This window comes from Moschus berezovskii, chromosome 13 (assembly GCF_049115385.1).
Source record: "Moschus berezovskii isolate FMDL1 chromosome 13, NW_MosBer_1.0, whole genome shotgun sequence".
Lineage (NCBI taxonomy): Eukaryota > Metazoa > Chordata > Mammalia > Artiodactyla > Moschidae > Moschus > Moschus berezovskii.
This window is the reverse complement of record NC_142472.1, coordinates 51,807,135-51,879,223: the sequence shown is the minus strand read 5'-3', so window position 1 is coordinate 51,879,223 and position 72,089 is coordinate 51,807,135.

Genomic DNA, 72,089 nt, shown 5'->3' with positions numbered 1-72,089 from the left:
TATATATTCACAATCCACTTTCATTGAGAATACATTTTGGGGCACTCACACCATCAGGACAGATTTCAAACCACAGAAACTGCCTCTTGGATGGGCAAGTTACCAGTTAGTCTGGTGAGGGGCAGAGTGGAAGGAGAGCAGTGAAACCACAGATGGGAAGGTGGTTTCCTTTCTCTTGTGCTTCATTGGATAACATATCAGTGGTGTTTTACCTAAAATTGTTTTAGCCTTAAATGTTTTCTAAAAGAGTCCAATGAATGAGCCTCATGCATCTTATAAAGTAGCTGAACCTTGGAAGTAATAAGGTAAGTGATGTCTTTTCTACCCTTAAATTCCTGTCTGGGGTGGTTGCATCCTCAGTTACACTGGTTTTACTCATGCCTGTTGGCGATGATCACTCTACGGGCTGAGCGATCAGGAGGGCAAACATGCTCAGTGCCACTCCAGTGCATCACCCATCCGACCGCCAACTCGGGGTGGCAGGGGTGTCTCTGTGGTCTGCATGGTTTAGTTTCACAATTGAAACGGTGTCAAGGAGTTCCAGGCCATTCAGTGGCAACTTCTGTGTGTTTATTCTGGGTAGGAAACAAAACATAAAAAATGAGGAAGTCAAGGAGTCATGACAAGAACAGCATTGGGCTTGAGATGCCGTTTGTGTCATTGAAAGTCAGAGACTTTGACGAGTCCATGTAGTCTTCTTTAATTGGAGGATAGTTACTTTACAATATTGTGTTAGTTTCTGCTGTGAATGAACTCTAAGTATTCATATATCCCTCCCTCTTGGGCCTCCCTCTCTTCCCTTCCCATCCTAACCCTCTAGGTCATCACAGAGCACCGAGCTGAGCTCCGTGTGCTGTACAGCAGTGTCCCACTAGCTGTCTCTTTGATATATAGCCTTCTTAAGGTGTTAAACTGGTTGTTCTCAGAGAAACCTTCAGCACTTGGATTATATACCCAAAGAAAGATATAAATAAGAAGGATAGGGAAAAAAAGAAAAGAGAGAAGAAAGGAAAGAAAGAAAAACAATAGACCCTGGAAGGACCCCCTTGTAGTAAACCTGAAGCTAATGATAGATGTACCTCTGAGTCAGGAAATGTCTCCATACAGAGGATCACCTGCAAGGTTAGCTTCTGTAGACCTTTGCTTTCTGTTTCACAGGGTGTCTGTGTCTTTGAAAACATCATGCATCTTTATGATCAACTGCTGCTGTTACTTTCCTCTCCTCCTCCTTTTTGTGAGACAGGAAAATGAGATGCCTAACTGCGGGAGGCATTCAGGTGGAAAACAATTACATGATCTTATCTGAATCTGACAGCCCTTTTTATATGACTACCAGACTATATAGCTCCTGTTATTGTGAGATTACTTGTTCTTACATGTTTGTTCAAATTTTGTTTAATGCTTTGTCAGTTTTTAATACCAGAATGAATCACAGAAAAAAATTAAATAAGCACACTTAAGGGAAATCAGCTAACAGATGTCTTTGTGAACCCTTAGGTGGCCATTATTGAATTTGTAGGTTACCTACCATCCATATTGAACAAGATAACAGCAGATGATGTAGCCTGGATAGAAAATGGAATTGACTGGAAAGGAACTATAAATTTTGAAAAGAAAATAACAGAAGCAAGATGATGTAGAAAGAGAGTTATCCTGAAGAGCCTGAGGATTAAAAATGAACTTTAAAATGGACAAATGAACATGTTCACACAAATTATATGCTCTTTACAACATACACAGTAATACAGAATACACTTAATGAATGGATCAAAGCAAGTGCTGACTGTGTCGTGAAAGCGGTAGCGCCGGCCTGTGAGGGCCCCTGTCTCCACCTCAGAAAGTGTGGCAGGTGGCCCCAGGTGCCCTCCATCTGAGAGTCCTCCCAGGCAGTGCTTCTTAAAGTCATTTGCTCTTTTATTTTCTAAATGTTGATGTGGCATCACAAGAAAGCATGTAAATCAAGCACAAATGCATTGATTTCTGAAGGATGCTATTCTCTCTTATGACTGGAGTGATTTTTCATCTATCTGCGCCCAGTAAAATGATTCCATTGTTATAAACTGTTTCTGAAGACCCTGAGCAATTCAACACCTGAATAATTCAAGAGTAGCTTTCAAGAGTAATTCAGGAGTAAAGAGATAAATGTAGGGTAGGTAGTATGCTTTTACAGAGCTTAGAAATCTCCTGAAATTGATGTGTACAGGCACGTTGCTATGGCATTTATTTTGCAACCATGTCACCAGTATTTTTTTCATCATTCCTGCCTGATACATAGTGATTTGCTTTGCTATACAAAGCTTTGCTTCTTTAATGCTGCTTTTAATTTTCAAAGTTTTCTAACATTAACTGAAAACTATTTGATTCTTTTTTATTGATTTATCTATTAATCCTTTATTTGGGGGGTTTGTTTTTCCAATCTCATATTGGCACCACCATTTAATGAACATTTAATAACATTATCGTCGTGTATGAAATTACTTAAAATTTTATGTTTTGTGAATATTAAAAAAGCTGTAGTCCCTAAATCGGGCTTCCCAGGTGACTCAGTGGTAAAAATTCTTCCTGCAGGAGATGGAGGTTCAGTCACTTTTTGGATGTTCTCTTCCGTGCTGCAGGGTGAGAATTCTCTTTCTGGTCATATGATGTTTCCCCTGTGGGCTAAATAGGGAAGGATAGATTTTACTGACTACATGATAGTCATGAGCCAGGGCTGCCCCCATCAGGACCTGTAGCACATTCATAGCCAGTGCAGTCTTGAGGTGAGAGCGAAGACTTTGACATTTAACAGCCTAGATTCAAATCTGAGCTAGGATTTACCCAAGCTGATTTTTCTCTCATTTTTCTCTGTGAAGTTTAACTAATGCAATTTAAAATCAAGAGATTGTTATGAGGATTCGATGAGGTAAGAAAATGTGTAAAATGTCTAGTTCTCTGACCACTTGGTAAAAGGTAGTTGACAGACACTTGTTGGCATTATGTAACTATGCTCACGTACTCTCAAGATGGGCTTCCTTGGTGGCTCAGACGTAAAGAATCTGCCTGCAATTCAGGAAACCCGGGTTCAATCTCTGGGTTGGGAAGATCCCCTGGAGAAGGAAATGGCAACCCACTCTAGTACTCTTGCCTGGAGAATCCCATGGACAGAGGAGCCTGGAGGGCTTTTTATGAGAAATAAGTAACGTATCTATGCCACACTTCTTTCTCCATTGTTTTCCTTTTCTTGACTACAGGTTTTACAAGTTTAAGAAAACTAGAATGTATCTTCACAGAAGAGATTTTTCCCGTCTTGTAACTAGTATCGACTGTATTATGCTCTGCCTTTCCTCACATAGCACGAGCTCCTAGCAGCAGTATTTATCCAATGCTGTCCTTCCCAGATTCAATGTTTTATGACCTGTCACCTCCAGTCTTCAGGTGCCAAGGGCATCCCATCACTCGGGGCAGAATTCAAGTAAATGACTTAGGACAGGAATTTCACAGAAGAGGGGGAAAGATATGAGTCAAGAGGGTTCATCCTAACTGTGTTAGTGTGAATTCTTGACGCATTTTCATGTGAGCCTGCACAGACATTTATAGCCATGGGGTGAAAATAGAGGGTTTTCTTGGATTGAAAATTGAAGCAAAATGACGATTTCATTTTAAACTTGCTATTTCCAGTCATTTTATCCAATGCAGGAAGAAGTAAATTCTTTCCTATCTCTAGCAGCCATATAGCAGTGCTATGGATCAGAGTACTCTTTATGAAAATACATAATGTTAGGACATTTAAAATCTATTTTACCATGTGGAAGTTTTGTGCAATAGCTTGCTTGCCTTTTTCTAAAAAGAGCTGTGACCTTTTGCCTCCAGCCATCTCTTCTGCATCAGGGTTTTTAATACCTTGCCCTTAGCCATGAATTGCTAAGGGTAAATGTTATTCCTGCTATTTCTAACCAGAACCCTCCACCTACACTTACTATTCATTTGAATAATTCACAGCTTCCTTACCTATGCAAATTCGAGGGAATCTGTCACAATAGGAAAGATATAATTTTGTGTGTGCATTTTCTGTTTTGATGTGCATTCGTTTTTTGCAGCATGTTATTTAATTTCAAAAAAGGAAAAATTTCAATAGAGACCTATTTATCATTCTCTCTCTGGAGACAGGTGTAGTAGATCGAGATAATTCAGTATAGAAACAACAATTACTTTTCTTGAGCCATTTCAGAGTAAGTGGAAGATACTGTGCCTTTTTGTCACTAAGTTCTTTGTGTAGATTTCTTAAGAACAAGGACAGAAGATTATGTAACCAAATTGTGTGCTTGCTCAGACTAAGTTGTGACCATCTCTTTGTGACCCCTTGGACTATGGACCACCAGGCTCCTCTGTCCATGGGATTTTCCAGGCAAGAATACTGGAGTGGGTGGCCATTTCCTTCTCCAGGGGATCTTCCCAACCCAGGGACTGAACCCACGTCTCCTACATTGGCAGGAAGATTCTTTACCACTGAGCCACCTGGGAAGCCCTGTAACCAAATTACAATGATGAAGATCAGGACACTTAATTGGCAGTCCAAGTTCAGATTTCATCAGTTGTCCCTTTATACCTGTTTTATTTCTTTCCGGATCCTATCAAGGAGTTATCCTAGCCAGACACTGCACTTAGTGAGATATGGAACTGCCACCTGTGAAGGCAGTTCATCTGTCCTGACCTCTGAGCAGATTTCGTTGTGATAATACCACTGCAAAGCTCTGTCCTTGAGTATGTCTCATGGAAGAATGATGGGATACCCACCAAGGAAGTATCTGTCCGGATGCACTTGATAGAATCTGACCTGAAGCCTATTTTGTGATGAATGAAGTCTTGTTGAGGTGGAGTCCTGATATTAGTACAGGTACAATGGCATGTATACCAAAATAAAACCAAAGCTATCTTTCTGTGGCTGACTCTCAAGACATTTATATAAGATTCGGGGTAGTCTGGCAATTGAGCACACAGAGAGATTGGGCAGGATGTTCTGATGTTGAATCTCTATAGAAAAGGACACTTCTCCTCCTGTTAATTAATGTAGTATAGCTGCCCATTCAGAGAAGGCAATGGCAAGCCACTCCAGTACTCTTGCCTGGAAAATCCCATGGACGGAGGAGCCTGGTAGGCTGCAGTCCATGGGGTCTCTACGAGTCAGACACGACTAAGCGACTTCACTGTCACTTTTCACTTTCACACACTGGAGAAGGAAATGGCAACCCACTCCAGTGTTCTTGCCTGGAGAATCCCAGGGACGGGGAAGCCTGATGGGCTGCTGTCTATGGGGTCACACAGAGTCGGACACGACTGAAGTGACTTAGCAGCAGCAGCTGCCCATTAACAATTTGAGTTTGTTGTTGTTGTTTCACTAAATTGTGTCTGACTCCTTGCGACCCCATGGATTGCAGTCCCCCAGTTTCCTCTGTCCATGGGATTCTTCAGGCAAGAATACTGGAGTGGGTTGCCATGCCCTCCTCCAGGGGATATTCCTAACTTAGGGATAGAACTTGTGTTTCCAGCATTGTCAGGCAAATTCTTTATCACTGAGCCACCAGGGAAGCCCAGTCTGAGTTTACCTTAGTGATAATATTTCAGACAAGACTTATAAAGACATATATCATATGTAACATCTTGTCAGTGGTTTTATATAGACTATCTACAATTTTATATATAATATCTCATTCATGTTATTAATATGTGTGTATAGTATGTGTATATATAATCTTCATTCATTGTCTCATTCTTCCCTCTAGAATATAAGCCTCCCAAAGGCATGAATTTTCATTCTGTGAATCTGGAGTGTGTTTAAGGCATTTGAATAGCTAGTATTTGCTTGGTCAAGATAGTTGTAGGTGTTGTACTAAAGACAAGTAGCATTGGTTTCAAAGAAGTTGGCTGCTGATTTTCATTTTAAAAAACAAAATTGAAATACCTTTGGATATTGTTAACAGGCAAAGACCAAAACAGAGCAAAGGAATTTTCCAAATTCAGCTTAAATTATAATGGTTGTTATTTAACATCATCCCTAAAATCAGAGATCACTGTAACCCATATGTATATAGAAAGGAAGAACCATGGTGCTCTCTAGTGGTAATATCTTTTTATCGGCTTGAAAAATATAAAATCAACTAACTTCCAGAAGTAAATAATGATTTTTAACAATGTCCATTCAACACAGTTTTTCTGTAATAAGGTTGTATTTTTTGAACATTAGTTTAAGAGCCTACTGTACATATCTAACCTGAGAATTATGGGAAATCCACTTCCATTTTGAGGCCAGAGCTAAAATTCTGTCTCTCCTTCCACATCTTTGATATGTGAATGTTGAGGGTGAGGAGACCCATGAGAAAAGATCCAGGGAGGGGAAACCGTGGGAAACTAAAGTGAGGGAGCCAGGTTTATGGCCATTCTCAACAGATTCTTGGTGCATAAATCAGAAAATATACCAAAAGAATCCACCTGTCAATGCAAGAGACGTGAATTTGATCCCTGGGTTGGGAAGATTCCACTGGAGAAGGGAATGGCTCCTCACTCCAGTATTCTCACCTGGAGAATTCCATGGACAGAGGAGCCTGGTGGGGCTACAGTCCATGGGGTCACAGAGTCAGAAACGACTCAACGACTAACACTTTCACTTTTGTCACTTTTCACCTGCAGAAAACCAGTCACTAACTCCATTCCAGATAGTTATTCTTTGCACACAAATATCTGGACTCAGCTTTACTCACACCTCTTAGTAATCAAAGGCACCCTTGCAAGTGAAGCTGCAATTAAAGAGTACCCCACAGATAATCCCATAACTGACCTGTTAGGAAGCAGCAGGCAAACATCTCATCTTCTGCTGAATGTCCGATGCAAAAAGTGGAAATGGTGTGCATGTCTCCCTCAGGGGTGGCAGTGCTTTTATGGAGAGAGAGAAAGTGATGGTACAAGAGGTGATGCTGAAATCACAGATTGAGGTCTGGGGAGCCTGCTGTAACAGATAAAAACGAGTCTCTGTATCTCACCACACGATGGCGCCATAAGCTCACTTATGGTGAACTCAGGAAGAAAAACGGTGTGCATTTTATCCCATGGATTTATAGTCAACAAAAAGTCTACGGCTTCCTAACTCGGGTCATAATATATGTGTCTGTGTGAGAGAGACAGAGAGAGGGGGAGACAGGTTTTCCTTAGGGTAGATTTCCTATTAAGTCAGAATCTGAAAGGAACCTAGCCTGCAGCAAGGTAGAGTCTCAGCTCTGCTCAGACACAACTTAGTGACTAACAACAGCAACAATGTAGTTTTGGAAACAGTGAAGTATTAGTAAAGCCGTGTTTGTCTGGAATCTACTGAGTTTGATCAGATTATTTGGAAAGGAATTTGCTCTTCACTTTAACACAGATGGCTCCCTTCCGGCTTCTCTCCTGAGCTGGGGAAATACGGGGTTGTGTTAGCCTGGATGCAAAGGGTCCCACCTCTGCTCCTTATGAGCAGTGAAATGACACTCGGTTCCTTCTCCTTGAAAAGGGATAAAACAACCTGATTCACAGAGGGTTGTCTTGAGACAAAATTCTCATTACGTTTCCACTGATAAAAGGCTCTCGGTTGATGTGCCTGGCACCTCCCTGTTCTGCCCTTCCCTCTAAGAATCCTGCCCCATTCAATACCAGGCTATTTGCCAACCATTTGTTAAAGGAGATTGAAAAAGTTGGCTTAAAACTCAGCATTCAGAAAACTAAGATCATGGCATCTGGTCCCCTCACTTCATGGCAAATAGATGGGGAAACAATGGAAACAGTGAGAGACTTTACTTTTTGGGCTCCAAAATCACTGCAGATGGTGACTGCAGCCATGAAATTAAAAGATGCTTGCTCCTTGGAAGAAAAGCTATGACCAGCCTAGACAGCATATTAAAAAGCAAAGACATTACTTGGCCAACAAAGGTCCATCTAGTCAAAGCTATGGTTTTTCCAGTAGTCATGTATGGATGTGAGAGTTGGACTCTAAAAAATGCTGAGCACCAGCATTGATGCTTTTGAACTGTGGTGTTGGAGAAGACTCTTGAGAGTCTCTTGGACTGCAAGGAGATCCAACCAGTCCACTCTAAAGGAGATCAGTCCTGAATATTCAGTGGAAGGACTGATGCTGAAGCGGAAGCTCCAATACTTTGGCCACCTGATGTGAAGAACTGACTCATTTGAAAAGACCCTGATGCTGAGAAGGATTGAAGGTGGGAGGAGAAGGGGACAACAAAGGATGGGATGGTTGGATGGCATCACTGACTCAATGGACATGAGTTTGAGTAAACTCCGGGAGTTGGTGATGGAGAGGGAGGCCTGGTGTGCTGCAGTCCATGGGGTCACAAAGAGTCGGAAACAACTGAGCGATTAAACTGAACGGAACTGTTAAAGGGCCACTTCTGTCTACTATGAGACTCCTAGGTATAAAAAAGCTCAGTGACAAATAGGGTTCTACACTATACTGGGCCTTTGGAGAATCAATGAGCAATACATATATTCTTTAACAACATACATTCTGCTTGGTGGATGAAGGAACAAATATTTTATTTTCGTTTCAAAATAAAATATGTGAAATTCTTACAAAGCTGAAACTGGAAAGAACATTTTCCTTCTTTTACTACTAGTAGATTGGAAGTGACGATATAGTTTGACTTCATGAACCAATATGACTATTTTTATGAGTTACCCATTTTAGCCATTATCCCCCAGTAAAAAACAAAACAAACAAACAAAAAGCAGAAGTGTTACTCCCAGGTACAGCCCTTGAGCCAACTTTGTGATTGCTGTCTTATCTCAAAAATATGCACCCCATTTTTTCTCAGGTTGGTCTGTGACAAAGTTTCAATGACATTAGCTACCAGTGTTTAAGACATAACAGTATTTAAGATACACAGTGACACCACTGGTTTGGAGCAGGCTTGATTTACTAGGGGGAGCACAGGTTCTAAAGGCAGGATGGCACTAAAGAGTTTCCTTTGTTTCATTAGGTGCTTTTTTGATTTTATGGAAGAAACTGAATTTGAAATTGTTAGAGTAATACGGTTAGAGAAGGGGAGGAAACATATGCAAATATGGGTGATTTACTCTTGATGGCAGAGAAAGCGGATCAGAAGGTGAAGTAAAAATCAGACAGGCTTCATGGGTGGTGAAGTTATGAAAACAATTTAGCATGATGGTTGAGAGGGATGAATCTGAGAATGATTTGAATCGTGGTCTGATACGTGCGACTTTATAAGTCATCATATTTAACATTGAATCATAGTAATGTTTGAAACTTTAAGGGGACAAGTTTAAGATGAAGGAAAAATTATGTTAATACAGTTATGAGACTTAAAGGCTTATAAGAAAGGCTTTAAAATATGGCAGGTGAATCATGGGGATTTGTCTGATAACGTCAAAGGAGAGTCTCTCTCCCTTTGCTCAGATTAAAAAAAAGCTCGGGGTGTTTAGTGGTGAGAAGGGGGAGGGGATTGACTCTTGTCCTCACTTTTCTGCAGGTTAATTTCCATCCAGTTATTTGTAGAAACTTGAAGCTGAAAACGCTCTTGCAATCTTAGCACTTTATTTTAAAATGGGATGTAGAGAACGGACTTGTGGACACAGTAGGGGGAAGGAGAGAGTGGGACAAAAGGAGAAAGTAGCATCGACATACATACGCTAATATGTGTAAGACAGCTGCTAGTGAGAAGCTGCTCTATCGCGCAGGGAGCCCAGTTCAGTGAACTGTGATGACCTGGAGGGGCGGGTTTGGAGGGAGGAAAGGGAGACTCAAGAGGGAAGGGATGTATGTATAATTGTGGCTGATTTGCCTGGCTGTATGGCAGGAACCAACACAACATTATTAAGGAATTTTCCTCCAATCAAAGAGCAAATTAAAAAAAAAGAAAACAAGGAAATTGAGGTGCCACAGTGTTTCCTAGCTTACCTCGAGCAGGGGAAAGTCTGAAGTGGTCGAGATGAGCAAGACAGTTTGATTCTCAGGCTCCGGGTGAGTAAGGGGGATGGTCTGCCCACCCAGAAACCTCTGGGAATCAGGAGCGAGATCCAGGAAGGATGTGGGAGAGAGGCTGGAACAGAGTGGAAAAACAGCATCTTCTTTGTGCAGCAGGGGTATGGTGTCAGGTCACTGAGGCTGCCGTAAGGAAGTACCACAGACCCAGTGGCTTGGATGCAAATGTATTGTCCCGCTTTCCGCGGGCTGGAAGTTCAAGGTCAAGGTGTCTGCACAGTGGTGCTCCATCGGAAAACAGCAGGCAGGCTTCTCTCTCCTGGCTCCTGGCAGTTCCCCGGCTGCTGTTAGTGTAACTCCAGGCTTCTTGGCATCCTGCTGTGTACGTGCCTGCTTCTTCGTGTGTGGTGTTCTTTTTATAAGGACACCAGTCAGACTGGCTAGGGGCCCCCTACTGCAGGAAGACCTCATCCTAACCCATTCCACCCAAATAAAGGCACGTTCTGAAGAACCAGCATTAGGACTTCAACATATTTTGTGGGGACACAATTCAACTCATGACAGGAGATGGTTAACTCTTTATCAATAATGATGGATTCTCTGAGTCACACTGTCCTTCTAGTGATGCTGAGGGGCTTTGTCTACCCTTTAATTTTGTTGTTCCCGAGGGCTCCATTCGTGGTCATCTTTCCTCCTTTGCCCTCTTCCTGGAAATTTCATCCACTCTGGAGGCTTAAACTGTTACGTTGTGTTGGAGAGCTGCAGTCTTGTGTGGTCAGGCCATTCCCCTGCCCTGAAACCCAGGTCTCTGTGATCTGCTGCAGGTCCCTGGGTGATAATCCAGGCAGAATCCTCTGTAAGTGCCACGCTTAACTTCTTCTCCAACCCCAGCCAGGCAAGCTCCCAGCCAGGTGAGAGGCGCCTCCAGGGGCCACCTGGACACATGTCTGTTGCCTCCCTGCCGCTCATCTTCCACGTCCGAGGGTCAATCAGCCTCACAGCTGACCCTCCCTGCTCCCTCTTAACTTCCATCTCTTCGCTTTAATTCCTGCAAGTGGTTCAGACTCCTCCCCTCTGTGTGGATAGTCAGGCACTTCTACTCTTATCTTGTTCTTCTCCAAGTCTGTCCTCAACCCCGATTTCAGAGAAATCTTTCTGGCACTCAGTTATGACCGCTTGACTCTTCTTTCGATCTGAAGACTTGCAGAGTCAGTCCCAGCCTCCGGCCTCAGCTGTCCTGTTCACTTTCAGGTTGTTCATTTCTAAAACATTCATTGAGGAACTGCTGTGTGCCCAGCACTGGTCCAGGCACACTAGGGTGCCAAGGAGGTGTGAACAACATACTCTAAAGTTGTCTGGGGTTTTTCCAGTTGGGATTGATTATTATGTTTTATATATGAAGCCTTTAAGACTAGTCTTGTAAAAAATGTGCTTCATTAAAATTGAAAGCAGTGGGACTGGCTGATCTGATAGGAATGGCTAGACTTTGGGTGAAAAGGACGAATAAAACTGCTTTCTTACAGTCTCCTTATTGTGCGCATTTCTCCAGTCACCCTGGCAACATAGATCTGTCTGTATCTATACACAATTAATCTTCCCTTTTCTTTCTGAATCTGGAACACCCTGACCCCCAGACAAAAATAAGAAGACGGTCATTAAAGTGACCGTCTTTGAAAAGTGTGTATCTTGGCTCAGGTAACACGCAGGTGAAGATGGAGAATCACAGGTAAGAATCACAGGTGAGAACAGGCAGAGATGAAATACATGTTAACAAGATTACAGTCAACGTGTTAAAGAAAAAGTGCGCTCTCAGCAAAATAATAATAATGATAATAACTATAATAATAATACAATTTCTCATTTGCATTGTTCATCTTTAATAAGTCACACATGTGTGCTTGCTTAGTCGCTTCAGTCATCTCTGACTCTTTGCGACCCTGTGGACTGTAGCCCGCCAGCTCCTCTGTCCATGGGGTTCTCCAAGCAAGAATACTGGAGTGGGCTGCCATGCCCTCTTCCAGGAGATCTTCTCGACCCAGGGATCAAACCTGAGTCTCCTGTATTACAGGCAGATTCTTCACCATCTGAGCTGCCTGAGAAAGTATACTGTACATTTAACTGAGTGAACTTTATGGTATGTACAATTTATATCTAATAAAGCAGCTAAAAAACCATACCATGGATGATCAAAACTGTGTCAAGATCAGTAAATCTTTTTATGTTTTAGCTTTTTTAAAATTAATTTTTATTGGACTATAGCTGCTTCACGATGTTGTGGTCGTTTCTTTTGTACAGCAAAGTGAATCAGCTATATATATATTTTTTTTTTTCAAAATTTCCATCCCATTAGGTCACCATAGAGCCCCAAGTAGAGTTCCCTGTGCTGTACAGCAGGCTTTTCTTATCCATCTATATTATACATGTTAACAGTAGTGTATATATGTTAGTACCAGTCTTCCAGCTCATCCTACACCCTCCTTCCCGCCTTGGTGTCCATAAATTTGTTTTCTATGTGTCTCTATTTCTGCCTTCAGTTCAGTTAAGTCGCTCAGTCGTGCCCAACTCTTTGCGACCCCATGAATCACAGCACGCCAGGCCTCCCTGTCCATCACCAACTCCCAGAATTCACTCAAACTCACGTCCATGGAGTCGGTGATGCCATCCAGCCATCTCATTCTCTGTCGTCCCCTTCTCCTCCTGCCCTCAATCCTTTCCAGCATCAGAGTCTTTTCCAGTGAGTCAACTCATCACGTGAGGTGGCCAAAGTTTTGCAGTTTCAGCTTTAGCATCAGCCCTTCCAATGAACACCCAGGATTGATCTCCTGTAGAATGGACCGATAGGATCTCCTTGCAGTCCAAGGGACTCTCAAGAGTCTTTTCCAGCACCACAGTTTAAAAGCATCAATTCTTCAGTGATCAGCTTTCTTCACAGTCCAACTCTCACATCCATACATGACCACTGGAAAAACCATAGCCTTGACTAGACCAACCTTTGTTGGCAAAGTAATGTCTCTGTTTTTTAATATACTATCTAGGCTGGTCATAACTTTCATTCCAAGGAGTAAGCGTCTTTTAATTTCATGGCTGTAAATCTTTTTTAATGTGAACAAATATCTAAGAACATTTAGATACTTTTTAAAGAAGTCTGTATTTAGAAATATTCAGTTTTTGTAAATTAGATCGTAAATTAGAGCATTTATCAAATGCTAGGAAAAAATCAATTATTTTGCAAGAGAAAATAATCTATCAGTTCAGTTCTGTTGCTCAGTTGTGGCCGACTCTTTGTGACCCCATGGACTGTAGCACACCAGGCCTCCCTCTCCATCACCAACTCCCAGAGTTTGTTCAAACTCATGCCCATTGAGTCGGTGATGCCATCCAACCATTTCATCCTCTGTTGTCTCCTTCTCCTGCCTTCAATATTTCCCAGGATCAGGGTCTTTTCCAATGAGTCAGTTCTTCGCATCAGGTAGCCAAAGTATTGGAGTTTCAGCTTCAGCATAGTCCTTCCAATGAATATTCAGGACTAATTTCTTTTAGGATTAACTGCTTTTATCTCCTTGCAGTCCAAGGGACTCTCAAGAGTTTTATCCAGCACCACAGTTCAAAAACATCAGTTCTTTTGACTTTGTCAGTCTCTGTCAATTTGAAATTGAAGCCTGAATTTTAAATTTGAATTACTTAAATGCTTCCTGTCTTCACCAAATTTGGCTTTTGGCCTCAATTAGAAATACCTTCAGGTTGAGAGCTTACATAACATATGATTGGCAACCAGGGCAGAAAGTCCTGAAGAATTCACTTTTCTATTATACAGTTAATAGTCTAGTGATTTCTTTGTCTGTTAAAGAGATGAAAACTGGAAATGAAATGGAGAACAAGATTTTAGATTCAACTTTCATTCCCTATAAACTAAGATCATGGCATCTGGTCCCATCACTTCATGGCAAGCAGAAGGAGAAAAAGTGGAAGCAGTGACTGACTTTATATTCTTGGGCTCCAAAATTACTGTGGATGGTGATTTCAGCTGTATAATTAAAAGATGCTTGCTCCTTGGAAGGAAACCCAGACAAACCTAGAGAGTGTGTTAAAAAGCAGAGACATCAGTTTGCTGACCAAGTTCTGTATAGTCAAAGCTATAGTGTCTAATAGTCATGTACAGATGTGAGAGTTGGACCATGAAGAAGGTTGAGAGCCAAAGAATTGATGCTTTTGAATTGTAGTGCTGGGGAAAACTCTGAGAGTCCCTTGGACAGCAAGGAGATCAAACCAGTCCATCCTAAAGGAAATCAACCTTGAATATTCATTGGAAGGATTGATGATGAAGCTGAAGTTCTAATCCTTTGGCCACCTGATGTGAAAAACCAACTTGCTGGAAAAGAACCTGATGCTGGGAAAGATTGAAGGCGGGAGGAGAAGAGGGTGACAGAGGATGAGATGGTTGGATGGCATCACTGACTCCATGGACATGACTTTGAACAAACTTGGGGAGATAGTGAAGGACAGAGGAGCCTGGTGTGCTGCAGTCCATGGTGTCTCAAAGAGTCGGGCACAACTGAGAGACTGAAAACATCAGTGATACGCACTCTGAAATCAACCTAAGGATGAGTTCATTGTAATATTTCAGATTTTTTTTCCCAAACAAGTTACACATGCATTTATCTCATTTGGTCCTTAAAAAATGGAAAAAAATCCTATGTGGTAGGTCCTCAAGCTAGTGACCGTCAAGTCTTGACATTCTATTCAGTTCAGTTCAGCCGTTCAGACATGTCTCCAAGAAGACCTTCAAGTCTTGACACTGGAGAGCTTTATGAACAAGACTTAGTACATAATTTGGTATCGGGCATTGGTACTGAGGTTGGAAATTAAATTCTCTGACATCCTTCCATTTTCATCTTAACCCCCCACCTGTCCTCAGCTGAGACCAAGATTAATGAAGATAAAGAAAGCAAACCTCTGAGGCTGAAGCTGAGGCTTCACTCAGGGTGGCTGTGAAAAGAATTCCTTCTTGGAATCAAATGCATTTTAGAAACAGAAAAGCTTTAACCTCAACATGAGTTTGGTCAATTAATCATTTTAGGTATTTGAGTTCAACTTTGTTAACATTTGAGACGCCTGTCCTCGCAGTGCTGTCTTCACGACCTGACTTAGGGCCTTGTGGTTTTAGTTCAAAGATGAGGCCTTATCTCAAAAATCCACTTGACGCTCAGCTCCCAAGCTTGGGAAGACTGTCGTGGGGACTGGGTTTTTATTCCCTTTCCGACTTTGCCCTTATGAATGGTCAATGTTAAAGCTTCCAACTGAGTGAGCCTAAACTAATAAAATCGCCAGAAATACAAGACAACGTTCTCTACTTGGTATATTGTTCACTTTTAATCCTTTTTTGTTGTGGAGCCCAGAACGCACAGTCATCTTCAGAAATTGCTGAAGATCCCTTCAAAGCAAGACCAATTTGACAAAAATCTCCTCCGCCCCCGTCTCTCCCAGTCACATGACCAGGTAATGTACTGGATTCATACAAACAGGTAATCCACAGGCTGCACTCCAGACAGCTAAGTGGGTTTAACATAAACTCTGACTGCGAGGGGGAGAAGCCAGATAAAAGCATCATTTGTCTTCGAAGCTCTTGCTGAAAATCTACCCATTATACAGTGCAGGCCTGGATGTAGGCTGCCTTTGCCCCTCAGACAAGGGTCCCGTGCACATCAGTGACTCAGCTCTGCTCTCCCCTTGGCAGAATGTGGGTATTTTCTCACGGCACATTCCAGGGTCTTGATAGATGGCTGGGCTGAACTTGGCCCGCGCCGACCCGGGGGATCAAGACTTGGACTGATCCTTTGTTCTGTCTCATGGTGTCAGCAACTTGGAGTAGTTGGTCTGTCGACTCCAGGGCCTTTCAGTGGGAGGACCCACCCTTTAACTCACAGATAGAGCAACAAAGGTCTGCTTATGGAGTGGTGGCCGCTTCTAAAAAAGAGCGTTTTTGTGTCAGGATGTTTATCATGCGTTCATGTCATCACTGCAGGGTGGCTTGTGGCGGTCCTACCCCGGCTGGTGCACCAGGCCTTTTATCTGTGAATATGAACATGGCTTTGAAGGCTGGGCAGGGAATACATTACGAGTGTAGTGATAGAGGAGCTCAAATAGTTGAGTAAGAAGCAAGAGGGGATGAGAAAGATATACAGCCACTAATGGGAAGCCCGGGAAATTAATCTCATCTTCCTTGAGTTGGAGAAATAAATCCTTTGTTCCCCGCCTTGCTGAAGAATCTCAAGTATTCAGGGTCCTGCCAGTGCTGTTTCATCTTACTCTTCATCTGGTTTTATGATTTGCAATAAAGAAAATATTTCAAGTCAATCAAATTAATTAGATTATTTTTATACTCACAAAATGGTAAGATCAGAGTACACGGGCCAAACAGGGATTATCTCCTCGCTTGAACCATAGCTCCTGTTTCCATATTACTTTATTTTAATATTCCCCATCCAGAAAAGATGAGAGGTGGGTTGTTTTAGAGTTCTATTTTATCAAAACTAAATTTCCTTGAGTTGATGTATTCATTTAAATTTAAAAACAACCTCAAAGTAAAATACATTTCTTTCTGATTTACCGTGTTGTTGTTTAGTGGCTAAGTTGTGTCTGACTCTTTTGCGACCCAGTGGACTGTAGCCCTCCAGACTCCTCTGTCCATGGGATTCTCCAGGCAAGAATACTGGAATGGGTTGCCATTTCCTCCTTCGGGGGATCTTCCCAACCCAGGGATCAAAGCCAGGTCTCCTGCATTGCAGACAGATTCTTTACCGCTGTTCTACCCCTAATTTACCGTGTGTTCAGTCCTGTCCGTAGTCTGGTACAAAAACAAATTCCAGAGCAACCGTAGAAGTTCCTTAAATGTGGATAAACAAAGTACTGGTGCCTGAAAATGCCTAAGACAGAATTCTAAGTGAGGATACCTAAAACTCTGTGAACTTGAAACTAAAGGACAGGCTATGTGCCATTTCATTGCATTTTACAGTGTTTAATTTACAATTCAAATAAAACATCTTGGATAGAAGCCCAATCTGCTGATACAGGTAGCTGGTTTTCACTACCAAACAGAGTCATGTATCCAGTGATTTTGTATTCATGAAAAATTATGACCAAACTTGCACTTTTCATTTATATTGAAAAGAACAAATTTCTTCATGGGCACATTTATATGTTTACTTAAAAATAAACATGTTCTTAGCTATGCTAGAATATAATTTTAGTGGAGAAGCATATTCAGCAATTTTGACTACATAGCTTTAAATTGTAAATATCTAATGAGAAATAGGACATGACTTTACTTGGATTAACAATGTTTCTTTTGTATTGGTTATCCTATGGCCTATGAAAATAGATTGTGGTTTATCTTATGTAAGAGACTTTGTCTAAGCTGAAACCCACACCAAATAAAATGTTTCCCTAAATATAGATTTATTTTACTTCCCTTAACTGATCACTTTCCTCCATACATTGTCTATTTGCGCCTTTTTCCAAACCTTACATTATTGTGTATATATAAAATGCTTAATCACTCTTTTGAATAAACTGGAAGTAGTGAGCAATCTACCATGTAAGGGACACTGGTTTAGAAGGAAATGTGCTCTGTTAATCTTAAGGATTCACAGAATTGTCAGCTCTTAAAACTATGAAAAAAGTACTTTCACGTGGTAAATATGAAGTCTACATTCTGTTCACAACGGCATAAAATTGTATTGTTCAACTGAAAACAGTCAAGAACCACGACTAATTGGCTCAAACCACGGTGTTTTGTTATTTATGTAGCTAGTATTCCAGAAGTGAGCAGTCTCAAATTTTCTCAGCTGTTTTGTTCCATCTCTCAGAGTATCTTGATTTTTGGTCTTTATACTTCTTTTAAGATTTTTTTGATGTGGATCATTTTTAAAGTCTTTATTGAACTTGCTGCAATATTGCTTCTGTTTTGTGTTTTGGCTTTTTGGCCACAGGGTATGTGGAATCCTAGTTCCCTGACCAGGGATTGAACTGGTACCGCCTGTATTGGAAGGCAGAGTCTTAAGCACTGGACCACCAGGGAAGGCCCTATATGTCTTCATATATATGTCTCATTTCTTTTCTTTCTATAACAAATAATAAAGAAAAGTAAAGAAAGATTAATCTTATCTCCCAGATTCAACCATTAACACAATTTTGTTTATATGTTTTTTCCCTTTCTCTTTTGCTGAATGAATTCAAAAACAAATACAGTACTTTGGTTTCTACCACCAAAAATTATAGGTATTTTCTTACATTAAAAAAATTAAAAATCATACCTTTGTATTATCTCACGTCCAGTGTGTATTCAAATTCTCTGAAAGCATCAGAAAGCATAAAGTGCTTGTTCAGTTCAGTTGCTCAATCGTGTCTGACTTTGAGACCCCATGGACTGCAGCACACCAGGCTTCCTTGTCCATCACCAACTCCCAGAGCTTGCTCAAACTCTTGTCCATTGAGTTGGTGATGCCATCCAACCATCTCATCTTCTGTTGTCCCCTTCTCCTCCTGCCTTCAATCTTTCCCAGCATCAGGGTCTTTTCCAATGAGTCAGTTCTTCACATCAGGTGGTCAAAGTATTGGAGCTTCTGCTTCAGCATCAGTCCTTCCAATGAATATTCAGGACTGATTTCCTTTAGGACTGACTGCTTTCATCTCCTTGCAGTCTAAGGGACTCTCAAGAGTCTTCTCCAACACCACAGTTAAAAAGTGCCAATTCTTCAGCACTCAGCTTTCTTTATAGTCCAACTCTTACATCCATACATGACTACTATGGAAAAACCATAGCTTTGACTAGATGGACCTTTGTTGGCAAAGTAGTGTCTCTTCTTTTTAATACACTGTCTAGGTTGGTCATAGCTTTTCTTCCAAGGAGCAAGTGTCTTTTAATTTCATGGCTGCAGTCACCATCTACAGTGATTTTGGAGCTCCCCCAAATAGAGTCTCTCACTGTTTCCATTGTTTCCTTATCTATTTGCCATGAAGCGATGGGACCAGATGCCATGAAGTGGTGGGACTAGATACCATGACCTTAGTTTGTTGAATGTTGAGTTTTAAGCCAACTTTTTCACTCTCTTTCACTTTCATCAAGAGGCTCTTTAGTTCTTCTTCACTTTTTGACAAAAGGGTGGTGTCATCTGCACATGTGAGGTTATTGATATTTCTCCTGGAAATCTTGATTCCAGCTTGTGCTTCATCCAGCCTGACATCTCGCATGATGTACTCTGCATATAAGTTAAATAAGCAAGGTGACAGTATACAGCCTTGACATACTCCTTTCCCAATTTGGAACCAGTCTGTTCCATGTCTGGTTCTAACTGTTGCTTCTTGGCCTGCATACCAATTTCTCAGGAGGCAGATCAGGTGGTCTGGAATTCTCTTTAAGAATTTTCCACATTTTGTTCTGATCCACATAGTCAGAGACTTTGGCGTAGTCAATAAAGCAGAAGTAGATTTTTTTTGGAACTCTTCTTGCTTTTTTGATATTCCAACAGATGTCAGCAATTTGACCTCTGGTTTCTCTGCCTTTTCTAAATCCAGCTTGAACATCTGGAAGCTCATGGTTCATGTACTGTTGAAGCCTGGCTTGGAGAATTTTGAGCATTACTTTGCTAGCATATGAGATGAGTGTAATTGTGCAATAGTTTGAAATTTCTTTGGCATTGCCTTTCTTTGAGATTCGAATGAAAACTGACCTTTTCCAGTCCTGTGGCCACTGTTAAGTTTTCCAGATTTTCTGGTGTATTGAGTGCAGCACTTTAACAGCATCATCAAAGTGCCTGACTCTTTCACAGCCACATTTGGAGGAGTTACATCTTTTGGGTTAAGAGATCTCCTTCTTCAGATCTTTTGGACTAAGCTTGCATGTGGGAATTAGGACAAAATCTACAAGGAGCCAACAAGAGGTATTTAGTGACAGCCCTGAATTTATACATTCATTCAACAGTCATTGAATCTACTACCGTTTTGAAGCAAAGAGCATTTGAGTATAGTTTCTTCCCAAGTTTATTTCAATTTTCCACTCTCATTCAACTAAATTCACCATGAAAAAAACTGACTGAGCTTAGTTAAATTTAATGACAGCATCACCATCTTGCTTATTCTGATTCAGAACTTTGGGGTCACCTCTAACTAACCCCCTTCCCTGTCCATCTCTTCTAAATGTTATCAAGTCCACTGGTAGACTTTCAAATACTTCCTTTTCTTTTCTTTTGGTCATAATTGTAGAACCAAATTTTATTAGTGAAATAATATGCAGCAGGCTGGTGTTCTGATAACCATTTGTGTGTTTCAGCTCACGTGAGGTTTACAATAACCTAACAAGGAAGTCCCTTTGTCATTCAAATTTTAATTCAAAATTGCACTTCAGAGACTTTCATTTATACCTGAGACTGTTGAGTGAGTAACAAGTTATCATGCCAACCCAAGGTCTCCCTGTCAGGTCCATACACTTGGTCAAGAAACTATCATGACAATTAAAATGATGCCTTCAGGAAGCTCAATCTCCAAAATTTTGGAATGTGCTGCTGAGGTTCCCCGGGGTTTCTTAGAGGACAGAGTCACTGATCTGCATGATTAGTTTCTTAAACATTTGCAAATGAAAGTTAAGTGACCAATATGTCATACAAATGTGATTTTATATTTGTGCATCTATTTCTGGACTCTCTATTCAGTTCCAATGATTCATTTGCTATTTCTTCTTCAATACCACACTATCTTGAGGAGCCTAGTGGGTGTCCGTCTATGGAGTGGCACAGAGTCGGATACGACTGAAACGACTTAGCAGCAGCAGCATAATAAGTCTAGAAGTAAGTCAATTTTTGACTTTATTCTTCTCCTCTGCTGCTGTGTTGAATGTCTTTTGTCTGTCCACACAAGCTTTAAGTCGTTTGTCAGTATTCACAAGATAGTCAGTCAGTTCAGTCACTCAGTCATATCTGACTCTTTGCGACCCTGTGGACTACAGCACGTCAGACTTTCCTGTCCATCACCAACTCCCAGAGCTTGCTCAAACTCATGTCCATCAAGTCAGTGATGCCATCCAGCCATCTCATCCTCTGTCTTCCCCTTCTCCTGCCTTCAATCTTTCCCAGCATCAGGGTCTTTTCCAATGAGTCAGTTCTTCGCATCAGGTGGTCAAAGAATTGGGAGTTTCAGCTTTAGCATCAGTCTTTCCAATGAATATTCAGGGTTGATTTCCTTTAGGATTGATTGGTTTGATCTCCTAGCAGTCCAAAGGTCTCTCAAGAGTCTTCTCCAGCACCATAGTTCAAAAGTTATGATTTTTATGGTGACTGTATTGAATCTATAGATCAAGTTTGTAAGAACTGATAGCATAACGATATTGAGTCTTATTATCCATGAATAAGAAGTCTCTCTCTGTTTCTTTAGATCTTTGATGCCTTTCATCAGAGTTTTGTACTTTTCCTTACATTAGTCTTGCACATATTTTGTTAGATTTATACTTCAGTATTTAATGTGTTGGTGCTAATGTAAATGGTATTGGGGTATTAATTTGAAATTCCACTTCTTCAGTACTGGTATATATAAAAGAAAGCAGCTTTTGTATACTAACCTTGTATCTTGCCTTCTCACTGTAATTGCTTATTAGTTCCAGGAGGTTTTTTTTTTTTTTTAAATGATTCTTTGGGATTTCCTATGCAGAAATAGAAAATCATGTCATTTGTGAACTAGGAAAGTTTTATTTCTACTTTTGCTTCTTCTAAAAATTGGTTTATTTATCTTTTTATTAATGAGTTATATAAGTTATATATATATATATATATACACAATGTATGTATATATATAAAAGGGACTTGGATATAAGTCTTTTGCACATAAAGTTTTCCCAGTTTTTATAGCTCAGAAGTATTTTTAATTTTGAAGAAAGATAGTTTACCTATCTTTCCTTAGGTTACATGGGCCTCTGCTGTTATAACCATGAGGCCATTTCCTAATCCAGAATCACAAACACTTATTATAGTTCCATCTAAGAGTTTTATACCTGACCTTTTCCCTTTGGGTCTATGGTCCATTTTGAGTTAATTCTTGTTTACGTTGTGATGAAGTCCAACTTCATTATTTTGCTTGCTTGGGATCTAGTTGCCCCAGAACCACCTATTGGAAAGACTAATCTTTCTCTATTTAATTGTCTTGGCATCCTTTTGAAAATCAATTAATCAGAAGGGGAAAAGATTATTGCTGGACTTTAAATTATAGTCACTGCACTATATGTCTGTCATTTTGCCAACCTCACACTATCCCTAATGCTGTAATTTCATAACAAGTTTGAGAACCAGGAATGGTGTGTTCTCCAACATTGTTTTTCTTTTTCAAGACTGTTTTGGGCTCTCCTGGTTCTACAGCATTTCCATACGAATTTTAGTAACACCTTGTTAACATTAAAAAAAAAATTAGGTTCCTGGGATTTTGAAATGAAATATGTTGAATGAGTAGATAAGTTTTTTTGGGGGGGAAATATATCCGTTTTCTCAATATTAAATATCCTAACCTATGAATATTCCATTTATTTGGCTCTCATTCAATTTTTTTCAGTGGTGGTTTATAATTTTGGGTGTGCATTTTTTCCACTTTGGTTAAGTTTGTTCTCAAATACTTGATTCTTAGGTTAGGGTAGATATCACCTGGCAGAAAGGACGATATGACAGAGAGAAAGTTTGTTCCAGAATAAAGGAGGAGTGGAGGGCTTAGCCCTCCCTCTGTCATTGAGTGTGCTTGGGGAGACGGCTGTGGGAAGGCAAGGATGTAAGATACCTTTCTCCTCACCTCTTCTCCTTGGATTTCTATGTTAAAGTCCCTCCCCTCCTATCTCCACTGGCACATGTTGAAACTCGTGGGAAAGTTCTGTTTAGTTTTAGGAAATGAGAATGTCACAGTTTCTTTGCGCACAGGGCAGTGCTGTGCATCATTGCACAGCTGTGCTAAACTGTCCTTGTTTATCTCCATTTGCCAAAAGCCTATTCCCCTGCAGTCTGTGGAATGGTCCACATTTTAGCCCTCGGAAGCTGTGAATGTGACCTTGCTTGGAAAAGGAGTCTTCGCAGATGCAATGAAGGGACTCAGCATGAGATCATTCCAGATTACCCAGATGGCCTCTCAATCTGACGGCAAATTTTCTTATGTGAAGATGTAGAGACTCCCAGGGAGGCGGCCTGGGGATGGGGGCAGAGATTGGAGCCATGAGTCTGTGGGCACCATTGACACAGTGCAATTTCTGAACAAGAATTGTGAGCTTTAGCTCTGCAGCAAATATCCTACAATATATGTGTAGCCTACATGCATGGACTTGCTCAACAAAGGAATTCATATGTCAAAACTGTTTGATATTATGCTTCAGGAGTGAGTAATGTTTTCTCAATGTAAAGCTAGGGCATTATTGGCTTAAAATAAAATAAAAGGTACCCTAAAAATGGCAACCCACTCCAGTACTCTTGCCTGGAGAATCCCAGAGATGGCAGAGCCTGGTGGGCTGCCATCTATGAGGTCGCACAGAATCGGACACGACTGAAGTGACTTAGCAGCAGCAGCAACCCTTCTTTTTCCAATTCAACTCTGAACACATTCTCACACACACGTGCATGTGCACACACACACACACACACACACACACACACACGGCTAGAGATCCTGAGATATTTAGTCAAAATTAAGCTCTTATTTTTTCACTTAAAGCAGTTATCCTGGGACTTACTGGCAGACCAGTGGTTAGGGATTTGCTTTCCAGTGCAGGGTGTGGGTTTGATCCCTGGTGAACTAAGATCTCACGTGCCTCGGGGCCAATAAACCAAATCATGAAACAGAAGCAATATTGTAACACATTCAATAAAGACTTTAAAAATGGTCCACATCAAAAAAACTTTAAGAAAAAACAGTCATCATGAAAGTGGCAATAAGCATTGCTAGATTAGATTATTTTCAGTCATTTTAGGTTCAGTTTCAGGTGATTCTAAACAGGGGTCTCTGCATGCAGACTCATCAAGAAGGACTTCTCTAAGGAGCAGACACATGGTTTCCTGGCCTTCTAGCATGATTGTCCTAGAGTAGTTCTCATTATCCCAGACTGGCCCCTGAAGGAGAGCTCTGAGCCCCTTAGAGTTAGTTTTGACTCAGTGTCTTATATGGTTGAGCTCAAGAAAAAAACAGAGGCCGGAGAGGGCAGAGACGTGGGTGATTTTAAGAGGAACACAAAGGCCCAAAGCAGTTCTTTCCCAGATGAAATTCCTCTGAAGACGTTTCGCCTGCACCATGTTGACTGGTTCCTGTGTTAAAGATTTGTTGCTGTTTAGTCGCTAAGTTGTATTCAACTCTTTGCGACCCCATGGACTGTAGCCTTCCAGGCTCATCTGTCCATAGGATTCTCCTGGCAAGAATCCTGGAGTGGGTTGCTATTTCCTTATCCAGGGGATCGTCCCCACCCAGGATGGAACCCACATCTCCTGCATTGGCAGGTGGATTCTTTATCGCTGAGCCACCAGGGAAGCCCTGGGTTAAGGATGCCTGGCATCAAAAGAGCATTAAATTAGCTGTGGTCCTTCTGATGGGATGGGAGACCCTGCTGTCTGACAACCAGCATGGGCTCCTTCAGGAAAGCATTGGAGAACCAGGTGCTTCAGGCTTGAGAATAGAATAAGCACCTGTATCAGTTCCTGCTAAGTCTGAACTCACATGACTGTTGATCTCTGCTACCTGTGTGAGGGAGGCGGGAGTCTGGCTGCCACGTGTGTTTTATTTTCTGCTCCCGGGCGAGTTGAAAACTGAGGTTGTGTGGAAGACAGCTTTCAGTTCGGTGGAGTCAGCAGAAAATGCTGCTGGGGCTTCTTTCTTATTAAAATATGACATAATGGTAGTTGCCGTACATTTAGAGGAATGTCTGATATAGTTTGTGTATATTTCTAAACGCATCTTTGGTTTTCGCTGAAGAGTGCAGCAGCCCCACAGGGCCCCTGTTAGGATGTGTCACCCGGACCTGGAGAAGCAGAAGGCATGGTTCTGAGCCAAGACTGGTGGAGCAGCTTTGCGGTGGCTCATTTTCCAGTCTTTTCTCCTGTTTCGTGTTGCAGATCTGAACGTACACCCTGTGAATGGAGTCAGAACTAGCTGACTCTGCACAGAACTGTGCTTGCTCTGCACAGTGAAGCCGAGTGTCGCTCCTGTTTGTGTTTTTGCCCCACTGTCCACTCACCCCACCCCCCCCCCAGTGAGTTTCATGCAGATGGGACCACCGTCACTTCCTTTCTGGGGATATATCACGCAAGTGCCATTTTTCTGGGGCTCAGGGTCTCATTCTGTGTTGAGGCTGGAGGTTGTTGTGGGAAACTCAGCCTTGTTCCTGGAAGGCTTTTCCACCTGAAGGATGCTAAGAGGCTCCTGGGGAAAAATGAATGACCTTGTGAAGTGGCCCCCAGACTGTACCTTCACTGTAAAGAATATGGTCACTTGACATTTCCACTGTCTTTCCTGACCCTCAAGAGTGGCCTGTAGGCTGGGATTTCATTGCTTCCTGCACCTTGGGGCCCCTCAGGGACATGGACCTGGCACTGGGTCAGAGCTGCTAGGTTCTGTCCACTTGTTTAACTTATGTTCCACTGACATGTATACTTTTTCACATACACAGGGAGTAGAAATATTCATAGACTTTTACTTTAATGAAAGAAAAGTGAAAGTTAAAGTCACTCAGTAGTGTCTGACTCTTTGTGACCCTATGGACTGTAGCCTGCCGGGCTCCTCTGTCCATGGAATTCTCCGGGACAGAATACTGGAGTGGGTAGCCATTCCCTTCTCCAGGGGATCTTCCCAACTCAGGGATCGAACCTAGGTCTTCGCATTGCAGGTGGATTCTTTACTGTCTGAGCCACCAGGGAAGTCCTTTAACTACATTGGTTTATGTTACCCAGTCTAATGGCCTGTTGTCGTCTTTATTCATTTCATCAATAGCATCTGATTGACAAGCCCTTGCTTTTCCTTTAGCAGTTTGGCCAGCTGTCCCCCAGGACACCCTCTCCTGTCTGCTTTTCCTCGCGAGGTCTCTTCTCAGGCTCCTCTGCTGCCCTCTCTGTATCTTGAATCCCAGTGTGGCAGCACGTCCTGGCCCAAGCCTCCCTCTTCTCTGTGTGGTCTGCACGTACTCCCTGGGTGACGGCGTTTTATCCCAAGGCCATCACCCTTTCCTATGAGCTAGTCATTCACGAGCGCATGTTTTCAGTTCAGATTCCTCCCTCCAGCCCCGTCTGTCTTACCTCTGCTGCCTTCTCAGCACCTCTCCTGCATTTCTGTTCCTCCCACCATCTTCCTTATTCTTCTACATAGCAATCGTGGCCTCTAGGCCTCTTTTCCTCTCACGCCCTCTCCGACCCACCAGCAAATCCCTGGACTCTCCTTTCAAAATATTTCCCCAACCCCCTCAAACCCTGACCACGTGTCATGACCTCTATGACTTCCTCATCTTTTACCTGGATGCTTGTCAAGATCTCGTAATGGCCAGAGCAGTCTGAGGTGGAGAGAGTTCTGCCACTGCTCTGCTGAACACTTCAGCGGCTCTGCGTGTTCCTCAGTGCAGGGGCCAAGGCTTTTGTGGCCTGGGCCTGACTGCCCCTCCCCGCTGGCTGTCCTGAGTCCCACATCTATGCTCCCCCTCCCCCGCCTCACTGCAGGCTTGGACAGCCACAGATGTTCTTCCCACAGCGTCACCATGGCTCCTGCCCCTACTTCCTGTAGAACTTCATCTCACGTCCCATTTTCTGAGTGGCCTCTTTGACCTTCCCACATAGGATATCAGCCTTCCTGCCCCACAATCTCTCCCCCTTACCCTGAATTGTGATCACTCACCTCCACCTAACATTCTTCCATGTAACGTTCCTACGTGTACTGGTATCGTCTGCCTGTCTCTCTACTAGAAGCTCCAATGGGCAGGGGTGTTCTGAATTTTGTTCCCTGCAGTCTCCCGGGAGCCTGGAAGGACATCTCGTTACCCCAGTACTCAGTTGATACTTGTTGAGAGAAATAGAGAAGTACCAACACTGGGGAAATAATAGGAAATGATATGACTCTGAAAATACCTATGGAATGATTCATATGATCACACATGAAATGATCTGAAGATCTTCAAGGCACTCAGCTCCTTTGGTTTGCTTTGGTTTGTTTTTATTTGTGGGGAGGGTAGCAAGCTTCGGGGTCCCTGCAGTTTTGAGGCTGCTGGGTGGCCATACTTGAACTCACCCAGGGATGTAACAGCAGGTGGGGGCTGCTGGAAGACTGGAACCCCCTCTCTCCATGGTAGAGATTCTGGCAAGATCTCCTCCTACAACCATCTGGCAGGGGAATTGCAATTTTCATGTCCAGGTGACCAACCTGAACCGGTTCAAAGTATTTATTTTTGGCCACCCATGAACAGAACTACTGTTCATATCATTAAATTCTCAATCAAGTCACAACTTCTTTGGGATATAACATAAACAATTAAACAGCTAGTGGAAAATATTTCCTTTGTGTTTACAGGAGATTTACTTTTATTTTGGAGATTTTTGGGGCTTGTGTTATCTCCAAATTAGTCATGATACAGATTTGGGAAAAAAGAAAATTTTCTCTTCCCTGCTTCAAATAAGACATGAAATGTGTGCATGATAGTGAAATTATTTTTAGACACGTGAAGGTCACACATGGAAAATATTCTCGTTGGCTTTGTAAAGCTCCTTTTCACTCGGATGTGAATAAATATAGACATTCATACTGCTGCTATATTTATTCCTGCGCAAAGATTTTTCTCACCTTTAGAACAGAACAGATGCTCTTTTGTGCAACTTTCAGAGCAGGTAGTTGTGTCCTCATTCAGTCCTCAAAAGGGAAATCTATGTAGGTCAAGAAAGCAACAGGCAAACGGGGCCTCTTCCCACCTCCGCTTTCTGCTTTCTCCCCGCCCCATCCCTGCCCCAGTCCCTTCCCCACCCACACACTCGTGAAAACACCCCTTTCTCCAGCCACAAAGCTCAGGTTTTTGTCACAGCTAAGAAGTGACTCAGAAAGATGGTAATTAAACCACACTGGGGAAACAAGAGGGTTTTCTGATGCTTTCCTTCCCCATCTTCACTAAAAATGATTAAATTGCCCCCACTCCCTGCTGTTTTCAGCCAGATGTGATTACAATTCAGAGATTCCAGCCAAGTCAAAACTCCCTAAAAAGAGTGTGGGGAATGTCAGTGTTGGAGAGTCAAAGGCCAAGGATGATAAAAACTGTGCATTGAATTTGATTAACTGTTGACTGTAACTAGACTTCATGCTCTGGACTTGTCTGCTGTATCAACTGCCATCTCATTCAGCTGTTCCCTGTTTTATAACATTTGTGTTATGGGAAATTGGAGCAATGTCTACAATGTGTTTGATTTCCCCCTTGTACACAAAGTGCCGTCTTCTGCGGGCACAATGCTCTCTTGTTGGCGTCTGCTGGTGGATGCCTTCTTCCTGGACTCTCAGCTGGGATCAGGGACCTCAGAGCTCCCATCACAACAGCCATTTGTTTCTGAATCCCCTCTTGTTCCTTTGTGTATTGTCCAGATCATATATGCGCCTTTCAGAGTTTGGGGGTGGGGTTTGGAGGAGGGGATGCCCGTTCGTGGTGCTAAAGACCTTTGTGAAGTTAACTTAGATTCGATGAATACATTAAACTAGACCGGAGTTAGGCAGTCTTGTATGGGAAATTGTTGCCCTTTGTAATCAACACTTGAGTTGTAATTGATAAGAGATATCTTTAAGGAATGTTGATTTTTTTTTTATCCCAATAGAAGTATGTATCATGCCTAGGACTCTCTTTGAATCCTGAAATAGCTCTGGCACCAGAGAAGCTAACCTGGAGGTGCAATGCACAGAGTCAGACTTGTAAAACTGGGAAACTCAACTTTGTAAAAACAAGTCCTGCTTTTTAACATATCTGAGTTTCAGTTCTAGTTCTTCTGTTTCTTCTTTAATTCTGTCTTTGATTTGGGCTGATTCTGAAGGCCCAAGGTCATCTGAAGGAAGCCCTGGCTTTGGTACAAACACAGAAAAAGATTTCCAGGTATGAAACTCTCCTGCTATAGTCTGAGATATTGTTGCATCTGGAACCAGAATTTCTGAAGAATTAGTGGAAATATTTACGTGTCTGTCTCTGTGTATTGGCCTGACATATTTGCTTTAAAGTTTTAGCATTGATTTTGCAGTGTATTTGCTGTATAATATCCCTCAATTTATTCTCTCATTTCTTTCCATAAATCAATTCATCATGATATATAAATCCAGGCACATTTTTTTTCACTAAAGCTACTATACCATTTATTACTGGTCTGAAAAGGGAAACTGATATTTACTGAATCTGCAAACTGTGATATGGGTAATTTCTATTCAGCTTCATAGCAACCATGTGAGTGAACTGTTATAATCACCATTTAAGCATGAGAAAATTCAAATGTTAAAAGTTTAGAAATCTTCCACAAAGTAGGAAGGTAGATTTTAAACAAGATGTGGCTTCAGGGTGAACTCTTTCGCTTGGATATCCATTCACTGTATTGTTTAATACTTCTTTATTGTTCTTTGATTTATACTCTCTTACTTTCTGTGAAAAGAAGGTTCATTTCATATTAATTGGATTTACGTATTTAATTCAAAGCATTTATTTACCACCTCTGAGATCTATCTATGATAGATCCTACAGATACAAATCTGAAGGTAGAATTTTTCTGGTCTTGGGAAAACAGTAGAAAGTGACACAGCCGAAGTCCAATGCAGGTGGCAAAATCTCATTGTGACTTTGTTAATTCTTTTTCCCTATTTAATTCAATTATTTTAAAGATAAAAAAAAATCAGAGTAATACCGGTATGAAAGGGTAACACAGGATCCACCCACCCTTGTGCCCAAGCCCCACTCTTCGGGTGTCATCGATCTCAGGTTTTTAGCGGCTTTGTCAAAATCAGTGGTAAAATGAAAGTCAAGAAGATATTTCATATGATATTTCATACAGTATAAAATAAGAACAAATAAAGAAGAGGGATATTAAAAATAGATTTAATAATTCAAATAGTTCAATAAGTAGCAAAATGAGAATCCTTTTATGTTGATTAAAAGTGTAAGTCAAATTAAAATGTGCTTGAAGTTTCATACCAAAATATAAAATCAATCAATAAATTATAAATCAGTGACTAAAAGTAATAAAATACTGTTTTGATTGCTATAGCTTTGTAGTGTAGTTTGAAATCAGAAAGTGTGATACTAACAGCTTTGTCTTCTCTCTCAGGATTGCTTTGGTCATTCAGGGTTTTCATCACTGCATGCAAATTTTAGGACTTTTTTTTCAATTTTTTCTATTTTTTATCCCAAAAACACCCTTGGAATTTTGAAAGGGATTACACTGAATCTATTGATGGCTTTGGGTAATATGGACATTTAAAAAATATTAGTTCAGCTAATCCATGAACATGAGATTGCTTTCCATTTGTATCTTCTTTAATTTCTTTCATCAAAGTTTTGTAGTTTTAGTGTAAAGATCTTTACCTTTTTGGTTAAATTTATTCCTAAGTGTTTTATTGTTTTTGATACTATTGTGAATGAGATTGTGTTCTTTATTTCTTTTTCAGATAATTAGTTGTTAATGTATAATAAATGTAACTGATTTCTGTATGTTGTATCCTGCAGCTTCACTAAATTCATTGATTATCTGTAACAGTTTTTTCTTTTTGTGGGGATTTTCTCTATATATCATCATATCATTTGTGAACAAATATAATTTTACTTTTTTTTTTAACAGTTCATAACTTTTATAAATAAAATAAATTAAATGTACAGTGAATAAGTTCTCTGAAATATTTCAATATTTCTGCAGGTTTAGTAACATACATTTCAACTAAAATTCACAAATCTAAAAACCTGTTAGGCATTTTTAGGCGTTTTAAGATGGAAATGAAGACCAATGTTACATCGTAATATGCCAATTACAAATAGTACTTCAAATAGCAAATACTACAGTTTGTCCCAAACTTTAAAAACTATTCATGAACTCAACACTGAACTATTGATGGCTATGAGAATTGTTTCCTAGCCTTTTTGAAAATTTCAACCCATTTACGTTTAAGGTAATTATTGATAAGTACGATCCCGTAGCCATTTTCTTTATTGCTTTGGGTTCAAGTTTATACACTCTTTCTGTGTATCCTGTCTATAGAAGATCCTTTAGCATTTGTTGGAGAGCTGGTTTGGTGATGCTGAATTCCCTCAGCTTTTGCTTGTCTGTAAAGCTTTTGATTTCTCCTTCATATTTGAATGAGATCCTTGCTGGGTATAGTAATCTGGGCTGTAGGGTATTTTCTTTCATCACTTTAAGTATGTCTTGCCACTCCCTTCTGGCCTGAAGAGTTTCTGTTGAAAGATCAGCTGTTATCCTTATGGGAATCCCCTTATGTGTTATTTGCTGCTTTTCCCTTGCTGCTTTTAATATTTGTTCTTTGTGTTTGATCTTTGTTAATTTGATTAATATGTGTCTTGGAGTATTTCGCCTTGGGTTTATCCTGTTGGGGACTCTCTGGGTTTCTTGGACTTGGGTGATTATTTCTTTCCCCATTTTAGGGAAGTTTTCAACTATTATCTCCTCAAGGATTCTCTCATGGTCTTTCTTTTTGTCTTCTTCTTCTGGGACTCCTATGATTCGAATGTTGGAGCGTTTAACATTGTCCCAGAAGTCTCTAATATTGTCCTCATTTCTTTTAATTCGTTTTTCTTTTTTCCTCTCTGTTTCATTTATTTCTACAATTCTATCTTCTAGTTCGCTTATCCTGTCTTCTGCCTCTGTTATTCTACTGTTTGTTCCCTCCAGAGTGTTTCTGATCTCATCTATTGCATTATTCATTGTATATTGACTCTTTTTTATTTCTTCTAAGTCCTTATTAAATCTTTCTTCCATCTTCTCAGTCCTTTTCTCCAGGTTATTTATCTGTAACTCCATTTTGCTTTCAAGATTTTGAATCATTTTCACCATCAAAATTTGAAATTCTTTATCAGGTAAATTCCCTATATCTTCTTCTTTTGTTTGTGTTGGTGGGCAATTATCTTGTTCCTTTACTTGCTGGGTATTTCTCTGCCTCTTCATCTTGCTTATATTGCTTTCCTTGGGGTGGCCTTTCCCTCTTCTTGCAGTTTGTGGAGTTCTCTTTATTACGTAGTTTCTTCGCTGTGTGTGGGGTTGGACGGGTGACTTGTCCGGGTTCCCTGGTTAGGGAGGCATGTGTCGGTGTTCTGGTGGGTGGAGCTGGATTTCTTCTCTCTCCTTTAGAAGACAATGGGCTGCTTTTCTGGGAGCCTGATGTCCTCTGCCAGTATTCAGAAGTTGTTTTGTGGACTTTACTCCGCATTCAAATGTTCTTTTGATGAATTTGTGGGGGAGAAAGTGGTCTTGCCATCTTATCCCTCCGCCATATTGTTCCTTCCTCCCCAGAACACTGGATTCTTATATTCCACTTGGTCCTGGAGTATCGCTTCCCAGCTGCTCCAGCAAGGCGCAGCCGCTGTACCTTACCTTGGACGAGCGGTATCTCCTCAAGGCCGCGCCTCCTGCTTTGAATGTAGATCAGCTCCTCTCGGCCCTCCGGTGCCCAAGCAGCCACCGCCTCCTGAACGTGGTACAGCTCCTCTCTGCCACCGCCCTAACCCTGGGCGCGGGGTAGCTCATCTCAGCCACGATTCTGCACGTGGTCGGTTGCGCTGGAGCCGGGCGTCTCCCGCGCCTGCGCCGCCGGAGCCGGGCGTCTCCCGCGTCTGCGCCTGCGCCTGTTCTTTACTTTTTCCTTACCAGGTTGGATGCCTTTTGTTTCTTTTCTTGCCTAATTTGTGTGGCTAGAACTTTCAGGACTGTGTTTAATACAAGTGGTAACAGTGGGCCACTTGTCTTGTTTCTGATCTTAGAGAAAATATTGAGTATGACCTTCATACCATTGAATATGATGTTGGCTATGGGATTGTCATGTCTGACCTTTATTATGTTGAGGTGTATTTTTTCTATACCAGATTTGTTGAGTGGTTTTTTGTTTTTTGTACCATGAAAGGATGCTTGTTTGTGCCAAATGCTTTTTCTACATCTATTGAGATAATCTTATGATTTTTATCTTATCAAATTAATGTAGTGTAGCACACTGATTGATTTGTGTATATGTATCATCCTTGCATTCCAGAGATAAATCTCACTTGATCTTGGTGTATGATCCTTTTAATGTGCTGTTGATTGCAGTTTCTTAATATTTTATTGACTATTTTTATATCTGCATTCATCAAGGATATAGATTTATGATTTTATTTTTTCCTGGTGCCCTTATCTGACTTTGGCATCTGGATAATCTCATCTTCATAAAAGGAATTTTTGCCTCTTCAATTATTTGGAAGAGTTTGAGAAGGATTGACATTAATTCTTTTTTAATGTTCATCAGAATTTACCAGTGAAACCATCTGGTTCTGGGCTTTTTCTTTGTTGGGAAGTTTTCGATTATTGATTCAATCTTCTTACTTATTATTGGTCTATTCAGACTTTCTATTTCTTCATGATTCATTCTTGGTAGGTTGTAGGTTTCTAGGAATGTAACCATTCTTCTCGGAGAAGGCAATGGCAAGCCACTCCAGTACTATTGCCTAGAAAATCCCATGGATGGAGGAGCCTGGTAGGCTGCAGTCCGTGGGGTCGCTAAGGGTCGGACACGACTGAGCGACTTCACTTTCACTTTTCATTTTCCACTTTCACACATTGGAGAAGGAAATGGCAACCCACTCCAGTGTTCTTGCCTGGAGAATCCCAGGGACGGGGGAGCCTGGTGGGCTTCCGTCTATGGGGTCACACAGAGTCGCACACGACTGAAGTGACTTAGCAGCAGCAGCAGCAGCAACCATTCTTCTAGGTTATCTAGTTTTTAATTTTATTGTTCATAGTAGTCTCTCATGATCCTTTGTATTATTGTGGTATAAAACAGCAAAGCACACATAACAAAGAGATACAGTCAGAGTTTCTATTGATGTATATTTTTATAAACATATCACAACTAATTATCGTTGTTCTGGACATTTTGGTCAATGCAACAGATTAGGCATGAAATAGAAAAAGGAGATATAACTCTTGCAAAGCAGACAACCTTGCCATTACTTGAACTCACATAATTACATGCTTAGTAAGTGCAAGAGAATCAATTGAATAAAAATCTAAAATTAAATATGGGTATTCAATGAAGTGAGAAAATGCCAGCATACAACTAAAAGTGTTCTTATGTAGCCTCTGTAAGTTTGCTGGTATAAAGATGGGAGAAGATTATGATAACAAATAAAAATTAGAATAATCAGAAAAATAAAATCCAAAAGTGCTATTAAGAATCTCCCTAAAGAGAATTATGTTAAAGATACAAGACAAAGAAACCAATAAACTTACAAAGAAACTTAAAAGTGAATTTTAAGGAATAGAGAAATGTGCCATGATCTTGAATAAGTAAATGAACGGTGTTAAAGATCTCACTTTTTCCCGAATTAACTTCAATTCATAGAGTATTAGTATAATTATTAGCCATAGGATAAAAGAAATAAGTTTTGTGAGGATGCTGAGGGGAAGGACTTAATAAAAGTGATGAAATATCATTTAGAAAAAATAGAATGAATAGGGAGAATAAAGAAGAATAATAATGTGGGAAGTTGAGCTCATTCAGGGATAAACTGATGCTTAGATTTAAGCATCGTGGCCCTGTTGCTGGCTCCAGCAGGTGGAAAGGAAGCCCCTCTCTCCTGTCTATATATGACCAGGAAAATACGCAAACACTCCAAAGGAGAGTGGATGGTTTGATTAGTGGCACTGGGAATGGAAAAACTCAATTTTTGTTCTCATCTCACGTCATATATCAAAACACAAAGTAAAACACTAAATTCTCAATATTTTGAAAAGAATTGAAGTCACAGAAGAAAATATCAATAAAATATATTTAACACACTGAAGTCAAAATGCTGAAACTGTTAGAGCTAAGAAAACAATTTGCTTTATAAATGCCAGATAAAGTATTAATTGTTATAATACATAATAAGGTTTGGTAAACAAACAAATACCTACATTAAAGCACTAATAAAAATCAGCTAAGGTCAGTTAACCAATTTCAAACAAATTGCAAATCAATATAAAATCAAATAAAATGTGCAATAGATTTGTAATAAATAGAACACAAGTTGCATTCATGAATTATTAACTGTAGAATAAGAAAAAATTAAGATATGACTAATTTGTGTCAGGAGGTATAGAGTTACTGTGACTGGTAAGTCTGATAAAACCTCTCTAGAGAAACACGTTGGAGGAAAAACACTGGTTTTGGTGTTTCAAAAGCTTTTAAATGTTTTTAATTTTAAGCCCACAATTCCACATTTCAGAATCCAAGGTCATGATCAGAGATCTGATCTGGATCCAAGTACAAAAATGGCAATATAATAGTTCAACAATTTGTAATCATATAATGGTTTTCAAAGGAATGGATGAATAATTCTTAGTACATCCAAAAATTATTATGCAACTCTTAAGAATAACATTTTTTGTCATTTTGTTTTTAATATTTTATCATGTACAGTTGTCCATTTCATCAGTTGTAAAATTTATTAACTCATTAGTTAAGAAGCACATCACCAAGTGCCCATATGCTGATTTGGATATAAATAAGTATATAGAGAAAATAGTGAAAGTATTGTGAACAATTTAATTGTTATCTCTGGATATTAGTGTATTGATTTTATTTAACTCTTCCCCAGGTGGCTCAGTGGTAAAGAATCTGCCTGCAATGCAGGAGACCTGGGTTTGATCCCTGGGTTGGGAAGATACCCCGGAGAAGGAAATGGCAACCCACTTCACTGTTCTTGCCTGGAGAATCTCATGGACAGAGGAGCCTGGTGGGCTACAGTCCATGGAGTTGCAAAGAGTCAGACATGACTGAGCATGCAACACTCACTCATTTAAATCATTTCCTTTTTTTCAAATTAATTCCAATATACAAAAATTAGGGGAGGATATTAGATGTATTTAGCTTTGGTGAAATTCACAAAATGTGAAAATCAAACTTCATCCGGAGTGTAGGTTTGGTGTCACTGTAACATTACAGACAGAACAAAGAAATCAAATGGGGAGGAAAATAAATCTGTGTGATCTCAGAAAGGTAGTAGGTCCAGGTGATACCAACCCTTCCTGTCTGGTTGTGGCACTGTTTATGCACTTTCTCTGAATCACCTCATCAAGCCTTAGTGGATTAAACAGAGTTTGGAGGTGTGCTGAACAGACTACTAACGATTCAGGCGTGTGTCTCAGTGTGCCTGCTAAAGAGAATAAAACTGGGTGAAAGGGGAAGTTTGATTTTTAAGAGGGAGGAGGCTTGAGGAGTTCAGGGTTGGGGGGAAGCAGGTGTAAAGATGCTGCAGATTCAGCTGCTTTGTAAGATGAGAATGACCCAGCCTGGCTTTGAAGAGGTTGGTTGGGAGAATTTAGGAGAGTCTGAACAAAACCTTTCGCGGCAGGCTAACGATTGTCTTGTGAATTTTGCCTGAACACATGTCAACTATGATGTAGGCTGAAATTCTAAGAAAGATTGTATATCCTGAAAGTGGAACAATAAACTAAGTCTGGTGGTGGTGATTTGTTCCCAGAATTTTGTGCCTAAGTCCATTCTTGGAAAACAGCTTTCTGAGACTTTGCTGTGCTATCCTGAGAGCATCCTGTGGCCAGGAGCCTGTTGGGGGAACAGTGAGGGTGGGGAGGTGATTAAAATGAGAGTGTAGACTGGAGGCCTCCCTCCCCATCTCCACGGGCTTAGGTGAATTCTGCTAGAAATTGTATTATTGTCCTGAGAATGGTACCAATTCCCCCTGCTGTCTGTTACCCCTAAGGCTCTACTATTTCAGCAACTAAATATTAAAATTTGAAATGCAGTGTAACCCTCTTTCTGCAACTCAAGTTTTCCTTAAATAACATTGTAACAAGTACTTACAAATGTGGGAGGAAAATTTCCAACAAAACTTACTTTATATGGTGTCTACAATTTTTGGTATATCATGGTTGTCACCTGCTTGAAATCTATAGCTTTTGAGTTTTACTTTTGTCTATTCTTTCCATATTCCTTGTGTGTGTGTGTGTGTGTGTGTGTGTGTGTGTGTGTGTACACATATATATATTCTTCAGTTTTCTATTCTTAACATTTTATGTCCCTTTATGGGAAAAGACTCTGATGCTGGGAAAGGTTGGGGGCGGGAGGAGAAGGGGACGACGGAGAATGAGATGGCTGGATGGCATCACCGACTCTGTGGACATGAGTTTGAGTGAACTCCGGGAGTTGGTGATGGACAGGGAGGCCTGGCGTGCTGTGATTCATGGGGTCGCGGAGAGTCGGACACGACTGAGCGACTGAACTGAACTGAACTGAACTGATGGGAACACATTATTTCATTATTTCAAAATATTAACCATTATTATCTATAGGATTCAGAAGGAAAGGATGCTCGAATCCTCCTTAAATAGAAAAAAACCCATGAGAAAAATACTTCAGAACACATCCTAGGGAAATGGTGAGTTAGTGCCTGAATGCCTTAATGTATGAAGTATTAGCTAACAGAGCTTGTTTAAGAAAGATCATCTCAGCCTAACTTAAGTGTAATTCTTAGATAAGATAACCTCCCTCTTAGAACTAAGGCTGTGCTGAGTTGAGGACCTGCCTGGAGAATCACTGAGTTGAACATTTTTATAACGGGCTGGGGAACCTTGAAGGGAATGTACATCTGTACTGTCGGAGGACTTCAAAACTAGTGTCAGATGACTCTTTCCAGACCAGAGAAGTGCTCACGTCTGGGACAAGTGTGGCACGCACTGCATGGTACACTGTGTCTGTACAGTGGCTGCTGCTACCGGGCAGCTGTTGCTGTCTTTAGCACAGAGTCCCACCTCTGGAATACACACATTAGGATGGGAGAGAGCAGGACACTGTCAGAGTCATTTCAAGGACTCACGTTTTAAAAAGAAATAAAAGAGCTTGACAAATAAAAATGCAAAGTAAAGCAAGAGTTAAATTTTAAGTAGGAAAAAAATGAAAGTCCTTCTACAATGAAGTGCTTCTCTGAAAGTAGAACACTTAGATGAACTGTAAAGATCGAAAAGTTGGTGACCAAATGATGACATCAGAGAAAATGAAAAGTTGTATGAATGTAGGAATATCTGGGAAGTGTTGAGCTGATGTGGGCAGGAGGAAAGATGCCGAAAGCAGATAACTGGTAGTGATTCAGTGCCTGGGTCTTCTGGAGACATCATGTGGGTCAAAAGTTAACTTTGGTTCAAGTTAGAAATACTGATGTCTTGGCATGGACAACCCAGAGGTCTTTTCAAAGAAGCATACTCAAAGATTTCTAAAAAAAAAAAAAAAAACCAAAACACTGGGAAAAAAAAGCCTGTGACATGCCCCACCACACACACACATACACAGTCCTCAACCAACTCTCTAATTTTTCAGTTCATCCTTAAAGTGTATTCTGGGAATATTATATCTGTTCCTGGATTGGTGGCACAGAATCTTGATGGAGGGACGCTTCTGGTGGAAAAGCTAGAAGAAGTTGTTCTGTGATTCTGCAGAGATTGTTATCTATGGATTATAAAATTCTTCAGTTGGAAAGCCACTCATTTGCAGAGCACATAGCCTGTGTTGTGATGTGAGCAACTTAAAGGATCTACCAAATATAGTTTAGATGAGTCAGCCTCGGTGCCCATGACACCCACTGATAAAAGCCCTTCCAGAGAAAGTGCATTTCACTGGACTATGGGTGTCAGCTTCAGCTCACTGCATGTCTAGGGAAATGAGATTAAGCACATGAAAGTAGATTGATGTTGCAGAAGTGTTGTGTGTTGTAATGGAAGAAATATAAGCCTCAAAATTGAAACAAAATGAAACAACCTCCCTCCTAAAATGGATTTGAAAACCAGCTTTACCAGAACCTAGTTTAGGACACCACATCTTCCCCTGTAAAGGGAGGATGGTAATACCAAACTGATAGTATTGGGAAGATTAAATAAGATAACGTAGGAAAACCAACTGATTTATGGTAGGTAGGTTAATGCAGGATTACTGTTATTATCAGACAGTAACTAGAAGTGGTTTCTGTGCGACTTGTCAGGTGATATTCTGTGGTTGCTGCCGTCAGCCCATTAGGATCCTGGAATATGAGAAATACTGTACTTTCCAGGCCCAGAGTTTGACACAGAACAAGGCACAAATCTGCTCCTTCAATATGAATTATATTGCAATTGACCCTATACACTGTCTCTACATTTTAGTAAAATTGTGAAAAGGATAATTTATCTCTCAGGGGCTTCCCCAGTGGCACAGCTGGTAAAGAATCCTCCTGTCAATACAGGAGACCTGGGTTCAGTCCCTGGGTCGGGAAGATCCTCTGGAGAAGGGAATGGTTACCCACTCCAGTATCTTGCCTGGAGAATCCCATGGACAGAGGAGCCTGGTGGACTACAGTCCACAACATCGCAAAAAGTTAAACACAACTGAGTGCATAGGCCTTAAACATGCTTTTGTAGGGAAATTTGTCTTTGGGTGGGCTCCAACGTAGATTGAATTTAAATCATTGCTAGATGTGTGATCTTGGGATTGCAATTTTTGGTTTCTCGATGTTTAGTTGCTAAGTGTTAGTTGCTGAGTCATTTCTGTTTTTTTGCAATCCCATGGACTGTAGTCTTCCAGGCTCCTCTGTCCATGGGATTCTCCAGGCAAGAATACTGGAGTGAGTTGCCATTCCCTTCTCCAGGGGATCTTCCCCACCCAGGGATCTAACTCTAGTCTCATGCATTGCTGGCGGATTCTTTATCTTCTGAGCCACCAGAAAAGCCCTTCTCATTGTTTAAGAGGATAATAGTGAAAGTGAAAGTCACTCAGTCATGTCCAACTCTTTGCGACCCCGTGGATTATACAGTCCATGGAATTCTCCAGGCCAGAATCCTGGAGTGGGCAGCCTTTCCCTTCTCCAGGGGATCTTCCCAACCCAGGGATTGAACCAGGGTCTCCTGCATTGAAGGTGGATTCTTTACCAGCTGAGCCACAAGGGAAGCCCAAGAGGATAATAAATAATAATAAAAAATAATAATCATAGGATTGTTGCATGTGCACTAAAATATGTTAGTGCATGTAAAGGGGATGTGGGCCTGATAAGTGCCCCAGAAATGGCAGGGGAATTTCTTTGTTATTGAAAAGTTGTCCTCAGTAAATGAAAGATATTTGAGAAGTGCCCCCAAGTGGATGTGTCCCACTTTGGCACATGGGTCCCTGCCTGCAGACACGACCTTAAGAGTCAAGGTCAGAGGCCACTGTCACCTGCAAGCTCACTGGTGGCAGTAGTAGTGTCTTTCCAGGGTACAGCTGTGAAAATCCATGCAATCCAGAGTGTTGTCATAATTCCCATGACCTCCTTTAACACCTAACAGGAGAGGACTGTAGCTTTATGATCAAAACTGCTTCATTTAGCTGGTGTTCCTGTAATCTGCCCAAATTCACATAGAGAGAGGGAAGTTTGTGATTCTCCGAATGAGTACAATTTGTGGTCTGAACTCTACAAATATAATTCGTACTTAAATCTATTGGGCTGGAAATATTGGATTACCTAGTTAGCAACACTATTTGTATTTGACTGGTTTAGTCGTTCATCTGGATAAAGTGGGGTTGGAAGCCATCTCCTCCTTTCCGTGGTCCAACTGCCTTTGGAACCATCTTGGTGGTGTTGGTTTTGGGACCACACAGGTGTGGTCTACACCTGATGGTTGCCTAGGAACCACCTTCTTCGATGGCTGTGAACAGGTGTGACTGAGTGGTCCCTGGATTGGCTGATTAGCTCAGGGCAGGCACCTGAGGCAGGCAAGTCCAAGGACAGTGTTCGCAGACCAGACGTGAATCGCCCAGAAGACACTAGAACTAACAGCTGCCCTGTGGTGCCCACGCCCTGTTCTTGGCCCAGCTTTGTTGTCTTACTCCTTCTCCCCATGATGGACACTCAAAATCCCTCCCAAATCTTCTTTTACTTAAGCTACTCAGCTCTGATTCTCAGAGCAGACTTTAAACACGTATGTTGTCATATGTGAAATGAATCACTAGTTCAGGGTCAATGCATGTTATAGGATGCTCAGGGCTGGCATGTGGGGATGACCCAGAGGGAGGATAAAGGGAGGAGGGAGGTGGGAGGGGGTTCAGGAGGGGGAACGTATGTAAACCCGGGGTGAATTCATGTCAATGTATGGCAAAACCAACCAATATAATATTGTAAAATAATTTGCCTCCAATAAAAAATAATTACAAAAAAAAATAAATAAATAAAAGTGAAAGAGATGAAAAAAAAAAAGTATACTTGTATGCTCTAACTTAAGGACATAGATCAGTGTGAGAGGAGATTGGAAATTTAAATTGAAGAAATAGTTCATTTAATTTTAAAGCCTTCTTAGATTTATAAAAGGATGACCATATGTTTTTCTGTTTTCTTATATTTTATGAAATGATGTGATTTTCATGGCGCTACAAGTCTAGTGCCTGAAATAGATATTGGATAAAATAAAACCAACCTTGAACTTTCAATCCAACATTGTAAATGGTAAAATAATATTGCAAAGCAGATGGCAAAAGTTTAGGTTTAAGATGCAAGGTTAGTTAACCTTAGCTCTATTTTCCTGAGGGATGATAATACTATATTCTTATAACTTATTAAACTTAGAACAAAGTAAAAGGACACACATTTGTTATTGATAAAATTTGCTTCATACTACTTTCAATAGTTTTTGTTGTTGTTGTTATGAGATATTCAATTAACCATGAATAAGTATTTTTAAATATTTGGGAAAATTCTTTCCCCTTGAAGATAAACTGTAAATTCTCACAGTGCCATATGGTGGAGCTGGTGGACAAAGATTGAGGCACTGTTTTCATTGTTTTGCTGGTTGCTATGTTTGAGATTTTATTATTTTTTTAACCTCATTTATTACCATGTTAATTCTGATAAGTTTCCTATGAAACTTACTATTTGTTTTTGTATTTCTCTTTGAAATTCTTATACACAGTCTTAGTGGCTTAGTTCTTAAAGAGGTGCAAAAAGAAATAATAGCTATAATGGTGTTCCAATCAGAGATGATACCTCTTCAAAGAAGGTGGGTTGTAGGACACAGTATCCATCCTACAGCATCAAGGACTATACAGATATTTGTAAAGAAAGATGGAATTCTGTAAGGCCTAACATAATGTCGAATGCTTTAAACAAATGTATATACTTAAGGTGTAGACAGAGAGATTAATTACATGTATATTTCATTCATTGACTTCCTCAAAGAAAAGAATCAACATTATTCTCAAACTAGTATTTTAATAATTTGAAATAAAAAAGCATTTGTTCTGTTAGTCTATGGAACAGGGCTCATACAGGCTTGTTCAGCTTTGTTTCTTGTAAGTTTATTACACTTATACAGTGATGAGAAAAAAATGGGCAGAATTACACCAGGTTGTGTGAGAATATGCACACTGATAAAATAATTTTATTTCATACATAGAATTTATAATCTATTTTTAAAAATAACACAAGTTTATTTAAAAAAGCTAAATTAAACTGAAAATTAAAATATTCCAGAAAAGACTTAAAGACCTGACACAGGAAAATAGGTATTTGGGAACCAAATGATTTTAGGAACACAGATTGGAATATGAATAGGAATTTGTGTTATGCAGGAAGAGTAAGAGAGCACAGACACTAAAGGAACAGCCATCTGTATACTTCTGATTATAAACAGAAAGAAAACATTCTTGCTTCTTAAAAAATGCTTGATTGATAATATCGTTCATTGATTTACTAAAAGCCAAAGGCTCACAAAATGTTTAGCTGCATTTAAGGTACTGTAGGCTCAAGTATACGGGGGTTTCCCAAAACACCTGAAAGTATAAGGACAAATATTTTCTCTCTATGGACAGAACCGGAGAAGGCAATGGCAAGCCACTCCAGTACTCTTGCCTAGAAAATCCCATGGATGGAAGAGCCTGGTAGGCTGCAGTCCGTGGGGTCGCTAAGGGTCGGACACGACTGAGCGACTTCACTTTCACTTTTCACTTTCACACATTGGAGAAGGAAATGGCAACCCACTCCAGTGTTCTTGCCTGGAGAATCCCAGGGACGGGGGAGCCTGGTGGGCTTCCGTCTGTGGGGTCACACAGAGTTGGACACGACTAAAGTGACTTAGCAGCAGCATGGACAGAACACATGGTTTTTATTTTTATTTATTTATTTTTTTAATTGCAGCTTAATTACTTTACAATATTATATTGGTTGGTTTTGCCATACATTGACATGAATCTGCCCCGGGTGTACATGTGTTCCCCTTCTTGAACCCCCCTCCCACCTCCCTCCTCCCCTTATCCTCCCTCTGGGTCATCCCCGTGCACCAGCCCTGAGCATCCTGTATCATGTGTCAAACCTGGACTGGTGATTCATTTCACATATGATAATATACATGTTTCAATGCCATTCTCCCAAATCATCCCACCCTCACCCTCTCCCACAGAGTCCCAAAGACTGTTCTATACACTTGTGTCTCTTTTGCTGTCTCGTATACAGGGTTATCATTTGCATCTTTCTAAATTCCATATATATGCGTTAGTATACTGTATTGGTGTTTTTCTTTCTGGCTTACTTCACTCTGTATAATAGGCTCGAGTTTCATCCACCTCATTAGAACTGATTCAAATGTATTCTTTTTGATGGCTGAGTAATACTCCATTGTGTATATGTACCAAAGCTTTCTTATCCATTCATCTGCAGATGGACATCTAGGTTGCTTCCATGTCCTCGCTATTATAAACAGTGCTGCGATGAACATTGGAGTACATGTGTCTCTTTCCATTCTGGTTTCCTCGGTGTGTATGCCCAGGAGTGCTATTGCTGGATCATATGGCAGTTCTATTTCCAGTTTTTTAAGGAATCTCCACACTGTTCTCCATAGAGGCTGAACTAGTTTGCATTCCCAACAGTGTAAGAGGGTTCCCTAGAACACATGGTTTTTTAAAAAGAGTCATCTGTGTGTGTGCTCAGTCGCTCAATCGTGTCTGACTCTTTGAGACCCAATGGATTGTAGCCCACCAGGCTCCTCTGTCCATGGAGTTTCCCAGGTAAGAATACTGGAGTGGGTTGCCCTTTCCTTCTTCAGGGGATCTTCCCAAGTGGGGGATTGAACCTGTGTGTCTGCATTGCAGGTGGATTCTTTACCACAGAGCCACTTAGGAAGCCCCTCAAGAGAGTCACATCCAATTAAGCATTACCACTTAATTATAAACTAATCTTTAGCTATAAAGCTTAGTATAACATATACACCTGGAGTATTACAGACAGACTGTATGTCCCCTGAAGTAACTGGCTCTCACTGAATGTTCCAGGATGCCTTGTGTTAGGATCAGGGTATCAGGCAATGTAATCCCAAACCAATGAAGGTTAAAGGGAAAATGAATTTTACTAAAAAATTTGTTTTTAAGGTCATGCTACCAGAAATGTTATGACAAATCTAGGCAGCATATTAAAAAGCAGAGACATCACTTTGCAACAAAGGTCTGTATAGTCAAAGCTAAGATTTTTCCAATAGTCGTGTACAGATATGAGAGTTGGGCCATAAAGAAGGCTGAGTGCCCAAAAATTGATGGTTTCCAACTGTGGTGCTGGAGAAGACTCTTGAGAGTCCCTTGACTGCAAGGAGAACAAACCGGTCAATTCTAAAGTAAATCAACCCTGAATATTCATTGGAAGGACTGCTGCTGAAGCTGAAGCTACAGTACTTTGGCCACCTGATGTGAAGAACTGACTCGTTAGAAAAGACCCTGATGCTGGGGAAGATTGAAGTCAGGAGAAGAGGGCAGAAGAGGATGAGATGGTTGGATGGCATCACCAACTCAATGGGTATGAGTTTGAGCAAGCTCTAGGAGATGCTGAAGGTCAGAGAAGCCTGGTGTGCTGCAGTCCATGGGGTCGCAAAGAGCCGGACATGACTTAGCGACCACCACCACCAGAAATGTTAGAATGAGCCTAACAAGAAATAACAGGAATTGATTGTAGAAGGTCAGCTTGCATTAAAAACCCAAGGTTTATAGACGGTCCATGGTAACCCTGGGCTGCACCTGGCCATGTCACAAGTGAGAAGCTTCATCTCCAGAAAGAAAGAGACTGTCTTATAGTACCCAGGGTCCTACCCTGAGCCTTGGCTCCCCCTCTGTATGACACCAGTTCTATCCTCTGAACCGCAGTGCAGACAGATTCAAATTTTAAAAATTTTATCTATCTATTTATTCGGTTGTGCTGGGTCTTAGTTGCAGCATGTGGGATCGAGTTCCTCAACTAGGGATTGAACCCAGGCCTCCTGCACTAGAAGTGATGTCTTAGCCACTGGACTACCAGGGAAGTCCCAAGATAGATTTAATTTTGAGCCCTGGATAACTAAGACTGGGGATGTCATTAGCAAAAGGAGAAACAGATTTGGGAAGAAAGGATGAGTTTGGTTTACAACAAGTATAATTATAATTTTAGCAGGAAGATGAGGTAAGAAACATGTAGGTCATGACATCGCACAAATGCACAAGTGTTTAGCATGCAATGATTCAGCATAAATTACATAGCAGGGAATATCAGTAGACTCTGAAGCTACAATGGGTAAGCTTAAAATCAAGGGGTGAAGAGAGACATAATTATAATTGAGCCCTTGGAGTGTTTTGTGTGCTTAGTCATGTCCGACTCTTTGTGACCCCATGGACTGTAGCTGCCAAGCTCTTCTGTCCATAGGATTTCCCAGGCAAGAATACTGGAGTGGGTTGTCATTTCCTCCTGTAGGGGGTCTTCCCAACCCAGGAATTGAACCCAGGTGTCTTGCATCTCCTGACTTGTAAGTAGATTCTTTACCACTAGCACCACCTGGGAAGTCATAGGAGGAGTGTTTTAATTGACTCTAAATGTGTTCTTTATGGGTTAAAAGGAAGGTGTAGCTAATTCTGAGTAGGGATAGGTACCAAGTACAAGTACAATGTAGGTACCACGGTTACTAAAACACAATTGAGCATGCACGCATGAAGGCAGCCTTCATCCAAGAGGTGAGGTCTGAGCTGGACCTCAAAAATGAACGGGAGTTTAGTAGGCACATAAGGTAGTGGGTGACAGGAGGAGAATCCTAGTCAAAAGAAGTAATTTCTAAGGACTTCCCTGGTGGTCCAGTAGCTGGGACTTTGCAATCCCAATGCAGGAGGCTGGGGTTCAATCCCTGGTTGGGGAACTGGATCCCACATACCACAACAAAGATCGAAGATTTACATGCCACAACTAAGACCAGAGCAGCCAAAGGAAGAAAGAAATTCTAAAAAGAAATAATTTCTAATGCAGTAGTTTTGCAATACTGAGGTCATTAATGATTCTTTAAGGTCAAACTACTAATCTACTGAGTATAAAATTCAAGACGCAGCTCTAGGCATTGGCCCAGGGTGAAATAAGGCTTCCTGCCTGTTTTGTAGGTAAAGTTTGATTGGAACCCTGACCTCCTCGTTCATTAGGTGCTGTCTGTGATTGTGTCCACACCACAGTTGCAGAAGTATTTGCAGCTGAGACTGTGTATCCAGCAAAGCCTACAGTGCTTACTCTCCATGACCCTTTATAGAAGAAGGTTGTCAGCACCTACGATGAGACCTCCATTCAGCCTTTTCCTTGGGCACACCGCTCCAGGGTGGAATTGGTGGAAATGCAGGACCACATGTAAAGTAGGTTATGACCAGATGTGTATTTTAAAAGTAACAGTCATAATGGTGACATTTAATACCCTAAGTTAAATGAGGCCTCTTACAATAAGAATAGGGCACATATAGGAGAGATATCAGCAAAGAATCCAAAGGAATGTCCACGTTTAGGAGCCACGGTCAAGGAGAGACGGGACTGCAAGACTAATAGGAGAGGAGACGTCAGAAACCCCGGGAAACAGGATGGAGAGAACTCGAAGACTAGAGTGATGCATTCAAGCCGGAGAGCTTCCACAGGGCAAGAAGATTATGGGATTTGGGATTAGAAGCTCCCAGACGTTCCTTCGGGCTTCCCTGGTGGTTCAGTGGTAAAGAATCCACCTGCCAACGCAGGAGACACGGTTTTCATCCCTGGTCTAAGAAGATGCCCTAGAGAAGGAGGTGGCAAACCACTCCAGTATTCTTGCCTGGAAAAGCCCATGGATAGAGGAGCCTGACAGGCTATACTCCATGGGGATTCAAAGAGTTCGTACAACTGAGTGACTGAACAAGAACGGAAGTTCCTTCAGCTGATGGAAAGAAGGTCATAAATTCTAGTAACACTTTTCTTCATCGGGGAAAAAAATGACAATCTCTTCATGGAGCCAAATTTCACAAAGTGCAAAATATTTACATACAATTTTCATTATGTTGTATTACAGCTTCTACAAATGGGAATCAGAAATTACTTGTTGGTTCACCCATGATGCATGGTTAGTGAAAAGGTGGGAGTGCTCAGCAGTGAGCTCAGAGCCAGACAGTCTAGAGTGTCTAGGAGTGTCCAAGGGTGAAAAGCAGATCGGGTACAAAGAATGAACTACCAGACTGGCCTTGGATTCCTCAAACGGCAGCACCTCCGGTGAGAAGACAATGGAACAAAACCTTAAAACGCTGAGGGAATTTAGAATTTCTTACCTAGCCAACTATAAATCAAGAGCAAGGATAATAAAGACATTTTCAGACATGCGAGTTCTTGAAAAAATGACCTGCCAAGTATTGTTTCTCAGGGAACTCTGGAAAATGTCTTCCCCTCCACTGAGAAGTAATCCTAGAGAGAGAAAGTCACAGGACCAAGGAAACAGGACCCAGATCAGAGCAGAAGTCCAGGGAATTGTCTTGGCAAAGGTAAAAAGAAGTCTGAGGCCAACTGCAGCACAACCAGAATGCCTGGGCTTTTGGAAAAGAAACATCCGTAACAACAAACAGCTGAACTTGCCCTTCAGCAGTTACTAACAGCCTAATGCCAGGTACTCGCTGGGGAGAAAACACGAACACACAGTACAACACATGTTTGTTTAAAGGATTTCTAGAGTGATGTTACCTCCCTGGTTTCATATACATTTCCTTCTGTGCTCTCATAAAAATTTAATGTTATAGAAATTAAGATACAGGACAGTGGTTGTATTTCTGTTCAACATTTGTGTTGTAGAATTTCTTAATTCTTATGTGATTGACTGAAAAACAAGTCATATAATCACTAAGAGTTAATAGAAGTCTGGGAATAAGGCCATGTGCTTTTTAATGTGTAGCTTTAGTAAGTGTCACCCAGGAACTTCCTTGTGTTCATTCACCTGTCTTCTTAAAGTAATCCTAGAAGAGGTGGTGCTCAGGGGAGGTTTCCTGTAGCCCCGGGTACTGTCCACAGCCAGGTCTGTTCTTCCTCTTTCTCTCTGTATAAATGGTGGGAAGCAATCTGAGCACCAAAGAATCGATGCTTTTGAACTGTGGTGTTGTAGAAGACTCTTGAGAGTCCCTTGGATAGCAAGGAGATCAAACCAGTCCATCCTATAGGAAATCAGTCTTGAATATTCATTTGAAGGACTGGTGCTGAAGCGGAAGCTCCAATACTTTGGCCACCTGATGCAAAGAACTGACTCACTGGAAAAGACCCTGATGCTGGGAAAGATTGAAGGCAGGAGAAGAAGGAGACGACAGAGGATGAGATGGCTGGATGGCATCACTGACTCAATGGACATGAGTTTGAGCAAGGTCTGGGAGTTGGTGATGGACAGGGAAGCCTGGCATGCTGCAGTCCATGGAGTCACGAAGAGTTGGACATGACTGAGCGACTGAACTGACCCAGATTTATCCAAGCATTTCCACTTGATGTCTGAAGCTCAGAGTCATGCTCTCTTTAGTATCTTAGCCATTGGGAAGCACTTTGTCAAGCGCTAAAGCTAATTAACATGCCTACATAAAACGTGGGTATTTTTAAGTGTAGAGTCACAGGTGCTTTATGTGAAGGAAAGGTTTTTAAGATGAGAACACCTTGGAGTGCACGGCACTGGATGTGTGAAACCTCCCCAAGCGAAATCCGTAAGAACAGAACATGTTAAAGCTCGGGAATGAAAATTTCAGTGCAATCCGAACCAGAGTTCTCTGCTAGGTTGCCAAGAATGCAAGAGTGATGTGTTCTATCCTTGGGCTTAGATTTCCCATAAACTAATTCAGTCCTGCCCGTCCACAGAAGTAATTTTTTCCTTAAAATTTTTTTTTAGCTACAATATATCTGCTGTATTCCTAGGTGACCATGGACATCCTGTCCCACATTGAAAAGTTGGCTTTTCACTGCTAGTGACCAGGGGTCTACCCCTCTGTCTTGACCAAGGTGTGACCATCCAACATTTTCAAATAACTCCAGAGTGTTCCTTGGCCGTGGAAGGGAGCTGTTCACCTAGTGAAAACACTCCGGGGCCTCCATCTGCCTGTCTACAGTTGAAGGTCGGACCAGGGAGTGTTCGAAGTCTCTTTCCACCCTGAAATTCAATTAAGCCACACAGGAGAGCTTGGGAATGGAAACAGCACTGTCGTCATGCCACAGGAAAATTTAAAGTTGAATTTTAAAAACAGCACTTGACAAGAGGCAATAGAATCAGGTCAACTATTTTTCTTTCTCATTTTCTTATTTTTTCCCCCCTTTTTGAGAAGTCTTGATACCAAGGGAACTATCAGCTGTCCTTATAAAAACAAAGCACAAAAAATAGATTAATTCACTTCAGCTTCCTATTGTTTGAGTCATACTTTGAAAAGTCACTCCTGGGGCACACCCGCTCTGGACGTCCAGGCAGACATTTTAAAAGGAGGAGATTTTTGGTCCATGAAGTAAGACTACAGATATTCATCTCTGTTCACTAACTGTCTAGACATGGGAAACATCTGGGAAAAAGACCAGCATTTTCATATAAATTTCCTTCCACGCTTCTTCTAGGCCTTGCTCAGGAAACTGCTCACTGCTGATAAAAATCATCAGACTCACAAACTCTTTCCTTTGTGCGCTTATCAGCTCCTTCTTTCTGCTCCTTCCTGATCAATGTAAAAGGGAAAGAATCTTTTTTTCTTTTTTTCAAGCTGATCATCTGTGCAAACACTTTTCTGCGTTCAATGGACTTCTGCTTGTACTTTAAGTTACAAGGCTGTCACTTTCTGAATCTTTCTGAATATGCTTGTTCCATCAAGATGGTGTGTTTTTTTGTCTGGACACTGTGGTTTGATTCTGTCTCTAACCTGGTCTTAGCCTGTCTGCATCGTGGACCAGTCACTTCTTGGTGATCTGGTTCTGCTTTGTCTACAGAGAGCACCCTGGTCACTCAACCTCACAGCGAGCCCTTACTTCTTTTTTTTTTTTTTTGGTTTAATCAACATTTTATTTTGTATTGGGGTATTTGTATTGCTGATTAATAGTGTTGCGATAGTTTCAGGTGGACAGCAAAGGGATTCAGCCATACGTATGCATGTATCCATTCTCCCCTAAACTCCCTTCCCATCCAGGCAACACAACATTGAGTAGAGTTCCCTGTGCTGCACAGGAGGTCCTTGTTGGCAATCCATTTTAAACAAAACAGTGTGCACATGTCTATCCCAAACTCCCTAACTATCCCTTCCCCCCATTCTTCCCCTTTGGCAGCCATAAGTTTGTTCTCTAAGTCTGTGAGTCTCTTTCTGTTTTGTGAGTTCATTTGCATCATTTCTTTTTGGATTCCACATATAAGGGATGCCATACAATATTTCTCCTTCTCTGTCTGACTTGCTTCACTTAGCATGGTACTCTCTAGGTCCATCCATATTGCCTGCAAATGGTCTTATATAATTCTTTTTAATGGCTGAGTAATATTCCATTGTATATATGTGCCACATCTTTATCCATCCCTCTGTTGATGGACATTTAAATTGCTTCCATGTCTTGAGTCCTGACTTCTTAACCCATAGCAACCACTGTTTTAATTAATTGGTCCTGACAGCATGTTTCTCTTGTATTATCAGATTTTTTAAAAAGCTGGATACACCTTGTTTGCCCAAATAGTTGCAAGAGATCAGATCCCACATGCATACAAGTGTGTATGCTGCTAAAGATGTTCCATAGATGTGGCTGTTTCCTGGGATACTGTGACCAGTTCTACTGTCTGATGGATCTCAGGCACTTGTCTTTGTCTTTGACATTCATTGCAATAAATCCATGGAAATGCGGAAAGACTTGACAATCTGTACATGATCTTTGCCATAATGGATGGCATAGCCATTCTCTCCTTGTTCAAATCCACATGGCAGGATGACACTTAACGGATTGGACATGATGATGTTGATCATGTTGGTTGTGAGTGATTGAACATCACTGTTGGAAAGAGTCTGAGAGATCACCTGGTGAACTAGTTCCTGTTGAAATGGTTATAACAATACACACAGTTGTAAGTCGGTTTCAAATGCTCTAGGGTAATGTGGTTCAGACTAAAAATACCAAGACTTCCTACTTTTGACTAAAATCGTATCAGTTAAGGATGATAGCAATGATTATTTCACCCTCATGTGTGCGTGCTTAGTCGTTTCTGTTGTGTCCAACTCTTGGAGACCTCATGGACTGTAGTCCGCCAGGCTCCTCTGTCCATGGGATTCTCCAGGCAAGAATACTGGAGTGGGTTGCCATGCCCTCTTCCAGGGAATCTTCCCAACCTAGGGGTTGAAACCATGTCTCTTCTAGTCTCCTGCATTGGCAGGCACGTTCTTTACCACTAGTGCCACCTCGGAAGGCCCTGAGAAAGTCTTCCCTGACCAGGAATTGAACCTGGACAGTGGTGGTCAGAGTGCTGAATCCTAACCACTAGATCACCAGGCACCAGGGAGAGTTATTTCATCCTCATAGGAAACCCTGATTAGTTAGTAAGGTAGACAGACATATATCTATTATTGATGAATAAAAAGTAGATATGTTTTATTAACATTTTATTATTATCAATAACTACAATCCACTAAGCACAAAAGCGTATGTAGAAGTATAGCTGTTATAGAGGAAGAAAAGATAGTGTAAAGAATTGGGATTCTGAACAAGCAGTTGATCATACATGTAGTCCAGCCTACTTAGATGGGGCATAAGAAATCTGAAATCCAAAGAAATTAATATTTTAGGGCACAGAGGTGAAATTGGCAGGACTCACATGTCATAACTAGAAAGTAGTTGCTTTTTCAATTTATCTTTCTATAGAGTTGTAGAAATGAACTAATAACCTAGTAGAAAAGAAGTAAGAGGGAAAATTCTTTGAGATGCTAAAATTGTCTGAAAATGGGATAAGTGTTGTTGTGTTGAAAGAAAGTCATCAAGAATAAGCTTTCATCCCCGAGTTTAAAGTATAATTCATGTTAAACTATTTATTGACATAATACATTATAGCATTTACTGTCACAACTTTTACTTATTCTGTAGAAAAGTTAATAATTTAAAAAAAAATCTAATGGAATTGGTTAATGGGGAAAATATCACTGACATATTGAGACAGAGATGTTTGGCTAGGTACCAGGGTTGGCGGATTTCTTTGTGAGAGAGGAAAGTGATGAATTGCAGGAAATAGTCAATTAAGAGGAAAAATTTACTCTTTGCATCTCATCTAACTTCTTCTAAATGGTTACCATGAACCAGCCTGCAGTTCTGTTTGGTAAAGCTTAATTTCCATCGCTTTCCAGGTAATCCACACTGTAGCTGATACAGTAGAAATTCATACTCAGGGCTAGACATGGTTCTCAAGAAATTAGTTAGATATATGGTATGAACAACTACAAATAAATGAAAATCACCTTCTCTACTGGCAGGTAATGCATTTTCATGACTTCCAGAAGGTTGAAGAGTGTAATTCTCTGTCACAACGTTGGGCACAAGTTTCAGAAGGAGAAAAATTATTTTCTTCTTTAGTGACCAGCAGCCCTGTCTATGGGTACGGAAGACAGACATACAAAGACGAACAGAAGATTAATGCTTGTGCTCTACATAACTTATGAAAAATATATTTTAGCATGTGACCACGTCAAAGTGGGACAGAAATGAATACATTTTTTCAAAAAGCTAAGTTAAAATGCCTTAGCTTCATCTTCAGGCCGCGACCTTATTTATTTCCCTGTTAAGTCTAAGTTGAAAATGATCAGCAAGGTGAGGCCTCTATGCACCAACATTCATAAGTACATAGAGAAGGAGTTGCAAGGCCATTTAACACCAAGAATCATTTCTGAAAGATTACATTAACTATTTACCCCTAGAAGAACGAAATATTTAAAAAATAAGTTTAAAAGCTGTGTAGTTGGCATGCTCTTTTAAAGAGTACTTTTGCTGGCTTGATGATGATACTTTTTAATATTTCCCCTGAAACAGCCTACTTTTAATTTTATTTTTAGCATCTTTCAACCAAAGCATCAAATTAGAGTTTTTAAGAGCCCTTTTATTTAGAGGTCATTCTTTGTGATTCAGATTCTCCAGTCAACACCTAATTTCCATGTTCATCATGGAAGCAGTAATATAATTAAATGAAATCTACAGACAGGCTCTAGATTTTATTTCAGCCCTAACTGCAGTATTCTACCACACCCAACTCTTACAAGAAATGCCAAGAACAAGTAAAATGGAAGGATTTAATTAAATCTCCTTTAGAATCCTCCCCATACACCCATTAACTTTGCTAAGCAGTGGAAATAGCCCACATTTGGGTAACAATAATTTGGGACTTCATTAGTGTACACAGTAGATCATGCTTTAAAGATAGAATTAGATCCACTATAAGGGGACTAAGATTACAAGGAATGATAAACAGGCTTAACCAATAGGTTGATAAATGACTGTGAAGATGGACTGATAATTGGGTACTTGGTCACTTACTGGACTGTTTATAGAATGAAGCTTTCCATTAATTGAAACTGGAGGTCAGAAATGAGTAATTAAGATCCTGGTTTTTTTTTTTTTATTTTGTTTTGAAGAAAATCTTGCTGTTATACTCCAGTGCATAGTTCAGTTCAGTTCAGTTCAGTCACTCAGTCGTGCCCAACTCTTTGCGACCCCATGAATCACAGCACGCCAGGCCTCCCTGTCCATCACCAACTCCCGGAGTTCACTCAAACTCATGTCCATCGAGTCGGTGATGCTATCCAGCCATCTCATTCTCTGTCGTCCCCTTTTCCTCCCACCCCCAATCCCTCCCAGCATCAGAATCTTTTCCAGTGAGTCAACTTGTCGCATGAGGTGGCCAAAGTATTGCAGTTTCGCTTTAGCATCAGTCTTTCTAATAAACACCCAGGATTGATCTCTTTTAGAATGGACTGGTTGGATCTCCTTGCAGTCCAAGGGACTCTCAAGAGTCTTCTCCAGCACCACAGTTCAAAAGCATCAATTCTTTGGCGATCAGCTTTCTTCACAGTCCAACTCTCACATCCATACATGACCACTGGAAAAACCATAGCCTTAACTAGACGGACCTTTGTTGGCAAAGTAATGTCTCTGCTTTTTAATATACTCTCTAGGTTGGTCATAACTTTCCTTCCCCACAGTAAATCAGGTTTGGTAAATCAAATCTGTATTTTCTTTGAGGTTCTTTTTTTTTTTTTCGCTGTGTTATGCAACATGTGGGATCTTAGCCCCTGGCCAGGGATTTAGGAAGGAGAATGGGGCAGAGAATAAGAATGCACGTTACAAGACAGTGTTGGGAGGTAGAGGTGGGCTCCCTAGGGAAGGTCAGAGAAGACCATGGTGCCTCCTCCCCAAGAGGTTATATCCAAGGAGGAATGAGGGTGAGAGCCAGATCAGCTTCAGGACCTGACAAAACGAGGATGTCATGGACTAGTCATTACTCTCTTCTGTCATCATCTTCCTTGTAACCGAACACATCTTTGTGGAAACCCGTATAAGCTGGTTGATGTGCTTGGCCTCCTTCCCTTGTAGTCATAGAAGGGGCCGTGTAATCAGAGTCTGTACCAAGATGGTTGTAGTAATTGGTTCAGGGAAGGGACCATCAGCTAACTGGACCAGGCACCACTTTTCTGAGGCTTTGGCTGGAAATTCCTGAAAAAGATGATTTCTTCTCACTGAATTTTCTGGCTGTATGGATCTTGTAAGCCTAGAACTGCCACTGGGCCATCTTGCCAACCTATAGAGTAAGCCCATCTAAAAAGGGAGCCAAGCAAACAGAAAACAGAGCCTGGAGGTGTAGAAGAGAGAGTTTCCTGGGGGAACATGTGCATTCCTGAATCCCTGCATGCCCAAGGCAGCCTGTCCCTTTCTTAGGCAAGGGGGCCAATACAGCCCCCACCAGATCAGGTTGGTTTGAGTTGAGTTCCGTTACTTATAATTTTAGTGTCTGCTGATATGGTCAGTCCTGAAGGAGGAAATGGCAACCCACTCCAGTATTCTTACCAGGATAAGCCCATGGACAGAGCAATCTGGTGGGCTACAGTCCATGGAGTTGCAGAGTCTGACACGACTTAGCAATCGGACATGACTTAGCAACCGAACATGCATAATGTGGTCAGTAACTCTAAACAGCTTCACCCACCAGGCAGAGTTTAGATTCTATGCGGGAGGCAATTATAAACTCTGAAATTTTGTGATTTTTGTCAGGAGTGAATCACATTAAGATTCAAAATTAGGACATATTAAACTGGATTTTTTGATGCTTAATATGAATATCTTTATGTGAAAATGAGTGAAGAATGGAAAAAGGAAACAAACTTAAACTTGAAATAAGCAGGAAATAAAGTTCTTAGAATAGCAAGGAGACATAAGAAAGCCTTCCTAAGTAATCAATGCAAAGAAATAGAGGAAAACCATAGAATTGGAAAAACTAGAGATCTCTTCAAGAAAATTAGAGATACCAAGGGAACATTTCATGTAAAGATGGGCACAATAAATGACAGAAATGGTATGGACCTAACAGAAGTAGAAGATATTAAGAAGAGGTGGCAAGAATACATAGAACTATACAAAAAAGATCTTCATGAACCAGATAACCACGATGGTGTGATCACTCACCAAGAGCCAGACATCCTGGAGTGTGAAGTCAAGTGGGCCTTAGCAAGCATCACCACGAACAAAGCTAGTGGAGGTGATGGAATTCTAGTTGAGCTAATTCAAATCCTGAAAGATGATGCTGTGAAAGTGATGCATTCAATGTCAGCAAATTTGGAAAACTCAGCATTGGTCACAGGACTGGAAAAGGTCAGTTTTCATTCTAGTTGCAAAGAAGGGCAATGCCAAAGAATGTTCAAACTACCGCACTACTGCACTCATCTCACGTGCTAGCAAAGTCATGCTCAAAATTCTCTAAGCCAGGCTTCAGCAATACGTGAAGTGTGAACTTCCAGATGTTCAAGCTGGTTTTAGAAAAGGCAGAGGAACCAGAGATCAAATTGCCAACATCCACTGGATCATAGAAAAAGCAAGAGAATTCAAAAAAAACATCTAATTCTGCTTTATTGATTATGCCAAAGCTTTTGACTGTGTAGATCACAACAAACTGTGGAAAATTCTTAAAGAGATGGGAATACCAGACCACCTGACCTGCCTCCTGAGAAATCATGGTTCCATATTGGAAAAGGAGTATGTCAAGACTGTATATTGTCACCCTGCTTGCTTAACTTGTACACATAGTACATCATGAGAAATGCTGGGCTGGATGAAGCACAAGCTGGAATAAAGATTGCCTGGAGAAATATCAATAACCTCAGATACACAGATGACACCACCCTTATGGCCCAAAGTGAAGAGGGACTAAAGAGCTTCTTATTGAAAGTGAAAGAGGAGAGTGAAAAAGCTGGCTTAAAACTCAACATTCAAAAAATGGAAGATCATAGCATCTGGTCCCATCACTTCATGGCAAATAGATGGGGAAACAATGGAAACGGCGAGAGACTTTGTTTTCTTGGGCTCCAAAATCACTGCAGATGGTGACTGCAGCGAAGAAATTAAAAGATGCTTGTTCCTTTGATGGAAAGCTATGACCAACCTTTACAGCATATTAAAAAGCAGAGACATTACTTTGCCAACAAAGGTTCATCTAGTCAAGGCTATGGTTTTTCCAGTAGCCATGTATGGATGTGAAAGTTGGACCATAAAGAAGGTTGAACACCTAACAGTTGATGCTTTTGAACTGTGGTGTTGGAGAAGACTCTTGAGAGTCCCTTGGACTGCAAGGAGATCAAACTAGTCAATCCTAAAGGAGATCAGTCCTGAATATTCATTGAAAGGACTGATGCTGAAGCTGAAACTCCAATACTTTGGCCACCTGATGCGAAGTACTGACTCATTGGAAAAGACCCTGATGCTAGGAAAGATTGAAGGCAAGAGAAAAAGGGGAAGACAGAGGATGAGATGGTTGGATGGCATCACTGACTCGATGGACATAAGTTTGACTAGGCTCCGGGAATTGGTGACAGACAGGGAAACCTGGTGTGCTGCAGTCCACGGGGTCACAAAGAGTCAGACATGACTGAGCGACTGAACTGAACTGAAAGTTCTCAGAGAAAATGCTTGTTTTATTCCACCTTATAGTTGTTTGGTTACCATAGTTCCTTGATATTTTCTATACCCTGCAGCAGAAATATCTATTGATTTGAAATAAATAGAACTGAATGTAAATAGCTGTTAAACGGAATAGAAAGAAAAATTGCTTACTTGGTGTTGATTAGTCACTCAGTTGTGTCCAACACTTTTACGACACCATGGACTGTAGCCTGCCAGGCTCCTTGGTCAATGGGATTTCCCAGGCAAGAATACTGGAGTGGGTTGCCACTTCCTTCTCCAGGGGATCTTCCTGACCCAGGGATCGAGCCCAACTCTCCTGCATTGGCCAGCGGGTTCTTTGCCACTGAGTCACCAAGGAAGCCCATCTGTTTACTGGGTACCACAGAGCATAAAGCCATTTTCTGATTTTGTTTTATTATTTGCACGAGAATCAGATGGGATGGGCATTTTCTTCTCCACATTTCAGACAAGGAAATTCAGTGGAAATAAAATGACATAAAGATAAAAAAAATATGCAGCAGGATAAGTGGTTGCCAAACCCACTCAGTGTTGGGATGGTCTGTCTTTGCTGGGATGATGCTTCTGTAACCCACCACCTGTTCAGAAATGGATGCTGATGTGAAGTGCAGCGCGGAGCTTGTAGGACATTGCTTCAGTGTTGATTCTAAGTTATGAGAACGTATTCTGATGGGCTGACTTTCTTGGTGCTCATTAGAGAAGTAAAACCTAATGGAAGAGGTCACCAGCATTAACCTTTTCCCTCCTGTTTAGAAAACCCAGATTTTTTTCTCTCTCTCCTTCCCTTCTTGTAGAATTCTAGTACCAGAACCTCAAAGCCAAGTTTTCCCAGGTATGTGTTATTTTATAATCACTTCAAACAAGAGGCCCTCTGAACTGACAGTAGCTTCAAAAAATGTCTTTGTGGTAAATTAAAGGAGGGCCGCTGATCACGGAAGGTAAACAGGTGATGAAACGCATCATTAGTACCTCATCCGTAATTCATCTCCCCCACAGCAGATGACAGAGCATTGGGGCGAGAGTCGAGGGCACTCAGAAGTGCAGGCACTGGGGTCAGCCCAGCAGATTCATTACAACCCAGTGGAAAGCGCGGCCTGTCTCTGTGTCAATTACGGCTGCTTGATAACGGATATTATGTCAAGGTCTGTTCTTTCTCAAGATGCAGCCACACATTTTAAAATCATTACGAGAGTAAGCATGAGCCCCATGGCCTCAGAGTTCAGTTCATTTGTTATGTCCCATTAGGACATGAAGATGCAGGCCAGAGTCTGGGGAAGGTGGGCAGGGTGGGCAGGGTCCAGGGAGAACCCAGGGCCCAGACCCTTGTGCTTCCTTAACAGAAATGTGGAACTTTGGGCTTCCCTGATGGCTCAGTGGGTAAAGAATCCACCTGCAGTGAAGGAGACATGGGTTTGATTCCTGGGTTGGAAAGATCCCTGGAAGAGGGCATGCCAACCCACTCCAGTATTCTTGCCTGGGAAATCCTGTGGACAAAGGAGCCTGTCGTGCTATAGTCCATGGGGTCACAAAGAATCAGACATGACTGCAGTGACTGAGCACAAGCAGAACTGTGGTTTGTTTGCCCTAGTAGTCATTTACGATCTGCATGATATGAGAAGCGGGGGAAGTCACCACCATAATCACTCCTGCTGCGGGGCGACCTGGGCCACCTCTAGGAATAAACCAGATCCAGATTTCAGTGGAGCCTGAGAGGGTTTAATGAAATGAAGTGCTTTCTGCTGGACTCTCTCTCTGCTGGGGATGGAAACTTGCTGGTTGTTTTTCTCCTATCTTTCAAGAACTACATGTGAGCTTTCCAATAGTTCTTTCACATCTTGGCCTCTCCGAGCTCCCTTTGTCACATGTTTGGTGTGGATTCGACACACATGACCCATCATCCTAGGGCAGGCTCCGCACTGCAGAAATGGTCTGGTCTGGTCTCTAGGCTGATGTGCAGATGCTAGAGACAGGAGTGGGAGTGTTGCAATTCAGCACGCATATATGGGGATGAGGATAGATCATTCAAACCCTCTTGTAAGAAATCGAGGGTGCTCAGAAGAACAGCCCCTCCTGAGTGGGTTTCATTTTCCTGTCTGGAGCCCTGTTTCAAGGTGGTTGTGAAGGGCTGGAATCCGGGCCCTGCACACCCTGCAGGAATGAAAAACTCAGGTTCCTTTCATGTTCAACCCCCCCCTTTACACCAGAGGCAGCCCCAGTGGAACGGATTCAGGACATTCAGTTCCTCATCTCCACTTGGGAAACTCCTCACTGATGTGCCCTCCCACAGATGCCCCACCACCCATCCCCTCCTCTTTCCGTGCTCCGGGAATCACGATGTGGGATGAGCTGATCTTGACCTCTGGGTTTCTCCACTTGCAAACAGGCTGTCAGGTGGAGTGGGCTACATGGGCTCACGTGTCTCTTGGCTGGGTTTCAACAGACTCCCATGTGTCAGAAACCTTTTCACGGAGCCAGCTGCCCTGGAGGGAGCTGACGAGAACCCACCATTAGCAAAGATCCATTTCTAAATGTGTAATGTGTGTTAATGTGTTGGATTAAATATACTGTCTGCTTTCTCAGGGAAACTTTAGAACTACTTTCCACAAATCTAAGCACAAGGAAGAGTCTACACAATTTTTCTTCCTCCAGGAGGGAGTGAGAGATCCAGACAGCCCCAGAATGATAGCCTGAGTCTGCAGGGTGAGGGCATGGACACTCACAGTCCCTGATGCATTTGTGGTTCAGAGCTTTCTTGGTATACCTGTGAGTCTGCACTTGTGACCTGCTCCTAAACACACACATGTGCGCACACACATGCATAAAGTGGTATGTTATTGTTCTGTTGCTAAGTCGTGTCTGACTCTCTGTGACCCCATGGGCTGCAGCATGGCAGGCTTCCCTGTCCTTCAGTATCTCCTGGAGTTTGCTCAAAATCATGTCCGTCAAGTCAGTGATGCTATCCAACCATCTCATCCTCTGTCATCCCCTTCTCCTTTTGCCTTCAATCTTTTCCAGCATCAGTCTTTTCTAATGAGTCAGCTCTTCTCATCAGGTGGCCAAAGTATTGAAGCTTCAGCATCAGTCCTTTCAATGCAAATTCAGGGTTGATTTCCTTTAGGATGGACTGGTTTGATCTCCTTACTGTCCAAGGGCCTCTCAAGTCTTCTCCAGCGCCACAGTTTGAAACCATCAATTCTTTGGCGCTCAGCCTTCTTTAGGGTCCAGCTTTCATATCCGTACATGACTACTGGAAAAGCCATAGCTTTGACTAGACAAAGGAATATAGGCACACATAATTCCATTAGATTATATGGAAAGCATATTTCTTGAATAAAAGAAGAATGCAGACCCCTCACTTGTATGAATTTTGTGAGACTAAAATATTAAAAATTCCATACGTGTATATACACACTCTGTTTTCCTCTTCATCCATAGCTACGTTAAGTATTTGTTATTAACTGAGAGAAAGATTTTAGAAATGAATCATTTTGCAGAATCGTTTGGTAAATGACTCAGAAATGCTCTGTTCATTTTTGATTCCCATAATTGTTCAGTTTCTAGGGCATTGTGTCCCCCAAAGCAACTCCTGGTCCGTTTATGACCTTGTGACGTCATGTACATCTCACTGTCATGGACCTCCCCCCATTTAGTTTTAATATTGTGATTTCCTCCCATTGTCAGCTATTGAATGCAATGGAATATTATTAAAAATGAGCCATTTCCACAGTGCAAGGTCCCCTGGAAGAAACTGTTCCGTATAATTCCTAAATTTCATTCATAATTATTTTAGGTTTAGCAGCTCAAAATGTTTTACAACATTTTGGTGAATTTTGCCAGCACATTTCATCTCCATGTCTTATTCTTTGCATGAACACAAGCATAGGAAATATACTATTTTATAAAATCAAAGGAAGGAGACATTTGCTAGCAGTTCCATCCTAGATCTTAATGAGAGTTTGTAAAACTCTAGACTAATTTTGACTGTAGCAGAATATCCTAAAAATACTTCATCTAGGCCAAAATCATTGAGTCAGTGGTGGTGGTTTAGTCGCTAAGTCGTGTCCGACTCTTGCAACCCCATGGACTGTAGCCTGCCAGACTCCTCTGTCCATGGGATTTTCCAGGCAAGAACACTGGAGTGAATTGCCATTTGGTTTTCCAGGGAATCTTCCCGACCCAGGAATTGAACCCAGGTCTCCTGCATTGCAGGCAGATTCTTTACTTACTGAACTATGAGGGAAGCCCATTGAGTCAGTAGGAGAAAACATTTCTTAATGATTTTAATTTTAGAACTGACAAATCCACAGAGAAGTTGAGAAGGTAGTCTTGAGTTCCTGTACCAAGATCACTTTCCCATTCTTAATATCTTCAGTTCAGTTCAGTCACTCAAGATGTTAATTACGATGACGTGTTTGTTACAATAAATGAATCAATACAGATGTACTGTCCTTAAGTGAAGTTCACTGTTTGTTCTGATTTCCTTGGTTTTTACCAACCGCCCTGCTCTAGGATCCAACATTACATGGAGTCATGTTATCCTTTGAGGCTCCTCTGCACTAGAACAGTTTCTCAGACCTGAGAATCATTCTTAAATACAGAGTCTGAGCTTTTCCTCTCTGTTCTCATTAACTACATACATTTAGGTAGTTTTATTTGTAGAGGGGGAACTGATTGGAGAGAGATGGGGAGGGGTGATGAATTCATTTTCTCATTGTGAATCAGTCCGATAGATTAGCTAATACTTTCAGGGAAAACCATCAAAAATCAGGAAACAATGGTGGGTTTAAGAGCACAGTGGATGAATGATTTCCAGTGTCATGAGGCGATCCCCTGGCACGTCCATTACCGCGGGGAAGATAAGGGTGTTTATTCACTTATGCAGGGACTGTTTTCAGGGCCTGTTCTCACATGCCATTTTTCTGCCTTCCAAGATAAAAAGAAATAGTTTGTGACCATTTTCTATTTAAACAGAGAAGTTTTAGTTGTTAGATAAACACATGTAACACCCCACGAATTTATTTAAGTGCCAAGGCAATTCAAGTCGTCCTAACCTGTATCATTCCTGTTACTTAGTAGCAAGGTGACCATACCCAGGGATGCTCAATGGCCTTATCTTCCCAAGTAGTAGCCTCATTTCGTTTTCTTTTCTATTTACACTCATGTCATTCATTTGTAATATTTTAGGTGTTCAAAATGTTTTACAAATTTTCTGCCTTCACATATAAATCTTATTTTTCAACTCAGAAAGTGTATTGGCGTGTCGAGTATTCAGGACATAACATTTTCTAATATGGAAAGTACACTGAGTATCCCATCTAATAAGAAAGTACACTTGAGTATCAAAATTCAAACAGGTTCTCCTTTTTACTTATAATTTTGTTTTTCATCCTAAGATGGTGCCAAGTAAATTTGTTCACTTGCTGAGTTAGATTCGTTTCTGTAGACAGTTCAGATTTATAAGCTGTGCTGCACAAGCAATTATAGTAATCTAAAAAACATTTGAGACAGGCCCTTAATTTCACTTAGGGGAATTTACTCTCGCCATTACCTTATTTTAAGTGTGTGGAGTCCCAGTTTTTCGGGTGTGCTATTTGAAGTGGGTTGTCATGGAAGTTTTGTGATGAGCGAAGACATCCGATGAGGAGACGGGCGTGAGCCGTCTGTGAATCCGTTCTTCCCTTCCGTGAGTCACTGACAGTTGAACAGTTGGTACCCTGTGTCAGGTACCACACTGGTCTCTGGGGACCCAGGGAGGAGAGGTGACACCTTCTGAGAGGGAGCCTTTCTGTGCAAATAGAAGGAAGATGACAGGACACAGAGTAACTGTGTAATGTTAGAACCGAGGTGGTGTGGCCAGGGGAGGGCGTGGGGCAGCACTGTGCTCTCGGTGGGCACTTTCCGTGCTGGCCGATCTGGGGTCTGGGGCAGAGCCTGAATGAGGGGTCGGGACCCAGCTGAGCTGAGCCCAAACACAGGCATGGAACCCGCAAACTCCTTACCTGGAAAGAGGATCACTGCAGTCGTCTTTGGAGTCGTGTTTACACACAGGCTGTAGGTTTGCATTTTACATCAGATGATGGAGCAGACGCGTGTGAGAAAATGTCTGAAAACGTCAAAGGAGGAAACCCAGAGAGTCATGTGGATGATGTTTTTGTCGGACTTTCCCTTTGCTGCTCCCTGAGACATTCTGGTCCATGTGAAATCCGATTTAGAATGAACTGTGCTTTTTTTTTTTTTTAAAAAAAAAGCAAATCTAGTATTTCTTCTAATGAAGTCAACATTTCAAAGAAAAGGATACAAAGAATGTGTTTAGTATGCTAATGGAATAACTAATTATTTCCCAGCAATTTAAATATAATTTATTTACATTTAAAGGCATTCTTATTTTGATGATAGTGTCTTACTTCTTTAAATAAACTCCTGTGTGTGTACTTAGTCGGTAAGTTGTGTGTGACTCTTTTTGCGACTCCGTGGACTGTAACCTACCAGGCTCCTCTGTCCATGAAATTCTCCAGGCAAGAATACCGGAGTGGGTTGCCATTTCTGCCTCTAGGAAGTAAACTTCTATTAGAGTTAAAATCAATATCATAGCTTTAACTGTAGATTAGTTTGTTTCTTACTCAGATTCCTAATGACAAATATAGTTTATGAATGATGGAGACCTAATTTCTGAAGAGGAGCAATATTTAAAATGACAAGATCCTGGAAGATGCACCTATTTTCTCTGAACGAAGCCGTGGAACATCTGGGTGGGACTTGGAGCTCTGTGTGAGATTCAGGGACACAGTGGTGCAGTGTCACCAACAGACTCACCCTTCTGGCTGTTAGATTTCAACAGCTGGATCGAGTATGGGGAGAAATCTTGGCAGGTAATGAAGTAATTCAAGAAGGGTGGTTCTGAGTGGGTGGAGATCTAAAACACATGCACACAGTGTCTTAGAGACTGGATTAGCAGCAAGTTGTCTGGATTATAAAGACAGGCATGGTTGGGGTACCCAAGCTGGTAAAACTAGGAAATGAGCAACATTTATTGTTTGTGTGATTTCAGCTGCTCTGAGACCTCATTTCCTTTTCTCAGTGATATTTTCTAATTATTTCTGACATCCTTTCTTGACATTTCCCTCTTATATTAATATATTCCATTCTTCTTAATTCTTGTTAAGGTATCAACTGAATCTGTGTATCAGATCAGACTTTTTGTTATAGCCTCTTAGAGAATCGTAGAGCAGTTATCTATATCAGTCTGAACTCCCAGGAAATGTGCTCAATTTTTCCATAAATATTTCTTCTTATAGTCTATTTTAAGATATCATCCCTGAGTTGATTAAAAGATAATTTTTGATGATGTTCTGATGATCTGATGATGTTTTAATGGTATGGTAATCTGTGATGGTTGGTGGGGGGTGTTGGTTTGGGTTGCTGCATTAGCTGGTGATAATGTGATGGTTGGTGGTGCTGAGATGGTCAGTGATGCTAAGATGGTGATGCTGTAATGGTTGATGAGGCTGAGATGGTGATGCTGAGGTGGTTGATGATGTTGAGATGGTGTAATGATGAATGGTGATACTGTGAGTGACCAGAGTATAAATGACTGGATAGTGACCCTGTATGTAACATTCAGTGTTGTGAAGGTAATAATGAAAGGGGAAAAAATGGCTTCTTGCTAAAAACATCTAATAAATTTCATGGAACACAGATCTTTGCCATCAAGAAGATAATTCTTCACATATACAAGTGAAAGCAAAAGTTAAGGAGATAAGGGCATAACAGTAGGACATGGATGCCATAGATACATCTTTTCCAAAGGGCTCTTTTTCTCTTCCTTAGTTTTCTGCAGATTTTAATCATGATGACAGAATTTTCTCACAACCCACCTGTATATCAAGAAGTATTTACTTTTAATAAATACTACTTAACAAGCATTACTTTTTATAGTGCCAATGCAAATTTTTATTTTCAGTGTAGTAATTGGAAATTAAAATATATTTGGGTATCAATTCAGATTTATCTTCTTTTAGATAAACCCATATGTTTTCAAAGGAATGAAAAAGACAGACACTTAATACATATACATGATTTTATGATGTATTTATACTGAATAAAAGGTCTTCGAACAATGCAGTTGAAAGCTGTTTATTTCTTATGAAGTCACTCAGTTGTGTCCGACTCTTTGCAACCCCATGGACGGTAGCCTACCAGTCTTCTCCATCCACAGGATTTTCCAGGCAAGAGTACTGGAGTGGGTTGCCATTTCCTTCTCCAGAGGATCTTCCCAACCCAGGGATCGAAACTGAGTCTCCTGCATTGCAGGCAGACACTTCACCATCTGAGCCACCTTCTTAGGAAATTTAAACTGCATGGTTTGCACCATACCTTGGCAGGTAATTTTGTTTTAATTTTTGTAACCTTTGTGGTTTATGTATCCCAACTCTGGAAATGTCTTACATTCAGAAAGTATCGGGCCCTAAATACTGTGGGTGAGGTATGTTTTCCTACTTCATCTGTGTTCCATCAGGAACCATGTACACGTTGGGTGAGAGCCAGGTGAAGAGTGGCACGCCACCTCTCCTTGGTATCAACTTTGTGTCCTGGAATGTGCCCTGGAGGAAACCCTGATCATTGTCATTCAAATGAAAAAGCAGACAAACCCCTCAAGGAGTGGTAGAGTGGTGGAGCCATAGCGTTGTGTGTGCATTCTCTGCGGTGTCTGCCTCACAGCTCCTAGGGGCCAAACTGGGGGGAGAGGGTCTGGACCCCCAGACCCCAGCCCTGAGGGCAGCTCCCGGCAGCAGCTCAGGGTCTCCCACACAGCCCCGCCTCCCTTCTCCCTGACCTCCTCTTCTTCCACCTCACTGCCTCCCTGTCCTTGACTTGCCCTTCAGAGTCCCAATCTCAAGCTGTTAAGTCCAATCGTGACACCTGCCCACTGCGTCCACACAGGGAAAGGTAGTGCCACTGGGGGCCGCCGTCTCCACCAGCCACTCAACCCCTCTCCTGGAGCCTGTGGGCTTGTGTGTGTGTGTGTGATACAGTAGAAAATGCAAGCCACAGTGCTCTTTCTGTTAAGGTGACATGTAGCCTCTGAATTTTCCTTTATATGAGCAACTTCCTCTCTGCCCTTTTATAAAAAATACTATTTATTCATTTGTCTGTGTCAGGTTTCAGTTGTGGCATGTGGGCTTAGTTGGTCTGCAGCATGTGGGATCTTAGTTCCCCTACCAGGGTTCAAACCTACATCCCCTGCCTTGCAAGGTGGATTCTTAACCACTGGACCACCAGGGAAGTCCCTCTCTCTGCGTTTTTACAAAGAGATCAAGTCAGCACAAACACTAGCTAAAATATTATGCATTTTTGCTCAATATAGCAATTTTAGGGAGCTTGGTGCATTCAGTTATTAAATAAAAAGGGCATTTACTGAACAAAAGGATTAATGTATCTGAGATGAGCCACTTTGGTCCAAAATAGGAACTGAGATAATAAGACAGATCTGATGTGCGTGTGTGTATGTGTGTGTTGGTTGCTCAGTCATGTCCGACTCTTTGTGACCCCACCAGGTTCCTCTGTCCAAGGGATTTTCCAGGTAAGAATACTGGAGTGTTTCACCATTTCCTTCTCCAAAGATAGATCTGATAACGACCTATAAATAAATATGAGAGGGACAGGGTCCTGACATCATCAGTATGAAACATAATATACTACCCACATTAAAGTTTAGCTACAGAAATGCAGGGTGATGATATTTTGGTAGTGAACTTGGCCCTGAGGGGACATGAATCCAAAATGAAACAGGACATGCACCTCTGGGAGGTTTACTGCACATAGTTCTGAGCATAGCTCATGGTCCTTTGGCCTTGGGATGCTGTGGTCACTTAGCTCCCACAGTGCTACACGGGGTCCTGCCCTGCAAGCAAGAGACACCTGGAGCTTTGTGCTGGTAACTCCTGTTCCCACATGAACATCTTTCTGATGCTGCTTCAGATAATCTTTGTTGCTATTTCATCACTTAGTTGTGTCCAGCTCTTTTTGCGACCCCATGGACTGCAGCCCACCGGATTCCTCTATCCATGGGATTTCCCAGGCAAGAATACTGGAGTGGGTTGCCATGTCCTCCTCCAGGGCATTTTCCGGACTCAGGGATCGAACCTGTGACTTCTGCATTGGCAGGCGAGTTGTTTACCATTAGTGCCACCTGGGAAACCCATAAACCTGTTTGGAAGTGAACATTCTCTACAAGAGGAGTAGTTCCACTCTTTGATAGGAATCCTCCAATTAGTAATTTAAACTGAGAGGTGCAGTTAATTACGGTATGTTAGCAGAACAATGAGGCAATTCATCTTTAAATTCTGGACTGGCTTCCCTGCAACATTAGGGAAGAATGTGCCTTAGCCCTTCCTTGTGTGTTTGGATAGGAACAAGTTGTGACTGATCTTGAGCAGAAAATCCACCTCCATCAGAAAACCAAGATTCCTTCTCTAGCTGAACATATCGGATTTCTGACAACTAATCCCTTATTCAAGGGAGAAAATATTTTCATAATAAAACCTGCAAGTACTCAAGGTGTATAAACTTGTTTGTATAAACTAGAACAAAGTTATCTTTCATCAGCGGTTATGGTAGCACTATTACACATTTAAAATATATGCATCAGGCTTAGATCATGTTTACCTGACTAATGATATCGGTTGTAAACGTTTTTTAAAAACAGCCCTTTCCATGGTTCAAGTTGCACATTTCATTTTCTTCAGAGAGGGTGCGTGTATGCTGTCGCATCAGTCCTGTCCAACTCTTTGCGACCCCATGGAGCAGAGGCTCCTCCAGGCTCCTCTGTCCATGGATTCTCTAGGCAAGAATACTGGAGTGGGTTGCCATTTCCTTCTCCAGGGGACCTTCCCAAACCAGGGACTGAACCCAAGTCTCCTGCATGGGCAGGTGGGTTCTTTACCACTGGCGCCACCTAGGAAGCCTGTGGGTCAGTAGGACATCCCTATCACTCAGACAATCCCAAGTTTTATAAGAAAGCAATTTCTCGAAGCACAAAAGCCACTGACAATTATTTTTACTTTAGGAGTTTTATAACGTCTTTATGACAAGCAAACACTGCAGCTGTGATTCCCACTTTACTGATGAAGAAAACTGTGGCCCATGCTTTAAGGAAATGACTCAGCTTGACACAAAGAACAACCACACAGTTTGGGTACTGGGGAGAGAGCTGTGGGTCTGATGTTTTATTTTAATTGAACTAGAGATGTCAGACCACACAGTAAATCTCAGCTTTGTGCGGGTGCCGAATTAATAGAAGTGGATGCATGGCACTGAACTTGCAAAATGAGAACAGGAAATTGACACAGAGAATGAATGATCACATAACTTATAAACCCAATAAGGAGATGCAGGATACAAGAGATAAATCACCCGACTGATCCAAAGGGTGGAGATGAATATGAATGTCCACCCGGCTCTGGACACTCTGTGCTAGGTGGTGCAGGCAGTGCAGCTGGATAGAAGACCGGCTTGGGAGTGAGGCGTGGATGGGAGCCTACAGCAATATTTTTAAAAATCAAGGAAAATGCCTCCAAATGTGAAATACTGAAAGTAGCAGTTTTCATCTTAGAGGATTTTTTTCAGCCACAACTGAACTTCCCAAGTGGCTCAGTGGTAGAGAATCCACCTACTAGCGTAGGAGACATGGATTTGAACCCTGAGTCAGAAAGATCTTGAAAAGAAAATGGTAACCCACTCTAGTATTCTTACCTGGAGAATCCTATGAACAGAGGACCCTGGTAGGCCACAATCCATAGGGTTGCGAAGAGTCGGACACAAATGAGCAACTTAACAATAATTCTCAAGAACTTAGGGTACAGAGGCAAAAGAAAGAGAGAAGAGATTTTTCTCTTTTTTCCTTTCTGTACTGTATGTTTTTGATATACATTTTGAGAGCAAAATGTCACATCCCAGCTATGCAAGGGCCAAGTATTATGGAGAGAGTAGCGTTTAATCAGACCACCCCTGTTATGCAGTTGACGAAATGGGGTGATTTTAGAGTCTTCAAGCAACTTGCCAATTTTGTTTGCTCAACACGTATCGGTTACAAGGTCTGCAGGTTTTGGAATCCAGAGCACTGTGCAGGACATGGCCCCTGAGCTCAGGGATCCTCTGTGTGAAAGGGCGGCACCTCTTTGTTTGCGTTTTTCCCCCAAACTTGTTTCTCACTTTGTCTTCCCAAGTTCACATCATTTACACTGTGAAAATGCACTTGACTGATGAAGCTGCCAGTGTCTGAAACAGGTCGCATCTCACTGTGCCTATCTCAGCACCTTCTCAATATTAGAACCACCGTGGTTCAGCTGCCTCCCTGCCTTTTTAGGAAAACATCTTAAAAGCCTCTTACAGTCCTCCCTGCCTCTTAGATTCAGCTCTCTGAATGACATTGCAAAATGCAAACCCACTTCTCTGCCTTCTGGCCACAGCCTCTGAAAGCTGCAAGAACCTTGGGGCCTGCGTCCCCAGGCTTTCCCTTGGCCCACCAGGCAGAGGTGTCCAGCTCTCTGGCCTCGGGTCCTAGACTTGAGAGCTTGCAAAGCTCTGAAGATTTGTGTTCTCATGGGCCTTTGCAGCAACTCTGAATTGTGGGTGTTTCTGTGATTTCATTTTAGAAACTCAGTAGAATGACTCAGGAAATTGAAGTGATTTCCCCCAAATCTCACAGCTCATGAAATTTGGATATGATCTTTTTAAAATTTATCTATTTATTTTTGGCTGTGCTGGGTCTTAGTTGCTGCATGGGCTTTTCTCTAGTTGTGGTGCCCGGGCTTCTCATTGCCGTGGCTTCTCTTGCTGCGGAGCACAGGCTCTATGGTGTGCAGGCTTAAATAGTTGCAGCACGTGGGCTCAGCAGTTGCAACTCCCAGGCCCTAGAGCACAGGCTCATAGTTTTGGTGCAAGGGCTTAGTGGCTCTGAGGCATGTGGAATCTTCCCGGATGAGGGATCAAATCCATGTCTCCTGCATTGGCAGGTGGATTCTTTACCACTGAGCCCCCAGGGAAGCCCTGGATATGATATTTATAATAAATCCTGGTTATTTAAGCATCTAGTCAGAGCTCTTTCTGTTGTGTGCAGTTTACACAGGGTACAATTAGGACAAAAGAAAAGAAAGTGAAAAAGGGTTAGTCACTCAGTTGCATCTGATTCATTTGCAACCCCATGGTCTGTCCTTGGAATTCTCTAGGCAAGAATACTGGAGAAGATTCCCTTCTCCAGGGGATCTTCCTGATTCAGGGATCATACCGGGGTCTCCTGCATTGCAGGCAGTCTATTTATCACCTGCGCTACCAATGACAACAAAGCCTATACAATCTATTGACCTAAGAAAGTTGTAAAGGAAGAATATTGATGTAAGCTTTGATAGGAAGATGGTTTCCCATGTTGGAGACCAGGGTTTATTTCATACACACAGGACACTTAGAGCCATGCTCCTTGCCCACGTCCCCCTCCAGTACTGTGGTTTTGGAAGCTCTGGGTCTGCTCCCGGGTTAGGAGGACCAAGTGGCCAGGAAGGTGTTAGTGGCTTGGTCATCATCTTCACCAGCCTCTGACAGGTGCTGGATTACCCCTCTGATTCACTGGGACTCACAAAGTAGCCTGCGTTTATCTCATTTAGTCAGAGAGGAAAAAGCATCTACAAGGACAGCCAAGTGGACACCCAGAAGCTCAGGGAACATAAGGTTTTTATGGTCCCATGGATGGTGTTGTCCTCTGCCACACAGATTAATTAATAGGGAGGGAGAAGGCAGCACCACAGTTGTCGAAGGTTAGGGGTTGTTATAAACAAGCCTGCCATTCCACTGAATGATTTGCAGTGGATAGAAATGCACAGTGCCTGGACTATGACTAATATTCATGGCACAGTGTCTGATTAGATCATAAAATTTTATTGTATTGTTATTAGTATTTATGTATCCCAGTAGTCTTGTATGGATGTGAGAATTGGACCATAAAGGAAGATGAGCGTGGAAGAATTGATACTTTTGAACTGTGGTGTTGGAGAAGACTCTTCAGAGTCCCTGGGACTGCAAGGAGATCAAACCAGTCTTTTTTTGTGGTTGTTGTTGTTTTTTTAAAATTAATTTATTTATTTTAATTGGAGGTTAATTACTTTATGCACAATGGAATATTACTCAACTATTAAAAAGAATTCATTTGAATCCGTTCAAATGAGGTGGATGAAACTGGAGCCTATTATACAGAGGGAAGTAAGTCAGAAAGAAAAACACCAATATATATTAACGCATATACATGGAATTTAGAAAGATGGTAACGATGACCCTATATACGAGACAGCAAAAGAGACACAAAGGTAAAGAACAGACTTTTGGACTCTGTGGGAGAAGGCGAGGATGGGATGATTTGAGAGAATAGCATTGAAACATGTATATTATCATCTGTGAAATAGATCACCAGTCCAGGTTCGATGCATGAGACAAACCAGT